General features: G+C 45.7%; 2 long non-coding RNA genes across 2 annotated transcripts in view; both read left to right on the forward strand.

Moving 5' to 3' along the window:
- Window positions 1-12,575: 12,575 nt before the first annotated feature.
- LOC131378701 (uncharacterized) lies at window positions 12,576-46,856 on the forward strand. Its single transcript, XR_009208495.1, has 3 exons — window positions 12,576-12,709; window positions 26,984-27,135; window positions 46,787-46,856. It is a non-coding gene; the product is annotated as an uncharacterized LOC131378701 (long non-coding RNA).
- A 21,181-nt stretch (window positions 46,857-68,037) lies between these two features.
- The window catches only part of LOC120763159 (uncharacterized), a 3,986-nt gene continuing 163 nt past the window's right edge, over window positions 68,038-71,860 (forward strand). Inside the window, exons 1-2 of the long non-coding RNA XR_005704030.1 lie at window positions 68,038-68,122; window positions 70,477-70,611. This is a non-coding gene — a long non-coding RNA (uncharacterized LOC120763159). The remainder of the gene's footprint in view (window positions 68,123-70,476; window positions 70,612-71,860) is intronic.

A 71,860-nucleotide genomic window follows, 5' to 3' on the forward strand; every position in this document is an offset into this window, starting at 1 on the left:
CAGAGGAGTTTCAGGCTGGCTCAAAGGAAGACCCTGTGCTTCCTCCAGATCCACAGACGTGGTTCTGGTGTTACTGGTCTGAAGTGAGAGGCCTAGAAGATCCCCACAGCCCTAATAGCAGCCAGGCACTCACTACCATGGCAGGGCGTGTCAGTGGGACCTTGGCTTTCCACATGGCTTGAGGAGGTCCAAGGAGATAAGATCCTTCAAGGACCTTCCAAAGAGGCAGAAGCACTTCTGGGAGACATACTTGATGTTAAAGTGATGCCTCAAGAGCACCTCTAGCTTGAGAAGTCCAGGCCAGCAGTGATGACCAACATCTTTGGCAGAACCCAGTCATGAACAAACACAAAGGATTTTGCTCTGCACACCAAAGGAGCAAATTAAATGAAAGAGATGTTTGAAATAAACCTTCCAAGCATTACCTGCTCTTCTCCCAGGGGGGCTGTTCAGCCCAGGGAATACAGGTGGGGTAGGGAGATGGCTGGAAAGGCAGGTATTTCCACAACCCCACTGAGGCTGGAAGGAGATGGGTGTTGCCTCTGTGACTCCTTCTGGGGCTCAGGAGCAGGCTGGTGCGCAGGGAGGCTGTGGTTTGATGAACTGATACTGTGACAAATGAATCCAGCACAAATTTCCTTGGCTGATGAAGTTACCCTGTGACACAGCGAACTGATTAGGTTTGGTTGGGAGCCAGAAGGAGTAAGATTTGTAGGGTCCATTTAAAAATCATTGTGCAAGGAACAATGTGCAGGAATCCTGATGCTGTTTTAAACCCTTAATTCCCTACTCTTTCCCTTGAAAACATGTCCCAGGACCTGCACAGTGGATTGATTAATAGGCTGGGTTGGGTTCCCAGTTACTTTCTGCAGGAGACAACAGCATCAGTGCAGAGGTCTTTGGGCACACCCCACCTGTCAGGCAGAGCTGTGTGCCCATGACTCCCATCAAACAGGTAACATATTGCAGCACCAGGAAAAAAAAAATGACAGAACAGCCAAAGTGTGAAAAAGTGAGGGACACAAACCTTCAGCAGCTCTGAGTGCATGGGAGGACAGAGCTCAGGGAACACGGGAGCAGACACCAGCTGCAGCACGGAAATCTGATGCAAAAGCTAATCAGTCAATAACTTTTCTCCCCCAGCGCCTGGCACACTGGAGTGAAGACAGGGCCAAGGCAGTGCTTTCCTGCCCCCAGCCCCTCACCATCCTCTGCTGCTTCCCCTGCCTACACCAGAGCAGCAGAGCTGGCTGGCATCTCTCCAGCAGCCCCTCTCCCTTGCAGCCCTGGCTGCATCCCAGCAGGACAGACATCCCACCAGCTGCATAAGAATGAGGGCTGGGCTGAGACACGAGCTGTGCCCTTCTCCCAGATGATGGATGGTGACTGTCACTGTCTCCAACGATAGCAGCCCCCAGTTGGTGTTGGACACAAACTGTTCTGTAAATCTGATCGTGTTTACACTGGCAGTGTTTGATGAGCCTCATCAGGTTGCAATGCAAATGTCTCTGCATCAGCTGCTCCCAGCAGAGGGATGTGGTGGAGAGGCCGTGAGCACCCAGCAAACACAAGCTGCAAACAAATTTCAGATCACACACGTGATCCAGAAAGGAGCCAGGAAACATAATTTTGTCAGGAAATAAATTAAGAATCTTGAAGACTTTGACAAGAAACTGCTACAACCAGAATATCTTGGCAATTATAATAATATAGGTTCCAAACTAGGCAGTGTTTTTACTGCTTCTGTTGCAAAAGAAGCACCTCACTTATGAAAGGGAACCAAGGAGCTGGCACGAGATTTTGTCTGAGATCCTTCCCCGCTGGCTTGTTACTCAGGAAGAAAAGAGCTAGTGTTGCCCAGGTGTGGTCATCCTGCTCTGGCTAAAGTGGACTGCAGTTGCATGGAGACCTTCTTTGGGTGAGGGTTGTGAGGGGGGGACCACCCCTGCACAGCCCCTCTCCAGTGTCCCCAGGGCTGAGGGTGCAGAGGGGCCGAGCACTGGCTGTGCCCCCAACCCTGTAAATATCCTCTTGAACACCATGAGAAATTCCAAACCTATCGTATAAAACTTTGAATTGTACTTTCTTTAAAGCAGAACAACAACAGAGTTTTCCCAGTGGCAAAGCCCCAGACGGTGTTTGAAGCCTGACTTCAGAGGTAGACTTCAGATTTACTTCAGATGTAGATATTTCTCCCCGACATCAGACTAAATCCTCCTCTCTAAATATAATACAACCAGGCAAATGGAAATGCTTGGTCAGTTTGAACCAGGTTCATGGCATTAAAATGGGAGGAATTCCTGAGGCTACAATGCACCATCCATGCAGACTGTGCTGTTTGATGGTAACAATCACACCAAACTATTTCCCTGAGCTGGAACCCAAACATTTCTGGGAAAAGAAGAAAATGGTAAGTCAAAATTTCCTTGCTATATCCCAGTCTGAGGTGAGGTGGAGGCCCACCAGCCGCAGGGTAGACCTTGATCTCCCTCTAGTGATGGACCTACCAAAAGCAATGGAAAACCAAGCTCAAGCTTCCTACTTCCATCCTGTGCCTCCACCCCGGGCCTCTTGCTCAAACCCTTCACCCAGCCAAGATTCCCTCACAAAAATACTTCCTGACATCTTTCCACTCCACATTGGAGTGCAGAACTCCCAGTGCCTGGCTCATGGGGTAGCCCTCATCGCTGAGCCTCCGAATGTGTTCTGCTCAACAACCGTGCTAATATTTCATATCCACATTACTGCATCATGCAGGAACAAGAGACAGGAGCTTCTGCAGGGATTTCCTGAAGGACACCCATCACTGCAGCCCCCCAGGGCTGGTCACCTCAGGAAAGGCAGAGATAAGGATGACACACGAGCCATGTGGCCCTTGGGGACACGTTCAACCATGACTGTATGTGCTCTCCAGGAGCATCTGCCGCCGAGGAGGAATGCTGGAGAAGCTGAAGGTCTCAAAGCAGCTGTTCTGGAGTTACTTGAGGTAGGAGCCCACTTACATAGTGGCACTCTGTCCTGTGGAAGTGAGATGGGGCAGCCTGGGAAGCTCAGAGTACCCACAATCTGTAGTGCTGGGTCATGAAGCAACTTCTGTGAAGTCCATAAGGATGCACATGAACACCTTGTGTCATGTGCTGTGGGCCAATTTTGTTGGTAACCATGGGCTGGATGAGCAAGGATTCCATGGGTCTGGTGACATCAACCATTCTGTCTCCTGAATTTCACAGCAAGGTCTTTCAGTTCTGTCACTTTTCAGTGACATTGTCTCCTGTCGAGCTCATTTTCCATTCAGAGCTTCATTGCAGGATGTGATTAAAATGAGAAAGTTTCTGAAAGTCATGCACTTGAGAGGAACAAGCAAGGGGAAAATGCCCTGAGCAATGTGTCAACATGATCTGGAGAGGCAGCTGGGAAAATAAATGAATAAAATTGTTTGATTATATGAGACATATTTTCAGCCTTTCCTTTCCTTTCCTTTCCTTTCCTTTCCTTTCCTTTCCTTTCCTTTCCTTTCCTTTCCTTTCCTTTCCTTTCCTTTCCTTTCCTTTCCTTTCCTTTCCTTTCCTTTCCTTTCCTTTCCTTTCCTTTCCTTTCCTTTCCTTCCTTTCCTTTCCTTTCCTTTCCTTTCCTTTCCTTTCCCTATCCCTTTCCTTTCCCTTTCCTTTCCTTTCACTTTCCTTTCCTTTCCTTTCCTTTCCTTTCCTTTCCTTTCCTTTCCTTTCCTTTCCTTTCCTTTCCTTTCCTTCTCCTTTCCTTCCCCTTCCCTTCCCCTTCCCCTTCCCCTTCCCCTTCCCCTTCCCCTTCCCCTTCCCCTTCCCCTTCCCCTTCCCCTTCCCCTTCCCCTTCCCCTTCCCCTTCCCTTCCCCTTCCCCTTCCCTTTCCCCTTCCCCTTCCCCTTCCCCTTCTTATACCTTTTAATTTTTAATGCTTTTGCCTAAGGATTTTCCTAGTAGGAAAGTATCACTAAGGTTGGTAAGAATAATTGGATGCCCACCTTGAAATGAAGTGCATAAGATCTTGCATATAAACATTTTTCAAGCCAGGAACATGAAGAGTGGCATAAAATTAGAAGAGAGTATACTATTTGGAAAATGCAGAAGATAAACAATGATGCTTTTGTGGGCTGGACCTGCTCTTCTCCTGCCCCACAGCTGACTTATCATCACAATAACACTGATTTTTTTTATTGTCTTTCCTGCAGTCAGACTACTAAATGAGAGACTACCTGAAAGTTAGCAATTCTGTAATTCTCTTTGGTTTTTATGTATTGAGATTTTGAATGTTCAAACTCTAAGCATAGTTCTAAATAGACTTCAAGAGCTAAATTTTTTAATCAAGTGTAGTGACAGGAATTGCTAAAGGCACTGACAGCACCAATTCATAAACAGCCAGGTTTAAACTCCTCATTAACAAAATTCATTCCTCCAAGCCAGGACAACACTCAAAAGAAATATTTAAGTGGCTCATGTTTATTAAACACTTCTCCTTACCTAGTGATGTGCATGTTTTCAAGAAATGTTCCTTTATACTGAAGAGAAGGTGTGCAAAGGGGTGTCCGATACCCAGAATTATTTGTTGAGATGGTTCCCCCTTAGGCTGAACTATGAACAGGGAAAGTGTGTTTCAGGGAATCACATGGAGGATGGTGTCCTCAACACCAGACAAGCTGCTTTAGCTGCAGTCATGCCAGCAGACTGCTCTTGGCTGTTTTTAAGGACTCTTGTTTTCGACAGAAAGCTGAAAGGAGAGTGTGATGTTTTACTACAGGGCTGAGCTGTTCTCTGTCAGGGTGAACCCAAGGCCTTCCAAATCTCTTCATGACAAGACACATTAAGTTCAGACCAAGTGAAAAAGGTGTTGAAAACTAAAAAGCTCTCAGGTGCAGACTGTATGTCAAATAAGAAATAAAGCAGCAACCTCCACAGCTGACAGCTATGGCAACACTGCTGTGGTATACATTGAGATGCAGGATGGATTTGAACATAGGTCATCTGGGTGTTAGCAAAATGTCTAGTGTCCTTGGGATGTGGTGTCAAACCTGAGAAACCCCTCTAGCAACTGTCTTGTTGAAACACAGGGCGTTTTTCCACACACAGCTTTGGTTTTGAGAAGCTCCACATGGGCCCAGCTTTGATTTTTTATTTAGAGTCACTTGTCTCAGAAGTATCTCAGCTTTATGTCATTGATTTGTTCTCTGTTCAAATCTCCTGGTACCTAGTGAAAGGCAGATGTGAGCCTGGCTCATGTCTTCATCTGGAACAGCCTTGACAGTTTCAGAGCAATCTGGGAATAAAGATTGGGAAGACCCCAAACAAAACGCTGAGGGGTCGATTCAGTTCCAACCTGAGCATGAGCATTGATGGGAGAACTTCTGAATTCAAATGTTGGAAGCTTCAACGCCACCTGTAGATGAAATAACAGAAAAAACCCCCATGTGGTCACCCAATACTTCATAACTGTCTGTTCCACAGTAGGGGAAAAAAGGTGACTGAATTCCCAGGTCCCATCCCCTGGGAAAGCAGTGCTCACGAACAGGGACTTGACCTTTAGATGCCATCAGCAGCCAACATGATCCTGTTGGCACCTCCGACCAGGAAAAGCTGATATGACTGCGCATGAGCCCTGAGAGGCTGAACAAAAGGTGGTTTTGATGTCCATGTGCTCTCTCAGAGGCTGAATCACTGCTGTATAGGCTCACCAGACTTCTGAGCCTCCTCCACTTCCTAAAGGGTATGTGGAACTTGCTCTCACACATGGATTTATTCACATACCTTTTCTCTTTCTCTGATCATTAGAGGAAATAAAGAATAGGACGATCACATGACCAGAAGGACTGAACAGGGGGATGAAGCAACTGAAAACCCCACCAGGAGCACGTCAGATGTTCTCTTAATGGCCAGATAATTAAAGGAGAAGATGAGAGCCACAAAACGAGTGCATGTTTGATCAGAAGCGATAATGTTTGCTCTTTGATCCTGATAAACTGTAAAGAAAAACAGTTTATGAAAAGAATGGAAAAATATTCCTTATTAACATCAAATAGGAAGTCTCTGTCATGGCAAGGAAATTAAATACGGATGACAGATCAAAGTTGTGTTCTGCAGAAAAACCCCCACCAGTATTACATAAATATCTGCTCTCTTAAAAGTGGGGATTTGGTCTTTGCAGGACCCTTTTGAGAAATGCATCCAAGAATTTTGAGTTATAGGGGGTGAGAAAAGAAACTTGTGAGATCTGAAGTGGAAAATGGAAGAAGGTGTACCCTGGAAGAACAGTATTTCAAGAGAGAGACAGAAACTTTTCCTGTTATAAAACTTGAAGTTACATAACAAAAATTCAAGTACTGACCAATTATATGCCCACAAACCAAGCAGCCTCCTGAAATGAGGTACAGCCCACCAGCAGAGAGACATGAGTGCTCTGCACTCACATTATCTGCACACCAGACCCTGCCAAGCACAAGACAAGTGCTGGGTGTTGGTACGGACACCTCCTTCAGGAGATACCAGCACCACAATGAGACTGAAGGACTAGTTAAGCTTCACCTTAAATAATGTAATTTGAATTGGTTGCCGTAACTTCCTTCCTGTTGCAGGGTTAAGATCTAAAACAGCATCAGACAGGAGGCAGACAGGAAACTCCCAAAGAAACACAGAATGAAGCTGCTCCTGCCAGAAACTGTTCCAGCTCCCCTCGGACAGCCCAGCTGCTCTGTGGCCACCACCCCCCTCAGGGTCTGGGGTACCCCAGCCAAGAAACACAACCTCACCCATCACCCCAGAGGTGGATGCTCCTCGTGGGAGGAAGGCCATGAAGAACCAGGCTCTGTCATTGTAATTCTTGCTGGAATGCTTCCTCCTCTCTGATAAACATGAATGATGAGGCTCCAGCTTTAAATTTTGCCTTCCCCAACTTTCTGTGGGCCTGTGCTCTCTTAATCTTGTATAAATGCTGATTTTGGCATTTAATAGTCTGTAGCTCAGAGCTGCAATAAACTCGGGCTGATCTAATAATGAATGACAAGCTTAATAATGTAACAAACTAGGAGCTTAAGTCAGTCTCCAGGGTTTAATAAGGCTGCCAAATAAGAAAGCATTAGTTATGTATTGCAGCCCTAATAGCTGAAAATGTTGGTGTTAACAGAGCAGTGAGAAATGGGGCTGATGAGGGGTTTTTTTCTGGTGTTTGATGGGCATAAAACTGCTTGCCAGCTCATTTCCTGTACAAAGAGGTGTTAGGTGTCTATTACAGTGATGTACCTATGGAATGAAACACAGCTGCCTTGTGTTTGCTGGTTTTGTCCATCACACCTGTTCGTTTTGGTTTGTTTGGTCAGGGAAGACAGGGAAGGTGGAGGATCACAGTTGGAAGGGACCGCTGTAAGTCACCTAGTTCCAAGACACACCTGGATCACGTCTTGCTTTGTGCCATCAAGATCCCCCTTCACTGAGAACCCTTTTTTCCTTACATCTTCTCAAGATTTCCCTCATTCCATTTCAGAGGATATGGAAGATCTGGAACAGGATGCCCAGGGAAGCCATGGAGTCTCCCTCTCTGGAGACATTCCGCCTGGACATGTTTCTGTGGCAGCTGCTCCAGGTGACCCTGCCCTGGCAGGGAGTTGGACTGGATGATCTCCAGAGCTCCCTCCCAACCCAAACAATTCTGTGATTCTGTGATCCTGCTCCCATTTCATTTCAAATTGAACATCTGGCTGCAAAAAACTCAGATCTGAACTTGAATGCAAAGTTCTAATAAGTTGCTTTGGTTCTTCTGTAGCTTTACTACCTGCACAGGTCAGGAGAGCAATCAAGGCTGAGAAGAACACCTGAAATTAGGAAATGCGGTAGTTGTTGGAAGTGTTTCCAAAAACATTGACAAACGTTTTCAATGAACACTTGCGGTGCTTGAAAATAGTGTTGTAAAAGACTTGGTGTGTCCCAAGGAGGTGGAGAGATGAGACTCTCCACTAAGACTAAAATCAGCATGTCCTCTTGTCCAGAAAGAGGCACTACTGGAACAGAAGGGAGTAATGAATAATCTCTTAAAATGTGCTGCTAGATCCTGGTTCATTCAGAGAGCAGGACAGGATGAAATGGCAAAAGAGAGATCTGATTGCCTGGCAACCCACAGGAAAAAAAGATAGTGAATTAATCCAGCAATCTCAAATTAAGTACAGATAATGTGACTGCTGGGACAATGAGTGTGAAAAAGTCAGAAACTCTCAAGAGCTCCATTTTCCCCATTAATTTTGGATATCTTATTGGTATAACATTTCTTTATGCACTTTCATAACAGACCTAATACTTTCAGATCCATAACTCAGCCTCAGCTACAGCAGAAAAAACTGTTGCCTTTTATGACAGAGCTAATAAACTCAGGTTTGCCACATAAGCCGTGTCTGAGGAGGGAAGTTATAATTTGTAATTTCCAGAATATCTACCAAATAGTCTGAAGCTGCATTGCAATATACACAACAGGAAATCAACAGGCCCCCTGTAAAATGACATTAGAGCCTCGGAGATAGAATATGCAGCAATTATAAAGCAGACACACAGGCGTCACATTCCTCATAAGCATCATTAAAATTAAATTAGAAACAGCGCTTCAAAGATAACAGATCATATTTTGCTTTAACATTATCTTGGTTCTCTGGGGCTTAATAATTTACAGAGAGAAAATGTCTCAGATCCTCCAGGCTTTCTGGAGTTCGCCCTGCCGTACCCAGGAGAAAGTTCTGGTCAGAGTCACTGAGTACATATTTTGGGTCACAACCCCTTGTTCATTCTCCTCCAGGCTTTGTCACAACAAAAACAGCCAAGGGTGAGCAGCTGGGTTCTTGTAAAACTTAACACAAATGGCTGCACAGACATGCCTGTGACCACTCATGAACTGGAGTCAGTGGCTACACAAGGCTCGTGTTGCTTGTGCTCTGTCATCGAGAAATTTCCAGAAAATGGCTTCAAATAATGCAATATCTTTAATTGCAGAATTTAAAAAGCAGATTTAGACCAATGTTCTCCAGCTACGCATCTTGGCTTGGCCTGGAAAGAACCTCAGTTAGAGCTGAGTGCCGACATTGAAATAGAGACAGTAAAAAAGAAGAAATAAGTAAGAGAACCTTGGGGAAATTAAAATGAAAATGAAACTCCAAGAAGCTAAATTAAATAACTGTGACACCATTAAAGTGATAAGGAAGTGCAGAGGAGACATTTGCAAAAGAAATTGGGGGATCTCTGTGCCTGGCTGGTCAATGAGGTGTTACAGCACAGCGCTGGAAAGCTCAGGGGAGCTCAGCAGCTCAGGGTGTGGCTAAAGCTCAGAGTCTGCCCTTGGTGAGAAGGGCAGGGTCCACAGGGTCACACAGCACAGACAGCAGTTATTCCACAGGAGGGGGAATCCACAGGAAAAGATGCAGCTGCTGAAGGAGGAGTGCCTGTAACCAAGCTGCCCCAGGAGCCTCGGTGGGGACGTCTTCACGGGGCCAGATGGGGTGACTTCAGAGACCCCCACAAGAGCAGGCTCCGATCATCTCCACAGCCTGGTCAGCTCCTTCTCATCCTCCCTGAGAATGGGATGTGGGGTGGAAGGAGCAGGGAGAGGTGGCTGCCCACCCTGGGAAAGCTGGAATTGTTTCCAATACACTTTTTTGGTGTTTGCATTTTCCTTCTGGGGCAGGTCATGCAGCCAGGTCTTTGCAAACCCTGCTGGTTTGATTGCCAAGTGTTAATCAGACCCTGAGCAGAAGGAATTCTTGAAATAATTGCTTCAAAAACTCGTTTTTGCTGCTTTCTTTCATATTTCTGACAGTCTGTTGTCAGTAAAAGGCAAGAGAAATTCAGACATAGGTTATGTATATTTTTCATCCTTAGAAGTGAGAAAATTACGGAATGGGGAGGCGGGAATAAAAAATGAAAGAGCACAAGGAGTTGGTAACAGAACCAGAGGTGGTGTAGCTGCAACCTTTTATAGGTAATGCTTGAAACAAGGAGGGAGACCTCTTTATTTCATTGGCAAAGTTGCCCATCTAATAAGATTTTGCTTCCAATCTCCATTTTATTAGTCCCTCTCTGCTCACTTGTGCCATGTTCACGCTGATGTAGTGCTGTATTCCTGCCTTCCATTCATTCTTTAGGTCAGCCTGAGAATCTCTCAGTCATATTTATTGTGTACTGTAAATGCAGGTTTTCCAGCCTGCCTTCCAGGGAAGGAAGGAAGGAAGGAAGGAAGGAAGGAAGGAAGGAAGGAAGGAAGGAAGGAAGGAAGGAAGGAAGGAAGGAAGGAAGGAAGGAAGGAAGGAAGGAAGGAAGGAAGGAAGGAAGGAAGGAAGGAAGGAAGGAAGGAAGGAAGGAAGGAAGGAAGGAAGACAAGTAAATCAAGGCAGCCAAGTTGCTGGTCCTGCTAGGAAAAGCCACAAACTGCCCCAGGAAATGGGAGAGTTTGGCCCTTACCCCGTTTCAGTTTTAGTCTTTTGTCCATTCTTTTAAAAAGGTCAAATAGTTTAAAACTGTAGAATTCAAACAGGACCAGCCTGTCCATCTTGTTGGGATGCCTAGGACTTTTGAGCACCCTGCCATCGATGCTCTGCTAGCTGCATCCTGGCCAGCTCATTTCCTTCTCTTTCTTCTTTCCAAACCACCAACAGAGTTTTGTTCATATTGAATTTATCTGGAAAGAATTGGTCACCGAGGGGAATGGCCCTTGACCCATCTTTCCCTCTGCTTTTTTTTGTTCTGCGGGCAAAAGGAAATCTCCGGGCTTTTCAATTCTCTTCTGGCATCCCAAGTTATCCCAGAGCTGTATGGTGAGGATGGCTGGGATGCAGCTTGCAGGTTCAGCCGGATTCTCAGGACACTCTGCTCCTTTCTTCTCCCATTGGACTCTGATGCCTGCCTTGTTGCCCACTCAGGCCAGTGCTGTAACGTGAAATATCTCTGCCAGAAAGAAAAGCCAATAAGATAAAATAAGATAAGATGATAAGATAAGATGATAAGATAAATAAAATAAAATAAAATAAAATAAAATAAAATAAATAAAATAGATTAAAATCTCTATAGCAATAAACGCCAGAGGTGTCAGCCTGCTGCTGCACAGGCAGTGAAAGCAGTGGGATATCTCACAGGTGTGTGATGCTCTGAGTGGAGCTTCCACTGTGGACTGAGCCTCTGGCTGTGTCAGACTGACCTGTGAAGTTTTAAAATCTTTCTGGAAGTTTTGCACCTGTCTGGAAGTTTTAAATCATTCTGGACACTTCATTCTATGGTTTCCCCGTTTCCAGATGGCATATTCCTGTGTATATTTCTGTATTTTACATCCCTTCCTAACAATAAAGGAGCCTGTGGTGGAGGAGGAGAAGTTTGGTTTAGAGGGGTGAAAATGTTTTTCTATGGTGTAAAGCCATTTCTCAGCCAACACCACCAAAAGTACAGCACAGGTATTTTTGGAGGTTGCAGAATGTGCTTCCATAAGGAATTAGGTCAAGTCCAAAATGAATTTCACCTGAGGCCTGGGCAGGGGTGGCTCCACTGGGATGCCTGGTGGCAGCACCTTTGCTGCTGCATGCACAGGGAGGGGACAGGGAGCCCCCATGGACACTGTGGGATGTCTCTGGGGCTTGGGACCTGCCCTGAGCATCTCCAGGAAGGGCATGGACAGGAGATCAAGGATCAGGCACTGCTTCAGAGAGCAAGGGACACCTGGTCGTGTCCACACACCCGTGGAATTTCAGAACCTGGATCAGCACCTGGACTCCTGCTTGCCACTCATCTCCTTTGCTATTTTCCTGCACAGGGTGCCAGCTGCTTTCATTAGTGACATGAGTTTCCATGCCATTATGTAAAGCCACGTGAGTTGTTTTCCTTGGTTAATTTCAAGCATGAAAATTAAGGCTAAATTAAAACAGCAAAAGCCAGTGTAAATAGCCTCATGTCTCTAATTAAGCTGTTTTGATCAACCCTCTGCTGAACACGGATTTTGAGGCACTTCTGGCTAATTTTTTAGAGATAATAAAACGTGGTTTTTACAAGCTGTGGGCTGGTGCTGGCTGCATTCATGTCGTGTGACTCCTCGTGGAGTGGCCCACACCAGTTTCTAGGGCGCCATTCACAGAGCTGAATGCAAGTATGATTTAAACTCTGTGGTTCACTTCAGAGGAAAGGAAGGGCACACAATTGTATATCAAGTGATCGGTGGCACTCACAAAGTTCCTGCAGAAGCTGGAACAAAGGTACCTGGTTGTTTAATAGGTGGTGCTGGATTCGAGCCACCTGAGCCTCCTTCCAGAAAAAAAATGCAAGTTACACCCAAGCTCTTATGCTGCCGTATTGGCCAGAATAAATTAGCTAAATTTCCATTTCAAGAGGCAACAAGAGCAGAATGAAAAAAAAAAAAAAAACCCAACAAACCACAAAGCCAGAGACGCTGAATCAGCCACACTTTATTAATCATTGGTATCTAATTACCAGCAAGACACGGTGTAGTTACCAAGTGTGATGTTCCAGGAAGCTGCTTATGGATTCTGATGGATGTCACGGCGTTGTGAAATTGCCACATCTTTTTTATTTTTCTCTTTTTTCCTTTTAGTTCCTCAACAAATGAGCAGCAATGTGGCTGCCTAGGACAGTGCCTCAGGCTCCCTGTTTGGGGAAGGACAGGAGCTCTGAGCAGGATGCTGGGGATGTCCCTGGACACCACGGCCACTGACAAGGTCAGCTGAGGGCTCTACCTTGCCTCTCCTGGCAGAACTTCTCCCAGAGGTGACTGTGCACTGGTGGATAGAAAACTGAACGTCCCAGGCACCCCAAGCTGCCATCACATCTTGGTGTCACTTTCCTTGAGGTTCCCACATCTCCAGAGCTCCCCAGGAGTTCACAGGACTCCTCTCTTGTGCCCTGGCACCCCCCTGGCCCCAGAAACCTGGCCTGGGTGAGTTTCATGCAGCTCTTGGGGAGTTGTGATGGAAGGTGAGGGCCCAGAGGTGCTCCTGAAAAACCTGGGTGTGTCACCCGACAGCAGCCTCTGACTTTTCCGTGTTTGCACTGTCCCTGGGTCTACAACGAGCACAGAGGATGCAGAGGATTTGGTAATGGAGTTTCTGTGCCAACAGTATCAGAATTGCTGATTTGTTTGTCCCTTTAAACCGCTAAGTGTCCTCACCACCCTCTCAGTGTCACATCACCCCTCTCTGCCTCTGCTGAGAACTGCTGCACCTCAGGCACGGAGAACACTTGCAAACAACTGCTCTCCTGAAAGCTGGCACCTCTCCTCTCCACCAGTGCCAGTCACCATGCAGGGAATGGCACTGTGGATCCCTGGAACCATCCAGCATCCCTGGGAAACACCTTACAAGCCTCTTCATCATCTCCTTAATGCTCTCCCTAATCTCTTACCATGAGGGCTGACCCCGCCCCTGGTGGAACTAATGTCATTTTTCATCCTGGTGGTCACTGTTAGCAGTCAAACAAAATGATTTAATTACGGTAAATTCAGTTTTAATTACAGCATTTATTTACACATCTCTCTCCTGCTTTAAATGGGAAGAGAGTGCCTTCCTCACACAGGGCTCACAGGCTGCTGTCAGAGAAACAGGTAAAACCCTTGCCAAAGGCAGTAAATCTCCTGGTAACACCTGCTTGTATTTCTTCTCAAAGCAAATAGCTGTAATTGATGACTTATTTAAAATATATGACAAGTAGATTTTTTTAAAAATTGATTTTAAGCTTGCTAAGGAGGTGCTGTAGTAAATCTGACATGCCTCTGATGTACAGTTCTGGTAATGCCTGCTTGATTTTTATTTTTATGTGTATTACTTTTACTCTTTATGGCCACAGTAAATAAAATTGGTGAGAGAATCGCAGACCTCTTTGGAGAAAGCACTCCAAGAAATATTATTTCAATTATGTTTCTGTGATTTGAAATTCCAGCTGTTTGGTTTTTCCACAGCCCCCTGAACAGCTGTCCATTTACCTGTCCTCATTTGCTTCCATCTCTTAGTTCATCTAATACTTCCTCTTTTACACACTTTTCCTGGTCCTCCTCTTGAGTGCTGTCAGCACCAATGAGTTTTAAAGGGTTTTTACACCATATTTTCTGGAGTGGTTGGTAATGGCTGATGGGGAAATCACTGACAAGTTAACAGGTAATTTCTTTTTTTTTTTTTTTGAGTGTATGGCTGCTCTCTTTTGAACCTCTGACTGAGCAGAACCCTGTTCTATCCAGAGAACAATCAATTAGATCCATCCTGACTGATTTCCTTGTATTAGCCTTGTCTTTGACACTTTAATGGGGTTGTAGAAGGTGAAAAAGTTGAACTGTTTCTCTCCCTTGCACTTCTCATGACTTTTCAAGACTGTCTGGTGAGTAGAGTGTGGAGAATGACCTGAGTACCAGATATCACACCCACAGACAGACAAGCCCAGACCTGGGCATCAGGCTGGTTCTAAGTGTTTTATGTTCTATACAGAAAGTCAGGGTGGAAGAAGAGATCAGTATCCCAATTCACCTGCTTTTAATATGCACCTGGAAAAGTCACTTACCTGAAAAATCACCTTGTTCCAAACTGACATGATTTCTCAGTGCTTTGAAGCCCAAAGGAGTGGAGTTTATCTGCATAAGACACTCTTGGCTGATATCCTGTGGCACTGAGCAGTGAATGCTCTCCTTCATCAGAGGAACATCTCTGTTAACCAGTGAAATGAGAGACATCCCAATGGATATGAGCTGGTGACATGGCCCATTGGACCCACCCAAAGGACTCCTGTGGATTCACTCTGCTGGAGCCTGGAGAAAAACCTTGGGAATGTAAAAAGTGTCAAGGGAGGAGTTTCTTTTTAAACTTAATGCAGGCCCTGGGGAGCAGGAAACCTCCTAGGGTTTAGACATGCTAAGAGCATGAGATACAGAAGCAATCTTCTCTCTTTCCTGTTAGCATGGAGAATAGCCAAGTCTGAAATCTTCCTCTTGCCTTTAAAGTTCAACTTTACCAACAGCAAAAACCTCTGGAGCCAGGAGCATGATTTTAGCAGGCTTTTGGGACTGTGGCCAACCTCTGGCAATGCTGCTGGAGCTCCCAGAACCCTGTCCTTGTTGGTGATAACCCTCCACATCCGAGGGCTGGAATCTCTGATTTCTCGTTGTGAAAGCGTCTCACCCGGACACCGAGCACGCTGTGACGGGGCCCTGCTAACAGCATCGCTCCTTCAAGGCTGAAAGTTCTCTTCCAGCATCATTTTCCCCATTAATTGGATGACCTCTGCTACCCAGCACTGGGCTGTGATTCAGGAAAAGGTCAGGCCTTTTTCATGGCTGCTCTTCCCAATCAACTTTTTGGTGTTCTCAGGCAGGGGTCTCTTGCCCTTCAAGCGTGGGAGATGCTCAGCACGCCATAGAGCTCAAAGGAGCGCAGGAGGCTAAAGAATCCTCCTGGGAGGAACCTGACCTGACTGTTAACTCTGGTTTTACATGGCAGAAGGAGAAATGCCTTCAGTACTTTCTGTCAAAAAGGCAGAGATATCACTACAGTGACGCAGCTCCATTTTCTGTCATTGGCTGCACTTTCATCCCTTCCCAGCTCTGTTATCTGCTTGTCCTAATCCTTGCCTCTGATGTAGGAGTAACATCTTTTTGTAGGACAGAACACTGCATTCAGTATTCCCAAAATATGCCTGCAAAGGAATAACCATTTGGATTGAAACGACACAAGCAATTTTTGACTTGTATGGGTTTCCTATAACCTGCACAGTTGTCAGTCTCTCCTTGCCTGTCCTCACTTTCACCGCTCCTCCTGAGGCTTTGGTCAGGCTCCTGCAGGTGAGAAGAAGTTGCAAAGATACGACATTTTGTCTGAATTGGGCTAAATGGAAATGTGTGGCCTGAGAGAGGAGGAAGATGCACTGACAAAGAGAGGGTGGCAACATGTGCTGAGACCATGCCAAGTGGCAGCAAACTCACATGGCAAAAAGCCCTTGTATTTGTGAATGAAATGTGAATGAAGCCCACTAAAGTGTGATGAGCTTGGATTTAAGCTCACCCTTTCTCTAGAGGCAGCAAACCAGCAATGGGATAAAACTCAAAAGACTTGAGGTTCTGGGAGCTCTGGTGCTCACCTTCACACCTCTCAAGGAAAAGTTAATTCTCACCTAAAGGACAGGAACCCACCTCTGCCCTCCCTGTGATGAAATTACCTCCTTTTGTGAGGGTTTGGGTGTTCCTAAGTGTTTAGTTGATGCTCTGCACCAGGAGGAGATGGTCCACCAGTCTCATTTCTGAGGATCTGCTCTGCCTGGCTTGTCCCCTGAACCTTGTGCTCTCTGAAAGCAGTCTGTGGTCATTGAACAAGGACAGGTTGAGATCATGTTTTTTCCAGCTTGACTGGATTTTCCAGCCTCACTCCTCAGGCACTCCAAATTAATGGGTACTGCTGGCAGTTACAGAATCTCTCTCTGCCCCAGAGCCCTGTGCACACGAAGAGGATGATGAAGCTGCTGAAGGTGGAAAGTGCTGGGTTGTTGACTCCAATAGTGGCAGTGAAGTTCTGCAAGGATTGTGGACATAGCCCTGAGCCCAAGAGCAGTTTTCAGTCAGAGCAGGGTTTGTGCAGTGGCAGGGGCTGTGTCAGATCCCTGGGACACCTCGGCTCCCGGGTTAGCTGCACCTCCCTGAGGCTGCTCTGCTCATCCCTGCCCAGTGACCTGACCAGCTCCTTACACCCTTGCTCCTGGTGTTTTACACCCTGTTTTATACCACGTGCACAGGCCAGCAGCAGCTCAGGCCAACAGCAACATCCCTTCAGCACAGAGGAGGTGGAAATGACATTTCAGCATCCAGCAATAGGGAAAAAACTGCCAGGGCTGGAAATCCATTCTGGGCATTGTCTGCCCTGTGAGTGCCCAACTCTGCAGCCTTTGAAGCCCTCTGGGGTGGCTTGGTGGTGCACTGTCATACCTATTTCCATGGCCATTCTTTTGCCGCTCGCTTTGTGCCTCCCTGAATCCCCCTTCTTTGGGCAGTGGGGTTTATGGTGCACAGAACAGGCCCCTGTCCTGCCAGTCACAGTTTTCTTTATCCCAAAGTATTCGACCATTTCACCAGCGAGAAATATTTCTTCCCATCGGAACATCAGCACAGCAAAAGTATCAATCACCTGGTAACATTTTGATTTCAGAAGCACCTGCTAATAAATGGGAACTGGAAGTCGATGGGTACCCAAAGCTAAAGATTACCTTTATCACTAGGGCATCTGTCATTGCTTAATTAAGATGTAAATCATTGCTGTCTCCATGGTGACAGTCACTTTCTCGTGTGGATGAAATACAAGCAGCTGGATATGCCCAGCTGAACTCTGTAATGGGAGGAAAAACATGGCAGGGCTGGCTACAGCTCCAGCAGTGCTCAGCCAAATTCTGCCCTCTCCTCCCTCTCCAGCCAACCACAAAGAGGTCTCTGAGCACGGCCAGGTCCCAGCACTCACACCAGTGGTGACAGACTGAGCTAAGTGCTTAAAAATGGTGCAGTCAATCAAGAAATGATGGGCTGAAGGGAGCTTGTTACCATTTGCTCGTGGCTGAGATCCCACCAGCCCTCCTGGGTTTGCTGGCAGGAAGATCAAATCCCAGCCAGGGCAGTGGCTCTGCAGAGCCTTAGACAGGAGCCACAGCCACGCTGCCATGGGTAGTAAGAGCCAGCTCCTGAGCTTCCAGGGAGCAAAAAGGCATTAATTATAGGCAAATAAAATAATTACAGGAGCCATAAAGATGTTTATGAGACATGCCTTTGGGAGGGATGCAGAGTGAAGATGTTTTCTGCCCTGCAGCTGCCATTTACAGGCTTTGTGATGAAAAAAATCCCAGTTTTCTACACCTTTTTTGTCACACTCGCTTACCAGCTGGGCCATGAGGTCTTGTACACCGTAAGTGGGTGGCATGCAAGTATTCAGGCAAAAAGCCCAGAGCTACCAGCATCAGTGACTGTGATTTGTGCCTCTGGGTGTTTGCCCCACCTCAGACCTTGGGGCTAAGTTTGTCTGGGTATAGAAGTCCCTACAACTGAAAAAAAGCTGATGAAAATGGGAGAATTCAGGACTCACAAGATTTTTTTTTTTTTTTTTTTTCCAAGCCTGGACTTCTTCAAGCCTATCTCCTGCCAAAGCTGGGTCTCTTGCCTGGTTGTTGTTGGTACTTTGAAACAGCCACTGCTGGTAGTTGTGTGACCCCAACTCATTGCCCAACTCCAGGGACCCTGTTGGTGCTTCCTGAGGGACTTTGGAGACTTCTTTACCTGTCCTGCCTCAGTTTCCTTCTGCCTCACACTGAGGGATAACAATAGCAACCAGGTCAGAGATACTGAGTCCTGTCATAGCATGTGGCCAGGGTACCTCTGGAAATCATGGTGGTCACTGTTTTGTTTTGGTGTGGGCTCTGCTGCATGAAATGAAGCAGATTTTCCTGCACAGACAAAGCCAGTAGTTGCCCATGCACCTTGGACTTGGTGTGTGCTGTAGCCCCTGCTCTGGTAGTTCCTCATGCAGCTGTGTGTGTACAAAGGTGCTTTGTTAGCAGAATTCATCCTCCTTTCAAGAAAATAAGATTTTTCAGCAGGAATAAACTGCATCCAGAGTGAGAGGTCAGCCCCACCTGAGCTGCAGCAGGAGAGCAAGTCTTGGCTATAAATGAGCACTTAGGTATACTTGGAAAGAAAGAAGCTTGATTGACTCCCAAGACAATGTATTGAAGCGATGAGGAAAGAGTAATTTAAAAATCAGCCACCTAGAGGCAACTGTGGCAGCAGGGATAATACCCTCTGGCAGCAGCAGAATGGCTAATTGCTCCAGTTTGGGATTCATGTGATCATTCATTAGCTCTCATTTAATAAGGATTTACTCTGCACTGATGTGGAACCCTTGATCCCCTCTCCAGCAACTCCACAAATGGCAAATCTGGAGTGAGATGGCTGGCAAGGGGCATGCTGAGCTCTGGGTCACTCTGTGGGGAAAGTGAGACACAGGAGGGCTTCAGAGCACACCAGAGCTCTGCACTGCACCTTTGGGCTTCCATCCTCTGCACTTTCCCCTTCCCATGTGGAATGAAGCCCGAGGGGGAGTGTTTGACATTTGCAGCGATGTGTTGGTGTGCCAGCTGTCACACAGAGAGCAGCAGACCTCTCCCCTTTCATCCAGCTGGAAGTGTGCCTTCAGGACATGGGTTTCACTGCTGGCACAGGAGCCCCTGCCCTGGGGATGGGGGAGAGGCAGGGCCATCAAGCAGAGGGGCATTGCTGAGGTCAGGAAACACAAGTGCTCCATCCTCAGTTTCCACCAGGGAGCCACAATCACACGTTCACCAGGCCTGGGGAGCTGGGCCCCGCCCGAGCCCGTGGCACAAGGGGGATCGGGGTCTGGGACAGCCTCTGGGATGGCCTGACGTGCATCCTGCACTGGTGGAGATGGTGCCAAGGCCTGGCTGTATCGGTGCCAGCCTGCCCCTGCCCCAGGAGGTGGTCACTGTGCCAGGGGTTGGCCTCAGTGGGGTGCTGGGACCTGCAGTCGAGGCACAGACCATCTCCCTTGCCTGGCTGAGGTGAGGAATTTCCATCCATCCCTCTCCAAAAGCCCCACTGGACTTGCTTTTCTGCGTTTTCAGCTTTACCCACGTCACCAGTGATGAATTCCATGCAATCTCAGGTGTCATCGCCACTGTCAGCAACATGCCAGTGGCACAGAGATTTCTCTTTTCTTCAGGGCATCTTAAGAGCAGCAGCTGCTTGCTGGAGAGCTTTGTCACTGCCCTAACACAGCTACCTCAGGGAGAGGATTTCTCTGCTACCTTATGCCAAACTTTATGCTCCAGGCCTGAGCAGAAGCAATAATGAGGGAATTTCCTCCATCAAGCTCCCTGGATGCATCCATGCTGGAATGATTCTCAGATGCCCTGTCTTGTATGCACACAGCTCATTTCCTAGCACAGCCTACGCCTGCCCAAGTGCTGAGGCGTGCCTGGACTGGAGGGCAGAGCCCAGGCCACGCTGGCCACAGCAGTGGCTTTTCTGGAGCTGGGATATTGGTTCTCCTCCCCATTAAAGGCTCGGGAAAGCACAGCACTCATCAGAAAGCCAGCAGGATGGAGCATGTATTGCTGGTGGCAGGTTGCTGTTCTTCCTAATTAAAGCCAGGCCCTGGAAAAGGGCTGCAACTGTATTTATTATACCTGTGCTTCATCCCTGCCCTCTCCTGCTTTCCTTTGCCACTTCCAGCTGTTGCATGCCGTGTCTATCATCTCTGTCCAGTACTACTGGATGCCTTGTTAGAACAATAATTGGCCTCTTATTTAGTAGACTCATAATGATTATAACTGAAATACATTATCAGCCATAGGGCACAATCCATTTCAAACTGCAGTACACAGTGGCTGAGGTTTACGTTCCTTGGTGTGATTTCTTTTCCTTTTGTAGAAGCAATTATGTGCATTTGTGTGCATATTGCTATTGTTGAAGCCTTTTATGCAAGAGTTAATTGTGCACAGTGCGATTAAAGATGGAAATTCAAATTACAGGCAGCAGTAAAATGGGACCAGCAAGTGGGTTTAACCAGAAAGGAAACCAAATACAGGAATGCAGTGTGCTCCCCCCCCAAAATTATCTGCTTCCACTTTCCTGATGGACTACGTTGTCAAGAGGCTGGATAATATTGGAAAAAATAGCAGTAACTGGATGTATTCCTGTACCCCACATGCCAGGAATGTGGCTTAGCAGGCTGCTGATGGAGTTCATGGCTGGGCAATGCCAGCCTGGGGGATGCCAGCAACGCTCAGGAACAGAGACTGAGGAACCACTTTTTGCTGTTCCTCTTGTGTGGATAACAAAATGTAACTACTACTCTTTGTAGTTATTTGAGCAGTAAAAACAGTTAACTGGGGGTCTGAACCCCAGCCATCCCTCTGGAAAGGGTTGGTGTGACCTAGTCTCAAATCCAAGTAGCCCAGAAAGTGCATGCACACGGCACTGTGGCATGAGCTCCTTTGCCAAGCTTCCTTGGGTACTATAAAGAATTAAAGACACTGAAAATGTTAAGAGAGAATTCACCACACCTGCTTTGGAAAAAAGGATGTGGAGAGAATGGTGGGAAGCTTTTGGTCTTTATGCATAATACGCAGTTTCTAAAAGCAGCTGGAGATCTGTGTACCTTGATTTTTGGCTGCTGAACTAAAATCTGTTCGAAGTGTTTTGACAAGAAGTGGCAAACATCAACTTTTAACCAATAATCTGCATGGATGTCTAAAAGGGAAACACCAAATTAATTAGTAACTTTAAATTTTAGGATTGAGAACTTTAGCTTTTTCTCCCAGTTTGCTCATGTTATCCAATACCTCTTTAGATCAAAAATTAACAGTATATACAGAATCTGCAAAAATTTTAGTTCTTACAGAAGAAAAAAGCCAAGGCTGAGCTTTCAGTTAGATGTTTCTTGGTTTTGCTCTCATATTTGTAATCTTGATTTAATCACTTCTGGTGTGCTTCAGGCACATTTAATCCGTGTCCCATTTTGGAAACTCCTGGATCACTTGCTGTGTGTTTCAACACACTTTGGCAAAAGGCTTGAGAAGGGGTTGTGCCCAAGATGTGCCACCCTGGCTTTTCCTAGCAGGAATTAAGTGTCTTTGTCCATGTTCCACCCAGGAGCTCTGCACACAGGAGTTTTTGGGTGCATGTGGACAGATTCTTTGAAGGCTGCAGCAGGTCCAATAGGTTTCAAAGGCATCAAACACTGTCCTTGCACAGCAAATACATTCAGAATCTCCAGGGAAATCCACAGAGCCCTTAAACCTAAACCAGAGGGCATTCCCCAGCAGCTGGAGGGCAGGTGTGCACAGGACACAAACTGTCTGGGCTCATCCCTCATCTGAAATAATCAGAGCTGGGTTAAACCAGAATGATTTATGGATGTTTCAATTTCTATCAGAAAAATATGGTCCTAGGAGCAATTTGCCTGGAGCTCTTGTAATGGTGTGGATGATTTTTGGTACCCTGCTGGACAGTGTTAGAGCAAGGGGGTCCCAGGCTTGGATGGAGTCTTCTGCTGCTGCTGTGTGGCCCATAAATAACATTAATGAAGGAAATTAATTACCTTATAAGGGTTTAGCTTGTCTGCAAGCTTCCCATTTGCTGCCTGTAACATAAACTAACACGTTTCCTGTTTTTCTTTCGTAAAAGTTGTTTTACACCTCCAAGTTCCCTGCTAATGTCTCAGAACTGTGCAAACTTCATTATCTTCCCCAAGGCATTGGGAATTGGGATTTCTCCATGTTAACTGCAAATGCCAGTTGCCAGTGCCAAAAAAAATTCCCCAGCCCAGTGTGTTCCCCTGAAAACACCCTTCCTAGGAGCCGTTTGTTTTGAATTAAGAAATGCTGCAGTGAGGATGATTAAATTAGAATGGAACTCAATATATAGAAATAGTGGTAGAAGAGAAGAAGAATGGGAGCCTAAATTACACCTGACAGAGGTATGTGGCAGTACATCCAAGCAGAGGGTGAATGTTTTCCCCCTTTCTTAATACAACCCTGCCCAGTTTTCGGCATGAGATCCAGAATTTTGATATGTTTCAGTTGCTTTAAGAAAGTCTGGATAATGAGTGTTACAAATGCTTGTGAGTGTGATTTTTGGTTATGTTTTTGTTTGTTTGTTTGTTTGTGGTTTTTTTTCCCCCTAAGGAAGGAGAGTCTTGCAGAGGAGGCTTTTATGTACTTCTCTTGAGAGCTTAGGTTGGCTCCTGGCTCCTCCACAGACTTGTAACTTTGGTTCCTTCTTCCCTCTGAGGTGAGAAAAAGAGACCTGTGGCTGGTTCTGGAGGGCAAATACCCCCAAACAGAAATTGTGCCCCTGGAAGACACTGCCCTAATCAGATCTCATTGTCCAGAGGAGGGAAACTTGTCCTTCCCAGTCCAAAGGGAAAACTGGGGGTGATGTTGTGCCGACTTGGACTCTCCTGAACCCCTCTTGGCTCAGCAGCAGCAGAAGGAGCTGCTTGCCAAGAGCCCCAGGAGGAGGTGAGGCAGAGCAGGGCTGGCCAGGCTCACCAGGGGAGGGACTGACAGAAGGGCCAAGGCTTGTGAGGCTTAGGAAGCTGGGATCACAATGTATTACCCCTCTCTGGGACCCCTAACACCAGCAGGACATAGTCTCTTTTTATGTGATTGTCTCCCAGTTGCTCTTGTTATCCTCTTGTCCACCCCCACTCATGGCTGCCCCTGCCTGCCACATCACCCTGGGTGTTTCAGGGGTGAGCAGCACTCAGATGAGGGGGTACCAATGCTTTCTGTCCTGTCTCTGCTGCAGACACCCTCCCCAGCCCAGCCAGGGGATGTTCATCCCAATCTCTCCTGAGACTGTGACCACAGCTCTCATTTTCATAACTCCATCGTGCTGACCACTCTGCAGTCAGCTGGTACTCCTCAGTCATGTCCAGAAGGTGAGGGGCACAGGTATCAGAAATCTGAATTTTTAATGGATTCCCAGATTCATTACCTTGCATTTCACACCAGTGAATTTTATCTCTCCCTGCTTACCACAATCCTCAGGATCGTGAGCTTCTGGTTTATTCCCTCTCGGCTTACATATGGATATTGCCTCTAAATTTTGCCGTTAGCAGATCTTGTCAGGCATTTTCTGTGCCCAAGTAATTAACAAAAATATTGGTGTCAAAACTGTCTCTTAAAGAACTTTAGTAATAATTTCCCTCCCTCCTGATCCCTACCTTTACAGCAGTGCATGTTTCTTTCTCCCCTTCACGCTGCAGCACGTTTGCAGTTCATTTAATTTCCACCCTTCCCATCTGAATAAATGTCTCAGATGCTCTTTAATCAAGTGCTTTCTCCCAGACACTGTGGATGAGCTCTACTGCACTCTCTGCATCTAGAAAGCCTTATAAAAAAATTATGTTCCTCAGCTAACTTTGATTAGTCCATACTGCTTGTTATATCATTTATCTCCATTATGCTTTTCTTAAAAATTTCATCTTAAATCTTGCATGTCTTTGAGTCAGACTTTAGACTGATTTTACTCTTTTCCTTTCTTCTCTTCCCTTTACACTTGCTGTTTTCAGCCATGTGATGCCGTTTTTGGCTAGACAGATGAGCTTAAAAGGCTGGTTGCTGCCCAGAGGTGTCACAAGTGATTCAGGAGGGGAAGCCGATCCTTCAGTCTGGTGGATGTGAAACTCCTGGAGCCTAGGGTCAGTCTGACACATCTTGGTTCCATCTCCATCCTCTTCACCATATTAAAGTTGTCTTTGACGCTCCTTTCACTTCTCTGAGCAACCCATCATAACTTTTTAGACATGTCTTCTTGAAATAATGAAATTCAGCTTCAGTCTTCTTCTGCCTTACCCCTCTGTGTAAGCCCTGCTCAGCAATAACAAAAATATCTTAATATCATCAACCCTGTGCTCACCACAACCCCAAAACCCAGCCCTACACCAGCCACAAGGAAGAAAAGTAACTCTACCTTAGTCAAAACCAGCACAAACCATTGCAGTGCTCTCTTCTACTTCCCCTTTTCTGACTCCAGGACACCAGGTAACGGTATTAAGAAATCTCAGTTCTAGACTACAAAGTGTTTCTTACAGTGTCATCTTTTCTAACAAACATCTTCTAAGGATAATTCTAATTAGATCAGCCCAGGTTTTCTAATAGACTCCTTGTGATTTTTATTTTTTCACCTTAGGAGAGAATAAAATCAAACTACAAAAAGTTGAATTCTCTGAGTTTGACTTTGAAAATCTAGGCTCTGCTATATCCACAATAAATTTAGGAGTTTTCTAGTACCACTGTGACCCCTTTGAGGAAAGCAAGAGGAAAATGTGTCTATCCTTTATTTTCTGTTTATCACTCTTTGCCTATTAATAATATCTTCTATTAATATGTTGATTTCTCTAATGCTGCCCCAAATATGCGGAGTCCAGAAAATTATCAGTAACATTTATGCACAGAAAAGTAGTATTTCTCCAGATAATATTTTAAGATCAAGTGGGATTCAGATCAAAAGCTAAGGCACCTATACTCAGGTGTCTACATGTCTATATTCCTTTGTGAGCACCATGGCTGAGATCCTGTGGTAGGAAATGGAATCAACAAATCCTCAAGAGCTCACAGCAGCTGGACACCCAGCTGGGATTCAGGTTTCTCACTGAGTTGTCTAAAGGTTTTGGGGTGCCCTTACACGCCCTGCCTGGCCTCCAGCGATCAGCAAGACCCTTTCAGACCCTGCTCCACTCTGCCTGCCCCATCCAGACCTCACAAGAGCCAGAAATGGCAGCAGATGCTCACATCTGCTCAGCTGAATTCCCTCTGTGTGTTTGCTCAGCTGAATCTCCCCCAAAATCTCCCAGATGTGAAGCCCTTTGGTTTGCATTAGTGGTGGATTAGCAGATGTTTGCAGCTGGAGCTAGAGAGGCAGTTTCCATGGCACATGTCGATTTTGGTGCACTTTGGCTGAAATGCAGCTGAGAAAAACAGCAGCAGAGCTGCTGCCTTGCCTCCTGGAGCTCTCAGTTACAGGCAAGGCTGGCAGGAGTACAAATGGGTATCAAATGACCACAAGTACATTTTAACCTGCAAATTAATTGGAAGTTTCTAATTATCAGGATTGTAAAGCTCCCACAGCATCCCCAGCAGAACAGTACCAAATGCTTTTGAGATAGATTAGTTTTGTAAACCGATCTCAAGACAAGATTGCCATGACTCTGGGTAAAAAAGCCTCACGATGTTGGAAGGCTCTAAATTGTCTCTGCAAAGTGGGACACACAGGGCTTGTAAGATCTGTGTTCTACAGGGCAGTCTGCAGAGTCTACAGGGCAAAGTTGTTTCTTTGCTTTGTAATGGTAAAAATGACCTGGCATTCCTTGTTGGTTTTTTTTATGTTGTTATTGGTTTTGGGGGGTTTGTTTGTTTTTGTGGGTTTTGTTGTTGTTGCTGTTTTCTGTTTGTTTGTACCTAATTTTTTAGTATTTTCTATCTAGATAGAAAATTTGAAAATTCATCTGCTTTATGAATTAGAAAAAAAAAAAAAAAAGAAGTTACAGCCTTTTTTTTTTTTTTTGTCAGAAGTTACAACTTTTTTATACAGGAAAAAGTCCAATATTTAACTGTCACAGGCTGTAAGCATAAGTAAGTAACCAATTGTTTCACTTATTCTTATACATCTACTTGATACTTCTCTGCTCCAGTGAGTAAAACATAATAATAAGTTTAATGAAAATAAGTTGAATGCATAAATTAAATCAGTTATTTTTGTGGCTCATAGAGCTTGTGAGACTTCTGTGGTGTCACAGAAATACTTGGGAAGGATTTGCTTGAAGTGAACTCAGTGGGAAGCACCTTCTGATGGATGTTAATTGCAGGGGGTTGTACAGGCTTTCATTGATTTCAGTTGGTGGGAGTGCATCTCATTCAGATGAGAATAGAATTGAAGCTGAAAAAAAGGGGAAATAATGGAGTTGAACAAATTCTGTGAAAATTATAACTTCTACTGTCAGCGGGAAGATTTAAATAGCAAATGCTTCAGTTATATTCACAAACACTTTTCTTAAATTGAGCTAACTGCAAATTTCAATATTATTTCCATATCTTGCCTATTCTAGAGCTTTTTGAATCCATTCCTGTCTGATTCCTATGGAATTATCACAGCCCACATGATTTTCCTCCTTGCAAGTTTCTTGGGAAATAGCATAAATTTCCCTAACCCTTTTCAGTATTTCAATTCATTAGCAAAAGGTGCTATTTAATGGAGTCATTGCCTTCAGACAGATCCAGATAAGCAATAGTCTTGTGCTGAGTGCAGATATAGGTTAAATATTTATTTTTTTCACATGGATGTATGAAAAAAAATATATTGTTCAAACTAAAATTCAACTAAAAATTATCAGCATCTCAGATAAAGCAGAGGGCCCAGAGCTTTAACTGTCTCTGTTGTTATGTTTTGTTTTGTTTTCCAGAAACCACCTACTGTTTCTGTAGTCTTTGTGGCTCAGTCTTGCTCTCCTGAGATCATAGACCATTCCAGAAGCAACAGTAGATGCATGTTTAGAGGTGACTTCTGCTGGGCACCCTGGAAGGACCTGGAAGCCTTACCTCTCTCCACGTGGTGGTCAGTTGAAACTCTGCTTGTTTAAAAATGAGATATGGCTAAAAAGAGTTTGGTGAACAGCTTGTAAAATTCATCAAAATAACAATACAGGATAACGTTTTAAAAAATACTTCAGGATAAGAGGCTTGCCCAAAAGTGGTAAAGCCCATAGAAGACTGAGATATAGAAGGACTGGTATGAGGTATGAGGTCATAGGAAAAAAACACTGGAATAGGGTGGGGTTTTTTATGTTTGTTTTTGTTTGTTTCTTTGTTCGTTTTGTCAATGTTCATTTCAATGTGTCCTGGGGAGCATCTTGACTTGGGACTCAAAAGAAGCTTCATGCCAAAACCAAGTGCTGGTAGAACAACTTATGGAAAAAGTCTAGGAAATGAAGACTTACACTGAAAGCTGGGTGCTATTTATCATTGTGAAGCCAAGGAAGAATCAACTGAACCATTACCAGTGTTGTATTTTCCTCCTTAAATATGGCTCATTATCAGAAAACAGAGAGGTGCTGAATTTACTGCCAGCTTCTATAAAAATGGCTGGGGAAGGCAATGCAACAGGAAGTTTAAATCCTGGTGAAATTTAATAGAAGCTCACAGTTTGTGGCAGCCCATGCCTGATGTGCCCCAAAGGGCAGGAACATCACCTGTGTATCTTTGCAGAGCCACCTGCAGATCTTATTCTGGATTCCAGGAAAAACAATCTCAAGCCCCTCATTTTGTCTGCAATATCAGGGTCTTTGTGAAGCTCCACCTGCTCAGCTCTTGGCCATCTGCTGCCCTCTTCCACCTGCTGCAGCAGCATTGACCTGGCACCCGTCTTCCAACTTGCTTCCATCCTTCACCTGTGTCTTAGTTTTGAAAGACAGTGGTCTTCCAGGGAAAGCTTCCTTTGGAATGGAGAATGTAAACCCCCTGCCTCCAAATTATTATAACTTTGTAATTAAGGGGCTTTCAGGCAAAGATATGGGAATAGGAATAATAGTTCTTTTACTAGAAATATTAAAAATACAGATGTACTAGTTAAAAAAAAAAAAAAAAAAAAAAAAACCAAAAACCCAAGCACAAAACAACAACAAAAAAATTCCTAGAAACACTGTCAGAGTCAGAATACAACCTGACACCCTGTTGGTCAGGGTGTTGGGAGCAGTCCAATCAAATCCTCCTGCAGTGACAGATGTGGTTCTGTTGGAGCAATGATCCTGTAGAGGGGTGTAATTTTCCTCTGAAGGTCCAGTGGTGGTGAGATGGGTCTGGTCTTCCTCTAGGAATCCAGTGCAAACAGGCTGTGCTGGTGTTCTGAATCTCAGGTTTTATCCAGGTAGGAATGCTGGGCTCCTCCCACTGGGTGGAGCATCTCCCCATGGGATGATGGAATTGTATCAGCCATGCAGTGAGCCTCGATGGCCCATTAACAGCAGATATCCCCTGGAGGGAGGATGGGTCCGGGAAGAGATAAAGAACACTGCCCCAGCTGGTTTAACAGGTGGCCCATTAACAGAAGGACACTCACCCCCTTCCCGAGCCATGAGGAAGGAAACTCCTCACCAACCGGTTTCAACAGATGGGAAATACAATACATCCTGTATTGAACCCAAGACAGCCTCACACACAGACACCTTCAGCTTTGGATGTAAGGGAAACCCCTGGTCAGGGAGAAGGTCACTCGTCTTTGGGAGCTGCAGCTCATGAAACAATTTCTACAAAATACTATTTTAATTGCTAAGTACAAGTAAGTGACAAGATGTGTGACCAGCATAAATGTTTCTGAGTAAGTATTTTGGGGCAGAAAAATCAAGTAGTATGCAGAGATCATTTAGAAAAATGCTGATTAGCTTCAGAGTGTTAGTGAAGCAGAAAACTGGCTTGGAACATGATTGCTAGCAGCTATCTTGAGAGCTTTATCCATTTATATCACTATTTTCCTTACAAATGAGCCAAGGGATTAGCTTGCATTAAGCAGGCTAAAGACACAACAGATTCCATTTAGGAAAGAGGAGAGGACTTTTCCAGTGTTTTAAAAATGGACTTTCTTGTTAACTTGGCTGTTGTCAAAGAACAACTTCTGGAGCTGCACATGCTTGGCTGCTCCCTACAACTCTTTCCTCCCTAAGAAAACTTTATATTCATTCTCTCAGTGTGGAATTATACATTTAATCAGTGGGATCTGCAAGAAAGGACATGGGAAAATGTTACCCTGGTTTTTCTGAGTTTCTTTATTAGCCTTTGGATTTTCATAAATGGAGTCAGATCTTTTAGTTACTGTAGAATATTAGAGCAGTTTTCTACCTTTCCCACAGAAGTAATATAAACAAATCCTTTGTTTTTCATTCTCTGTCCTTTGTTTGCATATTTCTACCCTGAAAACAATTGTAACTGACAATTCGTCTGGCCACTGAGGCTGAGGGGTGGAAACCCCAAAAAGCCAATCTTCTGCTAGACCCACAAATGTATAAAAAGTAAAAAAAATAAACAAAGGGGTCTCTTCTCTCGGCTTTCAGCTGTGAGCTGGGATCGGAAGGACCTCTGCCTTGCGAAATCTCATCTGCGTGTGACTGCTTTGTGTGTCTCGGTGACAGGAAAAGGCACCCCATTCCCACCATGTTTGGTTTAACAGGTCCATCTACGCCTTTTCCCTCTGGACCCAGACACTGTTCGCAGTTTGGTGCTGTCCCCTCTGCATGGATCCAAGTAGAGTGTCTGACACGTGGCAGCTCCGTTCCCTGTGCATGGAAAGGTGCAGCTGCCTCAGAGAGGGATGCGTGGGAATCCTGATGTACCTTTGGCCTCAGAGATGATAATCTGCAGTCACAGCCACATCCCAGCCAAGGAGCTTCCCCACATATTTGGAAAGCAGCCGGGCTGCAGCTTGTGACAATCACTCATCTTTGAATTACTATTCAAATTCTTGAGAACATTTTAATAATTTTTTGTTTACAGTTGGAGACAGGAACTCTCGGGCACATTGCCCTCTTTCAAGTAAACAGGCCACTAATTAAGTTTGCTTTGAATCCCAAGGCACAGGTTTGCAGCATCCCTCCAGCTTGATTGAGCATCCCCATCCCTGGAAGTGTTCAAGGCCAGAAATGGCAGATGGAACACAGGTCCTACAGGAGTCCTGTGCCCTTCCAGAGGGGATTTCAGGCAGGGCACTGTGGCCTTTAAGAGGCAAGGGGAATGAAAGTTCTCTGGGTTTTATGTATGAAATGTTTTCTGATGTGACTCATGTCACCATTTTATCAGCCCCCAGCAGCTGCATGGAGCAACTTCCACCAGTTCCTATTCAGAACTTACCTACATCTGCATCTTGGGTGGCCATAAATACAAAACTGTGTACATCTCAAATGCTTTGCTGTCATCTCCCTCTCTGAATTTTCATTCCTGCTCAGAACCTGCTACATTCCTCTATTCTTCATCTTCAGGGTGCATAAATTAAATTAATTCATGAATTTACTGACTGACTTTTTTCCTCCATTGACCTGAAAGCTTGAAGGGTGAAAAGATGATTGAATATTTGCATGCATAAATAAAAGGCTGATCAGAGCATTGTGTACAATAGGCAAGTACATTCTGAGAGTAGCAGGAGGAGAGCTGCTGCCTTTTCACTGCAGGCTGAACTGTGAGTTCCACGTGCCTTGGTTTACAGGATCCAAACAAAATTATCATCAGCAAGCAGAGCAGCTCTCATTTTTGTAGCCTCTGGGTCAAACAAAACCACAATGCTGAGCTGTTTGGGTCCAGCCAGTTATTCTGTACGCTGTATAAATCTGTATTACAGAACTGGCTGGGCTATGTCACAGAATCACAGGATCAGAGAATTTTTGAGGTTGGAAGGGATCTCTGGAGATCATTCACTCTGACACCCCTGCCAAGGCAGGGTCACCTGGAGCAGGTGACACAGGGACACATCCAGTGTGGGTTTGGAATGTCAGTGTTTCCCAGTGTGGATGAACCTTCTAGAGAAAGCTGGGGGGTGGCATATGAGAAGGAGCAAGGAGACAGGTGGCTTGGAATCTGCTGTGCCACAGGCATTTGCTGGAGTTTGCTCACACTGTGACACCCAGGTAATCACCTTCCACCTGGAATAATAGAAAAATCAGGGTATTTGAGAGCCCTTCAGACTGTTGGTCATAACAAAGAGGAGGGAGAGGAGCCGTGTGGTTTCTGCAGAAGGCATTAGGGGAGATAAGTGCTAATGCTGCTTGATGTTTTGTGAGATAAGAATATCTATTCATGGCCTAAGGATCCTAAAGATGTAAGGGAAGCTGAGTCAGGTTATACCACCCAGCCCAGAAATTCAGCTCCAGCAGAGGCCAATTGTGAACACCTCAGGAACTGCACTGAGGCTCCCCCAGGATGCTGTCCTAGACTCCAGTTACTTGTGCCTCATGGAACTGCTGCACCAGAGATAATGACCCTAATGAATATTGCTAATTATGTTTGAGATGATGGTCCTAAACCCTCTCAGTCATTTCTCACCCTGACTGAGGAGTCTTTTTCTATTAAAAAAAAAATTTCTACAGGAACCTTACTACATATTTGATCATCCCATCACTCTTTCCTTTAATTCTTCAATTTCTACAATAATAAATTTATGTGATACTAATTTTCAGTAGTTCCAGAGGATCAGATCTGTTTTTGATGTACTGGCATAGCTTGTTTGTGTTCTTTGCTCCTTTTCTAACCCTTTCTTATCACTGTACTCTTTGTACCAAGCTGATATTCTCACATGACCTCATATTATAAACCCAGGATTTTCCTCCTGGGCTCATAGCCCATCATTATACAAGCAAAACTAGGATTATTTTCCTTGTACATTACTTTATGTTAATCTCCACACACTTCCATGTGCCATTTCATTGCTTGGACACCTAGTGGCACACAGTGCTTTTGCAATTTTTCAGTTAACTCATGTCTTCTGGCCTGAATTTGTAATCCTAGTTATTGACCTGGATTGACTTCCTAAGGTTCAATTCATAAATACTCAAAGCAGTTTAGTCTGGCTGTGGAAGGTCTGACAGAACAAAGATGGGTCTGTCCACCACTTACACTGATTCAAAGGAAAAATGAAAAGCCTCCAAATCCAAGATTTGTACCCCACCTCTGACACTTTAGTTTTGTACTTTGACTTCACCACCCCCTGATGTGAACAAGATTCCAGTGATCAACATGTGGCTTTTAGACAGTAATATAAAACGAGGAGCTTGTACCAAAAGGCATGAAGAAGGACATGCCAGAAGTCTTTTCTTACCCAAAAATGTTCCAACAAACCTTGTGTGCAATTCTTCTGCAGCAATTCCCCTTCTCTTCTACTTTCCTCTAGAAACATCACAACAAACACGTTTATTTTTGACACAGCACATTTTCCTACTATTCCCTTAGCTGTGTTTGTTTTCTACCTAAAAGCTGTTCTTTTAAAGAAAAGATGCTTTCAATAGAATTTTTTCCCCTGCAAATCTGTCTTAATCTATTGCTGCCTGCAAAATAAACTACTTTAGCAGTATTCCCCTGACCCTTTAGATAGAATCCTCCTGTCTGCCCATGGCTGCCCCAATTCAATATCTCCTTTTACTACAGATGCATCTTTTTTTAATTGCTGTGCTGAGATCATGCACAGCCCAATGGGTGGGAAAAGCTTTGTTTTCTCTTCTGTCAGGCTTATATCACATGGAGTATTTGCCCATCACACCACTTTCCTGGGAAATGTAATATGAATATTCCTCTCCTGTGCACCTTCTGCCTGAGCACAGGGGATATCTGAGTCATGGCAGATCTGTGATGAATTTTCTGGTTTCTCTTGTATTCTTTTGAGGTGTGTACTACTGCTGCTGCTAAATGCACAGTCTTCTCTCTCTAGATATGAGCAGCTTGACATTTGAACAATGAATTATGTTCCCCTGGTCATTTCCTAACCAATTTCTCTGATTAAACTGTGAGGCCTTGGCCTCTGCTCCCTCTAAGCAAACAGCAGCCTCATGCAATTTGCACAAGGTATTGTTTTCCTTCCTTTGAAATGCCTTTCCTTGCTCATCACCATACAACCCTTTTCTCATTAGAATAGGCAATTTCTATTGCGATTTCTCATCCTCTGTCCTTTCATGCATAATGGCAATTTTATTGTTACTCTGGAACTCTGAGATTGCTGGAACGAGTCCTTCTGCTGCCTGGTCAGAGCATGAGCACGTGCTGTGTCTCACCTTCCTGAAGCTGGGCACATCCTGGTGATCGCTCTTGCCTGTGTCTGGATGCAGTGCGTGTGCAGAGTTGGGAAACAAATGACTGCAAGCAGCAAAACTCTTGTGGGAGATGCACATCACTTGAGCAATGGTATCAATAACTCTCAAAAAGTTGTGACTGACTCTGTTGAAAACAGTCTTGATCCTTGGAGTCCTTCTGCTGTGGGGAAGAGTGATCCCTCCCTGGAAAGCACAGGAACAGAGCCACTCGAGGTGTGACCCACGTGAGGGCCGTGTGTGATATGAGGTGTGGGTCACAGGGCTTGGGAGCTCTTTGAGAGAGCACAGAATTTATGCCACTGCCCTGAAAATGGATCAAGCACACAGAAAATCCTGGCAGCTGTCCCTAAATCCATCCAAAGGGGAAGGCTTCCCAGCCTCCAGGCACACACTCCCCTTCAGTGTTGCCATTTGCTAGTTCTTCCAGAGACGCAGAGAGCCCATTATTGTCCTCTCTTGGCATGTCAGGTTTTACACAGAAACTTTTTTCTGGTTTTGCACAGGTTTTCAGCTCTGTACAGTTTTCCAGCTAATGCTTTTCAGTGCCTCCCTGCAAAATGATGGGCACAATGCACGCCATGATCAAGGTGTCTGGAGTCACTTCACAGAAGTACTGAAGGCAGCATTTCCTGTTCCAGATTGGTTTTTTCTTTTCCCAGGAGATCCCACTCTCCAAGGGCTTATATTCAAACAAAATCATTCTCTCTTCTTCTTCCTTGCCAGCCGGCCTCTTCAAAGTTGCCTCTGGAAATGCATGGGGCAAATTCTGTGATCCTTCAAGTGATGAAGTGGAACCAGAGATGATGAGACTTCAGTAACTGACGATGCATCAGTTCTTCGGGGGGTGGCAGGTTGGTTTGTCTGCACACCTTGGGCTGCATCCTTGGAAGATGCTAAAATGTGTGAAATCCCTCAGGAAAAAAACAGATTGGAATTCTCTATTATCTTCTCTTTAAAATGCCCGACATCCATCAGACAAGGTGAGTTGTGCTGGTGTCTCCATGGGGACAACAGGCACGCTGCTTCAAAGGTGAAAGGTGTCACAAGCTGCAGGATTAAGGCAGAGCTGTGCTGTCTGAGGCCAATGACTGCTTCTGAATGTTTTTTTATCCCCATTTCTCTTATTTATTTGATTTAATATTGATAAGCAATGTTGCAGCATGAGAAGAGATAAAATAATTCCTCCACTGAGAGAGAGGATTTCCCTGTGGTCCTCCCTAAAATTGTTTTCTTTTCCTATGTGCCTGTGAGAAATATATGGAGGTGTTTTACCTCCTAATACTTGATTTTGTTTAGGAGCTGTGGACACATAAAAAATCAGGAGCCAGATATATGATACCAGCCCTTTTTCATTTTGGGAACTACTGCTCTAAGAAAAGTGCTTTTTCTATGGGCAGGTCAGCAAATTTTAGCCTTTGTGATGCCACCAGTTTGCAAGGTGATCACTTGTCACCGTGAAACACAAAGAAATCACACGCAGACAAGAGATTTCTGCAGAGGTTCTTCTGATCCAGCTTCCAGCTGAAAGGGCAGAGAGAAGAGACACCTTTGTTTATTCTTTTACTTTTATACATTTGTGGGTCTAGCAGAAGATTGGCTTTTTGAGGTTTCCACCCCTCAGCCTCAGTGGCCAGATGAATTGTCAGTTACAATTGTTTTCAGGTTAGAAATATGCAAACAAAGGACAGAGAATAAAAAACAAAGGATTTGTTTATATTACTTCTGTGGGAAAGGTAGAAAACTGCTCTAATATTCTACAGTAACTGAAAGATCTGACTCCATTTATGAAAATCAAAAGGCTAATAAAGAAACTCAGAAAAACCAGGGTAACAATCACTCATGCCAGGAAGAAAGCAATGGCCCCACAAGTTTGTAAAACTGTCCAGCTTGGGCTGGTCTAGAGTGGGTTCAGAACTCCATCAGATACTTTGCCTCACCATCAGCTCTCTGGCAGTGGTGGAAGGTGTGATGGAAGATGATGGTGAGGGAAGGTGTCCAGTGTGCACAGAGATGCTCAGTTGGACCCAAGGCTGCTTGAGAGGTGAATAATGGCCTGGAAATGGGGTTCCTCCCCAGGCTACCATTTTGGTAGGTTTGAGGTTTCTCTGTCCTTCCCACTGCTGTCAGATGCTTTCAGTACATTGAAGCAGAGAATGAGTCTGATGGTTAGCTCATCCCCCAGCACAACAACTCTCCTTGTCCAGTTAATATCCAATAATTTACAGGGAGTGCGCCTTGCAGGCCACCAGAACAATGAATATTTGACGCTGCAGATGAATGAGAGAAGCCACAAAATGCAGCTACATCTGTTGCCCTCAGCTCCTCAGGGCATCCCTGCATGGGGCCGTTTCTGCCCCAGCCCGGGCTGTAGAGGGCACTGGCACAGCCCAGCTGTGCTGCAGCCACAGCTGGATCCTGGTGGGCATTCCCTCTGGTCTTGAACTGCCCACCAGTTCCAGGGACAAGGTGCATCTCACCACCTGTCACAACTGCACTTAGTGAGGGTGCAGGTAGAATTTCAGTAAACACTCCTCCAAGCCGTTGTGAATGACTTTTACTAATGGGCCAGATGATTTTCAGACTGAAGCTCAATATTCACAATTTCCTTTTCCCTGCAGAAGACTTTAAGTGAATCTGCAATAAAATGTAACTCAAGAGGGGTCTTCCCCTGTGCTGTCTGTGGCACAGCTGAGAACTGAGAAAATGTCCATTCCAATTTTTATAGGAAAGCAGCTTTCTCCAGGCTAGAAGATGACTGACTGACAGACCATACTGGCAATATTTTCGACAGAAGTGGCTTTACACTGGGTTTAAAACTGCTTTTGGAAACACACCTCAAATTACAATGCAGGCAGGGTTTTGGTGGATATATAACTGCACATGTGTTTTGTGCATGCCTGGAAAGAAGCCCCTCCAGATCCCCTCACATGAGGACGAGCAGGAGATCTCCTCTCCAGCCCCTCACTCCCACCACTGTGCTCTTCCTTCTCCTGCTGCTCCACTTCAGCACCTCGGGGCATCATTTTTAACTAACATTTCTAATGCTCCAATTTCACAGGTTCCTGGTGTATAATTAGAAGTCCTGACATCCTTGTCTTCTTCCTCCCTGGTGCCATGAGCCTGCTGAGAGGAGGAGAGAGGCTTTGCTCCCTGTTTCGTGGCAGAACCAGCGGCAGGCCCTTCACCAGGACAATGCAGCTGTCAACATTTGTCAGCCTCTCCATAATTAGCTCCAAAGTTAACTGCTTTCCATCTCCCAGAGAGGCCAACACCTCTGTGTTTACTTCGCACTGGAAAAAATTTCCTCCCACAGCCACCTGAAAGTGCCTGTGAGCCCAGAAAAGCTCAAACTCATGGTGACGTGCAAACCTCCGCTCAATATCCCCCAGACTGACATCAGGATGCTCCTAAACAGAGCTGGCTTTGGCAGGAAAGGCACAAAGCTGTGGCACTGCCCAGCCAAAGGACCACCCAGTTAGAGGAGTTTTCAGACAAAGACAAGCTTTTAAAATTCTTATATTTTCCCTCTTCTCCCCGTGGAATGTATTATCGCAGTTCAGTGTTGCTGGGAATGGAATGGAAAATAACTGGGGAGTAGGAGGAGGTTTTGCACAACAAACTGGGCCAAGATTTCCAGCAGAGTTGAGCTCCAGGGGCTGCACAGCCCCAGTCTGGAGCCCTCATTTTCACTTCTCTCTCCTGCCCTTCTTTCTGGGAGTGGACTTAGTCTGTTGGTGGAACAGCCAAGGAAGATGCTCTGCTGTAACTCAGATTTGTGTTTAATTTACTTCTGCCACCCATTGCCAGAGATTATAAACATTGATTAGAGCTTTCAGATGTCCAAAAGACTTACAAAAAAAAAGGTATTTTTTTTTTCTTTTTTTTTTTTTTAACATCTGTATGACAAATTATTTACAGCAATGACCACAGCCCAACTGAGAGCCCACCAAAAGGTTAAAGAAAATTTTATCACTCTCTTCAAGTCAGCAGAACCATGCCAGAAACAGAACCTTTGTATCCAGTGCACACCAATGAAAAAAATTCCCCTGGTTTCCAGTGGCCTAGACTGGACCATACATTTCTTTTTATTGTGGGTCTTAATATTGCCTATACACAAGTTGATTTTTTTTGTGTAGTTCTTAACAATTGCTTTTGTTACTGGGTCTGGGGTTTTTTTTACCCAAGGTGACCTTTCTTTCCCCCATTCCTGTGTGTGTGTATAAAGCACTTGGCAGGATGCTGTCTGGGATGGATGATGGTGCTCCTTGGAGGAACCAGAGTGGCTAAAACCAGGCAATATAAGGAAGAAAGAGAAGGGTGGGTTTGGGATTTAAGGTTTAGGGATTTTCACTGTGTACCCTGTATAGAACCAGGTCTAGGTTTGAGGATGATTGAGGAAGTTTTTATCTATTTTGCCCTAGGGATCCTAAAGACTGAGGAACTGAATGGCGCAGATGTAACAGAGATTTGCTTTCTTCAACAGTTTTCCTGAGCCTGGAGTGTAAGCAACCCTTTTTGGCTATAAATCTGAGCTGTGCTCTGTTCAGGCACACTGAGGATTTGCACTGGAAAGACCTGGCATGGTGTATCTGCAGCTCCCCTGAAAACATTCCTTTGCTTCTTTAATTTGAATTAAAGAAAGCTTAGTACATATTTCCGGTGAAGAGTGAGGTTTAGATTGGCTTTGCACCCTGCTTTGGAGCACCCATTTTCTGTATTTATATACACCAGGTTAGTGGGTGAGAGGATGGAGGTGTCAGACCACAATTGTGTGGCACAGTTTGTGCCTGAGAGGGAGGAAAATGCATTTATGGTGTTGCTGCATAACTCATTCTGGGGTTAATTTCTGGATACATTGGTGGTTTATTTCCCAAGGCCATCAGGAATGACAGAGTCTAAGTTATTTCTCTACCCAAGTAACAAAATCTAAAGAGCCATGAGCTGTTTAGCAGTGGTTCTTTGTCAGTTGATCCACTTTGCAAAGGCTGGATTATATTTCTACACCTGCCATCTTTCTTCTTTCCTGTGTCTTGTAGAAATATCCTCAGTTAAGTAATTTTTTGGGGAGCTCTGACCAATAAAAGACCTTTGCAGAACTTTGCTGGTTCTGTGAGCACAGCAGCAGCCCGGCTTTATAACTTGGAAAAAACTCCTATTTCTGTTTATTCATGGTAAGCAGCAATCCGACTTTCAAGGACTTTTAGAGGTAATTACTATTATTACTAGAAAACACATCTGTCCCACTGAATGATTGATTAATACTTAGGCAGATTTCTGGGAATGTTCACTTTGTGTGTTGAGAGGAAAGCTATGTATCAGTAGCATGTCCCAGCTCCTAAAAAAGAGTAAATTAGTTTATAGTGAGTTGATAGAAAATATCTGGATTCCAAGAAGCTTTTGTTAGGATGGGCTTTCAGCTCCTACAGATCTACACTCAGCCTAAGGTTTTTTTCCTCACAAAAACATAGGATTCTATTTTACCTTTCTTGTGCTCCCACAAGTCAAAATTCAGTCCCACCCATAGAAACTCCATATTGGGAGAGACTAAGTAGATTTGCAAGAGAATCTGGGTAATTCTGGAGACTAGCTCCCATCCTGTCTTCTGTGCTTTTATCCTGCAGTGCAGATGATCTCCATGTATAAGTAAACAGAGTCAATATTCCAATATTCCTTCCACCACTAGCCAGCAAACCCACATGCTTTGAATTTCAGAATGAGTCTTCCATGGCTGGCAAATCTGTGTTCATAACAAAGGTGCCAGATATTCTGCATTCTCTTGGAAGTTTTGCCTTCCACTTCTGTGATCCCATTGATTTCAGGACTGCTAAGCCAAGGGGGGGAAATATCCATCAAGATAATTCTTGAAAAAATGAACTGAATATTCTCAGGCAGAAGCCAGCTCAACAAAGCTGTGCCTGAGGTTCTATCAATATTGAAATATTCTTTTATGAGTGGCTTTTTCTTCTTTCAGAATAACAATATATAACAACAAATACACAAAGGAAGTTAAAACCACTGATGAGCTGAAGACTTTGCCCTGTGCCATTGGGAACATGGAACTGAAAGGATCCTGACCTTTATTTCAGTGCAATTTGGATGCTCCAAGATATAAAACCTCCAAGAGATGGTACACAAATGATGGCAGATTTACCCAACATGTGTCCCATATATAAAAGCCATGGTCCTTTTCAGATAGAAAGGGCAAAGAAATGTTATTTAAGTGGACATCTTATTTCTTTTTATAATCTTTTCACAAAGGAGCAAAGCAACATGTGGGACCGACAGTCAGGAGACAATGTGAATTTGGGGATGGGTTTTCTTTTCCCATTTCCACCTGCTTTGTTCCCATCCCATCTTAATTCTAGATGGCTAAAAAAATCTAGAAAAAATGCTGTAGAGTCAAAGACTTGAACAAAAGTGCATTTTTATAAAGCAGGTTGTGTTGTTACCTTTTGCATGGTTATTTCAGGCAATGACAGCTCACAGGAATGCTCATGAGCCAGGAGTACTTAAGAATAAACAGAATAAATATTTGGAAATAGTGGGTTTAAGTGAATATGTGCAAAGATTTCCATGACAAACCAAATTTCTCCTTGGCCATGCCAGGAGTGGCTCACTGCTCCTCGAGGATTATGGCAAGGAGGATGGTTTTCCACCTGGAAATGAGTCAGGGCTGGAGGGGAAGTGGGCAGGGACTGGCTTTAGCCCTCAGCTCTCCAGCTGTGAGTGACCCATAAATCTGGTCTGTGCAGACACAGGAGAAGGGGTTTATGAAGGGTTTGTGCTTTGCAGCCTGTGAACAGCTGATTTGGGTTCAGAAGCCCAGGGTGGATTTCCATGGTGCAATCAAGACCCTGAAAAACTTTGCTTCAAAGGACAGAGCTGTCACAGGGTTTCTCTACCCTGCCGACAGTGGGGAACCTGTACTCACCCCTCCCCTCTGCTCCTTATGGCACCATATTGACCTTGGCTTGGGTGAAACCTCAATTCCTCTTCCACTGGGGCTGAGACTGTCAGGAACCAGCCAGAAATGCTCCCTGCTGACAGCACTGCAGCTATTGAGCATGGGAAATGAGCTGTCAGCGCTGCTGACTGAGATACAATTATGGCTAGGAAGTAGCTGAGAAATAATGTCAAATCAGTGTGATGCTGTTTGTGCCACAATCCAATCTGCAAATGAAACAGGAGAGAAATTCTTCAAATAGATGATTTATTTAATGAGTTAACCAGCCAGCTTTGATTTACTCAATCAATCAGAAGTCCTCAAGCACCACGGGACATAAATGGACAAAAGTTTTTCCAGGCATCAGTACAGCAGGTAATTCCTGGTCAGCAGCACAAGTGCTCAGGGGTTTGGGCTGACAGATGTTCCTGGATGTAGCTGAGTCAATGTCTTACTAAAGCACATTTCAGCTAGCTTAAATTGAGATTAAATCCATTTCCCTGTTCCATAATCACTTATCTCCCCTGGAATGCCCACGAGGACAGCCAAGCAAAGGTCTGTTCTGCTACACCAGCTTGAGCTCCCAGGGTGTGCAGGCAGTGGCATTGTTTTACACCATCCACCTGAGAAGGCAGCTGAGAGACCAACTCCATTATTTCCTCTTTGCTGTGAGGGCCCAAATCATCCCTCATGCTTAGCTTCTGTGTCCAGGCTTTCCCTGAGAATTTATTTTGCAGGTACTCTGTATTCTCCCCCACCACAGCAACACTGACAGTGATGTTTACATCCCACCAAGAGCTTTCTGGAGACCAAAAATCTTCACAGCTGCTTTGTTTGGAAGTGGCTCCTTCTTTCCAGGAGAAACTGAACCAGCCACCTCATTTGCTCCTGTGGGGCACTTTCAATGTGATAAATTACCTCAGCTACACGCGGCACAGAAAACTCTCCCCCCTGCTGCTTGACACCGGGGCTATGCTGCTCCGAACACCCTTCCTCTCCTGGTTTGTGCAGCTTTGTGCCTGCAAAGGGCACACAGCCATTCACAGGGATGTGTTTTACGCAGGCACAGGAAAAGCTTCATTCACCAGGGAGAGAAGTCACACCCCGGGAGTTCTGCCAGGATGATGCATCCACCACCATCACCACCACCACCACCAACAACTTTCCCCGATCCAGCGCTGCTGGTGGGGCCACAGAGGTTCAATTGTGGGCTGACACAGCTGCCAGCAGGGATGGGCATGGAGGCACAGCCAGGTTTTATTCTTGGCATCACACCTGAAACGTTCAGTGCAGCTCCATAGCTCAGGTCGGCTCGCACACGCTGCTCAGTTACAGGAGAATCGTCTTGCCATGGGAGAAATCCCTAAATGAGGGATGCCTGCAGACCCCAGGCAGCTGCTGGTTGCTTGGACTTCTTTCCAACATCGAGAGTCACACTGTGATCTTGCTCTTTTCCTGGGGATCATTTTGGGTATTTCAGGATAACTCAGCTCCAGCTGGAGATCCTCACAGATGCTTTTAATGCTTCCTGGCTCCACAAGGCTCGCTGGTTTTCGAGTGAATCGAGGATCATGGAAAGGTAATGGGCTTCCTAAGAGCTGCTGTGGGCTTCATTGAGAAGCTTAGTACGTGACAGATTCACAGCCGCAAACCTCCAAATGACTCACATTCCCCTGCTCACCGGGGGGAATTTATCAGCTTGGGTTTGATGGTGACAGCCCTGGGTCTTATTACCCAGGGAATATTTCACTAGCTCCAAATTGCAGCAGGACAAACCAAAAGGAAAAACACCCAGGAGGAAGGAATGATCAGACGTGTTTTCTGAAGCACAGAGCTGGGCATTTCTGCTGTTATGGCTGTCAACAAACCCAATTACTGATTGACTGGCAGCGAGTAAGGATAAATCCGCTTAGCTGGGATTAGATGGAGAAGGTTAATGAAGTGTCTGGAGGTAGCTATTAGATGCTGGTGTTGTCTGGGCAGAGCAGAGTGCAGCTGGCTCCTGGCTGGGGGCACATCTGCCTTCCCTCAGGAATGACCATGGTGCTTCCCAGGTGGGGCACTGGAGATCCGGAGGGCACTGAGGAGGCAGAAATGGGTCCAGGCAGGATCAGGAGGGGACAGGGACAGGGCAGTGAAGGCTGAGCCACTGCAGCTACCAGGGCGTGAGTGCTGCAGGTGAGTTTGTGGGTTTGAGGGGCAAAACAGAGCTCAAGGGCTTCGTTCAGAGGTCATCTTCTGATCACTACCACAACCACAAGGAACAGAAGTGCAGCCATGATGCAAACAAATGTGCTGAGCAACCTGATCTCACCAGAGGTGTCTCTGCTCATTGCAGGGGGGTGGACCAGAGGAGCTCTAAATGTTCCTTCCAACCCAAACTATTCTATGATTCAATGAAACAACTCCTCTGCATCTTGGGTGTGACTTTCCAGTTTCCTTGATGCTACTGTGCAGTAGCTGAATGACCTTTGTCAACCCCTGAAAGCAAATTCTGCATTCCAAACCTGGATTGGAACTTGTAGTTTTGTTTATAATTAAGCTGAAGCAAAATCTTTTCTGCAAACCTCAAAGGATCCTGGTTTGTTTCTGACAGACTGATCAGATTGTCCACTCTCTTTCGGCACAACAAATCAATAGTTACTACATTAAAGTCACTGGATTCACACAATCCAAAATCAATGCAAAGCAGAAAGCAAACAAATCCAAGTAACAGGTGATATTTTGTCTCTCCTCATATTGTAATTGCTATTCCATATCAAGGGTATTTTCCCCTCCTCATTTGCATTGAGCCAGCGCTTCTCATCCTCCTTTGTTTTTCCATCCCTCCTCTCTCACACCTGCCCCCTCTCACCCCCACTGGCCAAGGCTGAGGCCGTCAGCAGTGGTGGCAGTGCCTCTGTGATATTTAATAAGGAGAAAAAAAAGGCTGTGCAACAACAGCTGGGAGAAAGGAGTGGGAATAAGTGAGAGGAACAGCTCTGCACACCCCAAAGTCAGTGAAGAAGGACAGGCAGCAGATTCCTCTGCAGCCTGTGGTGAGGCAGCTGTGCCCCTGCAGCCCATGGAGGTCTATGGGAGAGCAGAGATCCCCCTGGAGCCTCTGGAGAGCCCCAAACCTGAGCAGGGAGATGCTGGAAGGAGGCTGGGACTCTGTGGGGAGCTCATGCTGGAGCAGGCTCCTGGCAGGACCTGTGGCTCTGTGGCGAGAGGAGCCGAGGGTGGAGCAGGATCGCTGGCAGGACTCCGTGCCCCGGTGGGTGACCCAGGCTGGGGCAGGCTGTGCCTGAAGGACTGACCCCACGGGAGGCCATGGGGAGCTGCAGCCCATGGGAAGGACTCACACTGGAGCTCATGGAGGGCTGTCTGCCATGGGGGGACCCTGTGCTCCAGCAGGTGGATGGTGAGAGCAGGAAGGAGCAGTGGAGATGAAGTGATGTGAGCACAACACAGCCCCCAGCCCCTGCTCCCCTGTGCTGCTTGGGGGGAGGAGTCTGAAGACTGGAGAATGAAGTTGAGTCCAGGAAGAAAGGACTGGTGGAGGGAAGGTGCTTTTAGGTTTTTCCTTACTTCCTGTTATCATGCTCTGATTAATTGTCACAAATTAAATTGGTTTCCCCAAGCAGAGTGCGCTTTGTCCATGACAGCCATGGCTCCCGGCACTTGCCTCCATCCCTTTGCTGTATTTTTCTCCCTCCCTGTCCATTTGAGGAGGGGACTGGTGGAGCAGCTCGGGTGGGCTCATGGCATCCTTCTCCAGTGCACTTTGTCCAATGTAATTTTTTTTAATTATTCAGAATTTGCAATTCCCCTTCTCACAAGAAAGATAATTTACAGAAAACAGTTAATCCTGTAACATCTTGGGGCCCTGTCCTCTCTTTAACCTCTCCCTGATGGTGCAGGATGAAAGACTTGGATGTTGAGGGAAGTTTGTACCAGTGTGATCTCATTAGATAAATATCTGCACAAGTGTGTGGATCTGAAGTAGGCTGGAGCTGAGCTTTCAACCATCAGGATCTCCTTGCTGTCCATAGAACCATGAATTGTTTAGGTTGGAAAAGTCCTTCAAGATCCTTGGGCCCAGCCATCAACTCAGCACTGCCAATTCACCTCTAAACCATGTCAGGGAAGAGGTGTTTTGGTCACTGTCTGTGAGAGATCAGAATTTTCTGATGGAGCAGAACAAGAGTTGCCCAGACACCTGCTCCCAGGAACTTCAAAAGATCCTAAAGACAGAAGAAGCATTAAAGACCAGAGATAAAGGACAATACAGGCTTCTGCACACTCCTTCTGAAGAGTTACAGGTACAGATAGACCCAAGCAGCTGGTCTTAATCTGTTCAAAAGGGTTCAGTCTGCTTCTGATGCCTCAAAGAGAGATGTCTGGAGGTGCAACCAGGACCTCAGAGGAGCCAGGAAGATGAAAATGGCTGTTCCTTCCCTTCTCTCTAGAGGAGGTGTTGTGTAACTTGTGTTTCTTGCACTTCAGCCATAGATTTTTAAAGGTACTGCCTGTCTTTTATCCTTGCATTTTTAATAACGAGCATATAAAAACCCCCAGCCAATGAACCCTTTTAGTCTCCATCATTGTTATCTCCATTAGATGTGTTACCTGGCTACTTCATCCACACTCTCTTTGATTCCTTTACCATTATTTTCCCTCTACTAGCCCACAATCATTCAATATCAAGCCAGACGATGAGCTCTTATCTCCTCTTAGAGCCCAGGCAGCTTTATTGCTCTGTAGTGCATATGAGGTGTACTGAAATGGCCTTTTCCTCTCCAGGTTTGCATAAGGAGCAGACTCCTGCTCGCTCAGGCAGTGGTTTTCCATCACTGGGACATTCTCCAGCATTCCCACTCCTGGTTACCTCTCCCCTGCTGGAGGTTTTAGCAGCAGCTCAGCACTGCCCATGCAGATGCCAGAGTGACCCCATGGTCCATCCTGAGGTCAGGGTTACCCCCAGAGCAGGCCCAAAGGGTTCTTTTCATGGAAGGCAGAACCAGAGCTTTTCAACCTCTCTTTGCTTAAGCCATCAGAGATGGGAATTTAAGATGTATTTCTTATCAGCAGGCTGATCCTTCCAACTTGCTCCAGCCCTAGGGATGCTCTTTATTTCTCTTCTGGGGTGTTTTCATGCTCCCCAAGGAGCACACAGGGGAGAGGCTGGTGCAAAGGCAATCTCTTCCCTGACATCTGTGCGTGGACACAATGAGCTGTGTGAGCCACTGCTCATTGGTCATGCTCATGGCACATCTGTAGCGTGAAATTCAAGGCTTGAACTTTGTTTTTTAAATTTTGCTTCTTGTTCTACAAGCAGGAAAAGTTCACAAGGAGGGAGAGGAATTAATCTAACCACTGAAGTTATTTCTCAAATGTTAAAAAATACAAACAAAACCTTGCCTGCCTGCTTTCTACAGATTCATCAGACTCACAACTCATTCCCTTTGTCCTCCCACCACTCTTATTTCTTGTTCATTATTTCTCCAGAACCATTTCCCTGTTTATTTGTCAACCCTTCTAGCCACCTTTACCTTCACTCTTGTGTGTTATGAATGTCCTTGCAACATTTTCTTCTTTGGCTGAACCTAACAGGATGTGGAAAAGATGTTCCTTGCTTCCCAGGAAGAAACCCTTCTTTTTCTTGCTCCTTGAGCTGTCTGTACTGGCTCACTGTGGCTAAACTCCTCCCACTCATAGCTGATAAAAATCCAGACTTTGCTTCAGCATATTTAATGATACACAGAAGCTTCATCGAGCACTTCACATTAACTGTGATTATTTTCTCACAATTACATACTTTTCATTAAGGAAAAAAAAAAAAAAAGGCACCAAAATTAAATGCAATTCTGGGAAGTCTTGAATGTTCTAAGCTAATGACCAGGAGAACCACAAACTGTGCATTTCTACTGCTGCAATCTCTTTGTTCATTTGAGTTCTTTTTTAGAAATTATTCTTAATTTCAAAATGCAGCCATGAGTCAAAGTTTGGTTTCCATCTGCTCTTGGCTTTGCAGTTTCTGCTTCACGAGATGCCTTCCAGAAATGCAGCAGTTACACATTCTTGCAGAACAAATGTGGGTATTGTCTGCAGAAGCACCCGCTGTAGCCACCAGGCATTAATAAACATGCCACCTCTCCTGTGCTCTTTGAGCAGGGAGCTTTCTGCATTGTCATCCACCAGACAGCATCCCTGTCAAACAGGTAGAGCTGAGCAGTGACTATCAGGCAAAAACATCAGCTAATGAGTGAACCAGTCTTTGGAACCACTGGTAAAAACTGCAATGCAAATCCTGGCTCTGCATCTGAACTCAGCTGGGTGCTGCCAGACGCGATTATTTATGGCACCCGTTGGGTACCAGCACGAATTTAGCAACAGGAGCTAGATTTCTGAGCACAGGCCTTGTACCCCTTCATGTTTGCAGCAGAATGTGCATGAGGATTAACAGAATAATGTGATGGCTGAGACTTTTCCCTTTTCTTTAGGACCGTTGTCATTGGAAGAGTTTCAGTATCACCTGCTGAACACAGAAGAGAACCAGAACATTTCCTCTCTGGTGAGATTCCTCATTTTTTCCATTTTAAAGCTATCAAGGGTTTTCACAGCCCTTTCCTTGTGCAGAGTTAGTAAAGACATGCTTGGGTCAGCAGGGCACCCAATGGCATGTGATTTTATCTGACATTTTGGAGGCTGCAGCTGTAGCTTCACCCTCCAGACCTGCAGCTCCTTCCAGATGGGGCTGGTAGGAGGAACAAGAAGGGTGTTCTCTAGAATGAGAAGCAGCTCTCAGAAGAGGAGGTCTTTCCACCATGATTGTCACTCTCCATTGCTGAATTCCTGAACTCCACAGTGATGGTGATGCCTTGGGAGGGCTGCCCTGAAACAGAGACTGGACAGAGCTAGAGAGTAAAGTAGGTATTTATTGAAAGGCTTCCAGGATCCACCTTGGGCAGGACAGGGGCTGACCAGGGCTACAGCCAGTGTGGACTAAGAATGGTCACAAAAAATAGCTGGCTGGTCACAAGATCTTACATTTTTATAAGTTTGGGTTCATTTGCACAATGAAGTTTAATTGTCCAGTTACAGCTTCAGGTTGTGAGGTCCCATCCTTCTTGTTCCTCCCTTCAGCCACCGTTATTTGTGCTTTTGGGCTGAAAGTTGTCCTTGGTCCTCAGCAGGAAAAGGATTTGTTTTGTCTCCCTACTCTGTGAAGAGAGCTGACTGGCACTTAATATGAGGCTCAGAACTGCACCCCTGGGCAACACAGAATCTGAAAAACATGAAAGATGTAACTTAAGGCATCAGTGGGAGCTGGAAGGAGTACTGCTGTGTATTATGGATGATGTAGAGCTAAACTCCAAAAAAACCCAAGGGTGTTTTGTTCATGTTATCACATGTTATCACATGCCTGGAGTTCACTCACACAAAACTTTCAGGTCTCTTGTTTGTTTCTGTCTCAATTAAGGAAGAGGGAATTCATAGTTTGGAAACTCGGAGATGTGGGAAACTGAGAGATGCACATACAAATTATAGTCTTTGACAAGGCTTTGCCTTGGGAATTTACTTCAGAAATTGGAGGGTTTTTAATGGTTTACGTAGATTATTGTCTTTTTTTCTCACCCCTGGGCATTCAGCACATGCCAGCATGGCATGGAGCCATGGTTCAGTGGACAGGTTGTGGTGTTTTTGTGAGGAGCAGCTCTCACACTATTTTCAGTTGCATTTTATGTGTTGGTAGAATAGCAGGTGTTGATTAACAGAATTCAGTTTTGATGTCTTCCAGGCTTGTGCAGCCTTTCCCCCTTCCATACACAGCTCAACCCCCCTGCAGCTCTCTGCAGGAAAGCTCCAGGTCACTTGATCCACAATTCCTCTTGGTGGCTGCACAAAAATCTCTGGGGAGCTGGGGTGGACCAGCCTTAGCTCCCTAGGAGCTCGCACAGGGAGGTTTTTCCTGGCTGGGTGGAGGGAGCAGCAGCAGCAGGGGTCAGTGGGGAATGCAGCACTCTCAGCTGAGTGAGTCCCACAGCTGGGGATGCAGGACGGGAGAGCCTTGCACTTACTCTCCGTGTTGCTGGAACAAATGAAGGAGAATGCCTCAGGAGGATGCTTGAGTCATCACTCATTCCTTGGTTTCCACAGCAGGAAACTGAAACACGGCTTTTTTACCCCATGCTTTTAGCAGTTGATCCCCATTTCTCCCCAACTGTGTAAACTTTTGGACTTGATGAGTTCTTTTCTACTTTGGGTTTTGTGGGTTTTTGGGTTTTTTTGGTGTTTTGTGTTTGGTTTTTTTTTTTTTTTAATTTTTTTTTATTTTTTATTTTTATTTTTTTTTTTTTTTATTGTGTGTTTTATGATTTAACCCAGGCAACTTCCTCAGCTCTGAGAGCTTTTCGAGTGGCTGCCTCTCTGCAGAATTGTCTGTGCTGCATCAGGGCTTTGCAGGGTTGCAGCTCATATCACCAAGTCCATGAGATGTGTGTAGTTACGGAGCTTCTCTAGGACACTGTGGTCACAAATGGTTCCCATGGTTTATAGAGAGGGAGGCTGGCCTGGGTTATCATTCTGAATTTCCCCATTGAGATTGCAGGGAGCTGGATTTCCACCTGTGAGTGCAAGAATGACAGATCCTGATGAGTTTCTGTGGATGTTTGTATTTATTTGTTCTTCCACAGGCTGTCTGGATGCTGGAGATTTGCCCCTTTTTTCTGAAAGGTGGTCTCCACATAGGCATATAGGCATCATCTCCATATAGACAGCTCCTTGTCACAATATCTTTTTCATTTCCTAAAGCATACCAGAGGGGATTTAAGAGGTTAAGAAAACCCATCTTGATGAAATTTGTACTAATGGCTGGATATATTTCAGCTGAGTGAGTTTCCTGCGCAACTGAACACACTGTGTGCTTTCTGACAGAGCCACGGAGTGCTTGGCTCTCAGTCAGACATCAAAGAATCATTAAGGTTGGAAAAGATACAGTGTTAGCAATCTCTGAGAGGAGATCCCAGCCAGTGTCCAGAGCTGGCATTTTTTTCTGCAAGTCCCATATGATTTAGTGCTTCTTAAGTGCCAGATTTTGGAGTAGTGGCAGTGTACTCTCTCCCAGCTGGAAAAATCTCATCTTAATGGACACAGAGGAAAGCTTCATAGGTCAAAATACAGCCTAAAATTCAAAAAGGAGAAAATACCTACAGCCAAAACTGATAAAAGCTGGTGAATACCTGTTGCAGTTCTGTAAAGTGCAGTGCCTGTGTGTAGCATTACACTGGTAGCATTACTTAAGTGTCCCATCATGTGCAGAGTATAAACACGGTCCTTGGTTCAAAACATCTTATACTGGTTTTTATTTTAAAACTTAAAAGTTGGTGCTATGATTTTTGGCTTCTTGAGGTAGTTATGAAAGGTGATTCTTGTACCCAGAGGGGAACTGGGCTGTTGCTGAGCTCGATATCCTGAGGTCTCATGCTGAGATGACAAAAGCCCAGAGGCTGGGTGGTGAACAGCTTCAAACCTCTGTTTGGTGTGCTAGTTCATTAGATGCACCGAGGGTTTGGAGGAAAAATCATTTAATGTTGAGTGGAAGCACTGAAAAATGTCTACAGAGAGAAGAGAAATAACAGCTCCATTAATTTCTTGGGGCTTTTGTAATGAAGTTGAAGTAAAATATAGAAATGCCATTTAGAACTACAAAACACAAAAGTGACATTTTGAGCACTGCAGAGCAAAGAAATTTGTCTCTCTGCATTGCAAAATGGATGTTTTCCCTGCCAATTCACTCTCCAGCCTCGTCAGCTGATCACAAAGCATTGCCACCCCCTCCAACCCTGACACTGGACCAGTCCTGCTGTTGTGGGCTGTGGAGGTGATTTACAGTCCTGCACACAGAGGAGAGGATCCTCAGCGTGGCCACACGAAACAGAAACCTCACTGTGATATACGACCTAAAGTTAATTCGTGTTGTGAAGTGTAATTACTCTACGATGAAATGTAATAATATGCAATGTAAAATTGACCTGCTTTCAGTCTAAGTTGAGATCGGTAAACCTAAAGGTATTTTTAGGGTTAACTAAGACTAAACTAAGACTAAACGGAGGGACACAAGGGTCGAGAGAAAGAAGGAATTTCTGCCGGGAATCGCTTCGGGACAAACCTACAGAAAGGCACCACTAGCGGAAAATGGGAGATGGGCGTGCTAATGATCGAATGATTCGATCAGATCGATATCTTATCTGTTCCGGCCCCATTTAACATTTCCAAACCTCCTCCGGACACGGCAATCACAGCATTGTTCCACCTTGAGAATCCATTCAACGGACCCCAGACCTGAACATGAATATCTAATGAAGCTACCACGGAGGAGGAGTCTTACGGTCTCGGTCCACTCTCAGCGGAGGACTGTATAAAACCCAGCAGCGTTGGACCCAGTTTGTGAACAGAGGGGGTGACAGGCTGACAGAGTCGGTTACCGCGTTCACCCAGTGCCGAAACCCCGGGATTCGACGCTGTCCCTTTTAAATGTGGCTACCGGAGACTGTGATTTAAGTCTCAAAATAAAATTCTAAATTTTGATTTACTGAATTTGGCTTGGCGATTTATTACACTCACCATTGTCTGGCCTCCCCCGTGGCCCCTCGTGTGCAAAATCCCCCTCCTCTGTGAGTGGGCAGGAGGTGACAGGTTCAGGGGGCAGCAGCAGTGGCACTGCCCTTTCTGAGGAGCCACTCTCAGCCTTCCCTGAAGCACACCGACCTTCACAGGAAATACTGATGGCTCAGGATTCATTTGGGGTTGCCTAGTACAATGCCAGCCAAATCCTCCTACTCTTTCCTCCAGAAATTTCTTTTCCCTGTTCACTGCACAGACCTTGCTTCCCTTATCAGCACAACAGGTGGGTGGAGCTGCTCTTCCAACATAAAAGAAAGAGAAGGAGACCATTTAAAAGCAACCCAGGCATAAAAAACCTGTCTTGGGCTTGTGTGATCAGAGGCTGCCAGAAGGGAAATGTTCTCCTCCATCACAGCAGTGTGGGAGGTCAGCTGCTCAAACACTTCAACAAGAGTTGATGGTACCAGGCAACCAGACAGAGGGAAAACTAAGCCTTAGCAATTCTATCTGGTCAATTTTTTCACAACTGTAAGTGGAAAGGTTTTTTGTGAAGGGCAGGAAATTAAATATTTTATCCTTTGACCCTCTGTTTTGTTAGACTTCTGTCAGTGAGGTGAGATGTAAGGGAGTAACCATGACAGAAAAGTGGTGTGATATGATGGCTTCGAGGCTCCCAAACTCTGTATTTAGTGTGGCAATAGTGCTTTCAGCCTCAGCCAGGGCAGGACAGAAAACTCCTGGCAGAAGCAATCCAGGTATTGTGAATTGGATTGTAGGAGAAAGTGAAGTCAAACTTACAGTCATAGAATTGTTTGGGTTGGGAAACACCTTTAAGATCATCGAGTCCAACCTCTAACTCAGCATTGCCATGTCCACCACCAAACCATGTCCCTAAGTGAGACATGTTCAGGTTTTTGGAACACTTCAGGGTTGGTGACTCCACCACTGCCCTGAGCACCCTGTTCCAATGCTTGACAACCTTCTTGGTGAAGAAACTTTCCCTAACATCCAACCTAAACCTCCCCTGACGCAACTTGAGACCATTTTCTCTCATCCTGTCACTTGTTACTTTGGGCATCCCGTGAGCAGTGTAAGATGGCAAACATCTCCTTTGCTGTGGAGGTGAGTTGGGAAGAATCACTGCAGAGGGGGTTGGGCACTTCACTGCTATGTCCATGACTTTTGTGAGGAGAAAAGCAGTCAGATTTTGCCCAAGTAATTAATTTTTTCTAGATATTCCCTTGTAGGACTCAATATCAAAAGAATCACCATGACAATTTCGAGTTGCTACAGCTGTTACATATGCTACACCATAAAATTCTGGAACTTTACCACAAGCTCTGTCCCTTGCTGATTTCTGCTCACGTCATTGGCATTTTGCTCCTGGTGTCAGAGTGGCTGAAGGGATTCAGTGGAAGAAGGCTGCTCAATAAAGGAATAAATCCAGGCAGGTTGTTACAGATATGATGGACTCCTCTGGGTAGGAAAGCCAAGGCTGCCAGGGCTGTGCCCTGACTGTACCAGTGGCACAGCACAGGCTGGGGGGTGATTTTCTCTGAGGTGGATTAGACCTCTTTGGAAGGGAGATGTTTAATCAGCACCTTTAATGTGAGGCAATGTTGCAGGTGATTAAGCAGGAGCTTGTATTCATAAAAGCGAATGTGAAATTACTCAGGAGTGCCAGCAGTTTGGGAGGAGGTTTGCAGAGCGTGGTACGGGAGGGAGCGTGAGTGGGTGATGGGAGGTAATTCAGGTACTAAAGGAAGCTTTAATGTCCCCTGCCATCCTGTGGGCCTCTGAGACTGGGGTTTGGGACCAAGTGCTGGCTGAACAGGAAGCAGTGACGCTCTTTGTGGCTGCTGGTTCACTCCTACACTCAGCAAAGCCATGGCCTGGATGTCTCTGTGCATAAATGTGGTGACATCAGGGGCCGTGCCTCTGCTTCTCCTTGTCCCCCATGTAGAACCCCTCAGTAATAAATCACTTAAATAAAGAGAGTCAGATGGGTGAGATAGCAGAAGTAGCCAGCTTTTTAAGGAGAATCATGAACTAGCCGAGGCAGAGCATGAAATAGAAAAGGTCACAAACTTGGACGTGGCTAAAAAGGATTTAAAGCCCAGAGACTTTGCCAAAGGAGATAAAACCAGGTCTCTGTTTAGAGGAGTCAGTTTTCCTTGAAACACAAAGCATCTTTTCATGAACAGCAAATGCTGAGCATCTGCACATGTTGGGAGCCCACCAGCAAATGTCACCTTTTGAAACAGCAAACCACCACAAAAAAAAAAACCCAACCCCAACCCCCCCCCCCCCACACACACACAAAAACCCCCCAAAAACAACAACAACAACAACAACAACAAAACAACAACAACAACAACAACAAAAACCCAAACAAAAACACAACTCCCACACAACCTGCTATAGAGATTTTCTCATAAAACACAGGAAAGCATGGAAATATTGGCTAACATGGGACTTACTGGCAGATGTGCAAGGCAGCACAGAAGGCAAAAACCCATCATCAGCAAAAGACTCAGTGTGGGCCAAGGTCTGGGCAATGCAGTTGGGCCAGTTGGTGAAACTGGCAGAGGTGTGACATTCACAGCAGTTCTGCGGGGCTGGAGGAAACTTTGGGCTGGAAAAGAGCCCCAGCAATTGGAAGTCAGGTCAGGTTTCCTTCAACTTCCATTTGTGTAACACAGGATCTCCAAGAGTTTGGAGGAAGCACAGCAGGAGGTGTTTCTTTCCATTTTCTTACTCTGACCTTTGCTAGAAAGCAAGAAATTGGTAGAGCATGAGCTCCCTGTGCTGCTGGGTTTAATATGCATGAGGAAAAAATTGATCCTTAGCTGCCTCATGACATTATGGGATTCTTAGTAAAAGTCATAAATCCAACCTGCAAGATGAGGGAAATAAGTGATTATGGGGTGAAAAAAAAAAAAAAAAAAGAGGGAGGCAGTTGAATTAAATAATTAAATGCAGGCACAGTAGAAAAACTGGCAAGAAAAAGGGCTACCAGAAATGTAAGACTGCCTAGGATAAATTAAAAAGTTAATTAAAAACTGAAATTACTCCTCTGCTCTCTGAAAGATGGACACTGAACTGAAGGGGTTGATGGCGGTGGTAGAAATATCACCTCTGCACACCTCATTTCCATCTGTGTGGGTTAACAGCAACTGGAATTTGGTTCCTTTCACAATCAGATGTGTGGCGGATCCCAGGTGAGCCATCTCTGAGATGAGATGAGCTGTGGAGGTCAGTGAACAGATCCAGTGGGCACCTCTGTGATGTCCACAGTTGATATGAGTGATGGTTCTGCCACCCCAACAAGGACCTGGCTCTGCAAAATGGTTGGGCAAGTCTTCTCCGGGGATTTCATTATTTCATTCAGGCCAATGTGGGAGATTTGAGAGGTGCCCTGAAGTTTTGCCTGTGGCATTTGCATTTTGAGATGGCCTGGCTGGTCTGCAGGGAAGATTTTTGCAGAAGATGCAACAGCCTGAAGCAGCATTTTGGGAAGAGAAGACGTGTTTGGATCTGTCTGTATGTGAGGCAGGGCAGAGATCATCAACTCAGTGTTGATTGTGGGTGAAATCAGGTTGGGAAGGATGAAGCTGAGCTCCCACTGTTACCATTAAACACTTGAAATGTTGTCCAGCACTTGCTAAGGATCCTCAGGTCCACGACACATTTTGATCAGAATTTGGGAGATGCTCTTTGACACGGATACAACTTTGTTCAATACAAGTTGTACAGCACTGGTTCAGCTGAAAAAATATGATACTGGGGGAAGCAGATGGCAGCATACAAAATTAAGTCACTTTTAAGATTCTTATCCATTAGCACAGACATATAACTCCCTGGAGAGTGTAGAAGGTTGGGGTTTGGCTTTTCTGTATTAAATTTTAAACACTGCAAGTAGAAGTAAATCCAGAGGATGAGGGAAAACTGTCTTTGGAGCAGAAAAAAAGCCTGCAGCGCCTTGAAATGATGGTTTTGAGCCTGTGCATTGTGTCTGGCACCTTTGGGGAGCTCTTGGAGAAAGCATAACCAAGCATGCCTATTGAATTTCAAATAAATACAAAGCACCCAAATCCTTCTCAATTTATTGATTGAAAATATCTTCTACCTTTTCTGCATATTGAGCCCTCTACAAAACCTAGTTATAGAAACTCTAGTTGGAAGTAACTGGATTTGCCTGCTGGATGCTTTGATGTGCAGGATTTGAGTGCTTTGGGGGGGATTGAATAAGTGTCTCAACATGCAAAACCAGCACAGATATACCTGACAGGATCAACTGAGAGGCAATGCAAATATAAATTTCAATAGAGAGAGACCACTGACACTAAGGCAGTCACAGATACAATGGATATAATTCAAAAATATTCCCCAAAGTGGAGATTTGAGCTTAAATGGTGGGTATTTTCTAAATGATGGCTGTCTGCTTGGTTTAACAAATGAGACTTTTATTCCCTTCATTGATTTTACATGGGCAGAGAGTGATAGGACAAGGGAGGATGGTTTTAAAACAAAAGAGGGAGGCAAGATTTAGATTAGATGTTCAGAAGAAACTCTTCAGTCAGAGGGTGGTGAGGCCCTGGCACAGGTTCCCCAGAGAAGCTGTGGCTGCCCCATCCCTGGCAGTGCTCAAGACCAGGCTGGATGGGGCTTTGAACAACCTGGGATAGTGGAAGATGTCACTGCCCGTGGCAGAGGTGGTGGAAATAAATGGTCTAAATTTCCTTCCAACCCAAGCCATTCTGTGATTCCACATTTTCACCTGTAATTAGCATTTTTTTATCCTTCTCAAGTCATATATTGTGCTCCCCGTTCTTGAAAGGCCACGTGTCCATGCTCTCTTGGGTGGGTTTGATTCTTGCACTGGGACAGATTCAAGCATTCACAGCCAGAAGCATCCTCCATCCCTTCACTGGCTGTAAGCTTGAGATTTGGCTTGTCTTCCCAAATTAAACTTTGCTGCTTTTTAATGACTCCTTCACTTCTCTGAAAACAGTTGAATTTGGAACCCCAAAGTCCAGACAAAAACCCATCTGCACACCACCAGGCTGCAAACATACAGCTGATTTCTATTATCTGAAAGTGTCAATAGCATGGAAGTGTTTTCTAAACCACAAAGTGAGGAGCTCCCACAGCAGCTGGGCAGTGCTGGAATGGGCATTACCATACATCTTGCTCTGAGGTTTATGTACTTTGCACTGTTTTCAAGGCAGCCCTCCCTCCTGTCAAAAAGCAGATTTGGGGAATCAATCTGTGCTGAAAGAGCCATACAGAAGAGAGGAGTTAAATGCTGCACTGGGTTTCTGAAGTGCTGGGAATATTCTCAGGCAGTGCTTCGTATGACAGGTTAAAAAAAGGTATTATTTAAAGTATAGTTGGTTAAAATTATGGATGTTCAGCACTATGAAATACCCCCCTGCCAATCTTATCCAAGGTTTTATTTTCATAAAAGCTTTTCACATAACAGGCAGAGCCTGCCTTGGTATCTTCAATAGCTGCTTTTAAATTGCCTGCAAACTGTGAACAAAGCGGAGACAGCATGTGAAAACCCACACATTCCTTACTACAGAGGATTTCCTGCCTTTTCTGTCAGAAGATAACTACTACTATGAGCAGTTCTGGACAAGAAATCACAGCCCTGAAGCAAGCAGTGGGATACCAGGACAAGTTGAGTGTAATGTGTGGAGTGATCTCACTTTGTGCCATCTATCCAACCTCACCAAAATGTTTCGTGGGGACTGACTGAACCTGTTAAAGGGGCTGCCGTGGTGTACAGGGGCTATTTCATGTCCCCTCCTGCAGTGTTGCCTCTCATTCACCAGGTGGGCTAGAGGAGAGTGAGCAGTATGGACCCTTGCTGTGTGATGTGCCATCTGTAAACAGGAATACCTTAGATGAGAGGGAAAAAAAGGGAAAAAAATGCTCCATTTGCCTAGAGCTTGTGTATGTGGACCCTTGCTGTGTGATGTGCCATTTGTAAACAGGAACACCTTAGATGAGAGGGAAAAAAAGGGAAAAAAATGCTCCATTTGCCTAGAGCTTGCGTATGTGGACTGAAAATACACGAGCAAGCCAGTATGAAAACTCAGCTGTAAGAGTGTGCAGATTTCCTTGCCCACAGAGCCAGGCAATACACACACAGGGCCACAACCCCAGTCCACAAGGCTCTTTCCAGCTGATCCAGCCCTGCTTCTGCCTTCCTGCTGCTGCAGCAGGAGCTGCTGTATCCCAGGGTTTCCCTGGAGAGTGCAGAGCAGGAGGCAAAGCTGCCTGGCACATCTGTTGACGTGTGAACAGCCCCCCTGGCCCTGATTGTGTTTGTGACACACAGACACGTGTTGTGCACCTCTGTGGTCAGTCTTTTCCCAGAGGAGATGCAGGATCCAGTTTTCCTTGTGGGATGGAGACAGAGGAACACGCTGCTGCCTTCCACTGAGAGCTCAGCCAAGGCACCGTGAACAGCTTTGTGCTGTTCTTACTCCGCGCATTTCTCGCCATGGAAGGAGACGCCATGAACGTGTTTAGGGAAAAAAAAAAAAAAAAAAGATTACTCTTTAGGAGAATGGGTAGTGAGAATTGCTTCTGTCCCTCCTCAGGCAACAAATTTGATTGTTGCTGTGAGGAAGCCGCTTTGCAAAAGAGACACCAAACAACTTGAAAGCCAAGCGGTGTCTCCTCAGGGCCTTTCCTGCCTCTGCCAGCACTGGGATTTGGACTGAAAACCCCAGCACTGACGAGCTGCTCTGCTCCAGTTTGCACTGCTTGGTCATGTTTGTGTTAAAACCTATTTGTTAGCCCGCTTCTCCTTTTTAAAAAACAACATTTTTCACATTAATCGGGTAAAATCCCAGTAAATGTTATGGCCCCAGAACTGCTGGTGTGTGCTGGGAATTGCTGCTATGAAAAGGCAAAGCAGCAGAGTGTGGATCTCAGGAGACTTTCCAAGCAGCAGGAATCCCATTCCCCAGGCAGTCCTGTAAGGAACAGGCTGGGTGAGAACAAAACATGGGCTATGCTCTGCCAGTGTGTTGGTCCTGAGGACAGCACCAAGGACATGGGACCCACAGATCATCCAGTCCCACTGCTGATGCCTTGAGAGGCTGCCTGGAACAGAGGTTAGAACAGTTTTAAAGGAATAAAATTGATATTTATTAAAAAGGCCCTCAAAGGATGCACCTTGAGCAGTACAAGAGCATGGCAAGGTGGACAGCGGGTCACACATTTTCACACTTTTGTAAGTTTTGGTCCATTTACTTATTGGGGTTAATTGTCCAATTACAGCTTCAGGTTGTGAAGTCCCATTCTTCCAGATTGCTCCCCTCGATTTGCTGTTGTTTGTACTTTTTGGGCCTGAAGCTGCAACACTGTCCTTGGTTCTCTGGTTTTCTTGGCTGGAAAAGGAACAAAACTGTAAAGAGAACTTGCTAACCCTTTATATGAAGTTCAGAGTTATATAACAATGCAGTACAGAATCTGGAAAATATGAAAGCTAAACTTAAGGCATCATTGCCTGACCCTTTCAGGGCTCACCAGTTTGAAGGAAATTGTTAAAGGCATTGTCCAAATTCCTCCGGTGTCCAAACACTGACAGGCTGAAATTGTTAAAGGCATTGTCCATATTCCTCCGGTGTCCAAACACTGACAGGCTGAAATTGTTAAAGGCATTGTCCATATTCCTCCGGTGTCCAAACACTGACAGGCTGAGGGAACTGGTCATCTCTTTAACAGCCTGTTCCACTGTTCAACCACCCTCTCAGCACAGAAATGCTTCCTAACATCAAGTCTACTGCACTTCTCAGGATCCACAGCTAAAGATCGCACCTTTCATGAGTAAGTTATGAACCAGTGTCCTCTGCTCTGCACCAGAGGTACTCTGCCCCTCGTTCCTCTTCTCATCCTCTTCATCTTCCTCATCCTCTGCAGATTCAATGCACTTGCATAACTCCAAGGTTGCTGGTGTCCTCACAGGGACCTGGAGATAGCCTTGTCTAAAACATTACAGTGGTGGTCTGAAAGTTCAGATTAAGAAAGCAAGAAGAAGAAATTGAGATTTTTGAAATGTTCCTTAGCTCCAGCACTGCTCCACAACTGGCTCAGAGTGCTGAGGAGCAGGTCTGTAACCAGCATCAACCCAGCTGTCTGTGGGTGGCCCAGACTTCCCTGACTATTCAACTAAATAATTTGGTGCTTTAATTTCAGTCTGATTAGCAGCATTCTACACCTCAAATGGTTGCTCATTGCAGTTAATTTTAGGGTATGATAATTCAAGACAGAAGAAACTTCTATCATAAATAGCTACTACTTTAAGGAAAAGTCAGCTGAAATGTACTCTGGAATATCTCTTTGGTGTTTAATTTTTTCTGAAATATGTTGTGGAATTAGAATGCATTACAAAATGCAAATGAGTTCACTTGGAGACAAAATAATTGCGAGTGTATTGAGAAAGATGGTGTAGACAGGATCTCCTAAATGGAAAACTCTTCTTGATGAAGATTTTGTATTGGAACAGGAAAGGAGAGCTGGAGACCCAGAATAAAGCAGCCATTCACTGCTTAACTGAAGAAAAGCATCCTTTTTGTAGATACAGTGCATAAAGAAGAGACTTCCTAATATCTGGTGTCTCTGTTTTCATTGGTGCTTCTTAGGCATCAGTGATCACTTTATAGCTTCAGTATGGAGGAAAAATACAATTGAAAATGTCAGGAAGTTATGTTCTAGCTACTTCATTATTTGTAAAAGTAATTAGAAATCTATATTTACTTTGATTTAGGTCTGATAATGACCTAAGTGAATGCTGCTGAATATTTCCAGATAGGCCTATGAATCTGTAAAGTTCATGCCTCTCAGGGAACGGTCTGGGAACATAGCACACATCCATCTTGACTTTTTCCCTCATTTAAACAGAAAAACTTATTTCAGATCAAGATACTTTCCTGCTTTCACATAAAATTCAGCTTCTGGTTCCTTTATTGTGTGCGTATAACACCTAACATCTGATGAATGGGATATTTATAATTTTTGTCTCTTTTCTAACTGGTGACAACTTCTGGCAGTCTGAACCAGCCACGTTGACCCTGCATGCAGACAGAATTATGGCCACCAGCCAGATCTCCAGGCACATTCCCAGCGTCCAGGCAGGTCCAGGACCAAGCCATGGTAAGGTGAGGGTCAGCCTGGGATAAGAGCTGTGGTTGGAGAGGAAGCTGCAGATCCTGTGTCCCTCACCGAGACCCTGGCCAGGGTAAAGCTGAGGGTTCCCAAATGCAGACTCACCTCAGGGATGTGCCTCCCACAAAACCTCATACTTCTGGTGTTGTCCAATTTTGTGTCTATTGTTGGGGTCACACCTGCTGCTGCTTCCTCAGGAGAGCAGATCTTCCAAAGAACAGTGGAAGGAATTGTTACTTTTTCCAAAACTTCATTTTCCCCTCTCTTATTAGCTTAATCTTTAGCACATTTCTTAATGCCCTTTATGACTTCATGACCAGAAAAGACCCCACAACTGAGGAAGTCCAGGAGCATCTCAGATATTCATGACCTCCTTGGTTATGAATTCAGTCCTTCTATCAGGAAGCAGTTAAGGGGGAAAAGAGGTGGTCCCTATTATCTTAATAAATAATTTCTCCTTTTTTTTTTTTTTTTTTTTCTATAAATCAGTGAGTTGACCCGCCAGTTTTCATCCATATCCCAGGTAGTTACTGACTCTATCAAGGCACTTTGGCTTAATCCAACCAGACAGGCATCCTTTGGGTAATCTGTGGGAAGTGCAGCCAAGGCTCAGTGATTAATTGTTCTAAATGACAAGCACGCTGTAAACGAGTTTCCTTGGCTCCTGCTCCGCAATGAGCATCCCCAAATCTTTGAGTTTGATTTTTTTCTGGTAATTTTCTTAACCACAGCTAAATTTTGGCAGCAATCTGCATTCTGACATCTGGATTTAGATTAGTATCATTTCTGTAACTTTCCTACCAGGATGAGGAACAGTTTGTGGACCAAGGAGGGTTTGCTCTAGACTTTGAAGTGATGTTCCAAGGGTGGGTGAGATCCTGGCAGTCTTCAGGTCTTTAATACCAGGCTTGAGTGTTGCCCAAATCCAAATATTGGTGTAATGTGGGCTTTTTCCTCCTGCCATTAACATGGGGACTTTTTGCACTCACTGCAGCTTTCTCAGTGCCTATCATCAACCATTTGGATCAAGCGAGTGGTTTACTGTGGGGTTTTTTTGGATTAGCAGGCTGGGAGTCTGAGGCTGCATTAATGTTAATGTCAGCATCTCAGATTTTGGCTTCAGGGCAGTAATTTTTAAACATGAGGAAGAGGGAGGATCGAAGTATTTGAGGCAGCTAAATTCAGAATTCAGGCAGAAGCTGGAGAAATAATCCCAGATCTCTGAGTGACTACTGGCACCATACCACAAGGTGCCCTCTCATTATTGTTTCTGTAGATTTCCACCCTGGTTTTGTTCATCAGCCTCAGGCCTTCTGCTTCTTCTGGTCAGAATCCCTCAGGGAAAACAAAAAAAACCCCAGATTTTATATTATTCCAAGTAATGGTAAACTGCTCAGTCAGCTCTTCCCACATTTAACAGCTTTGAAAACAAATTAGCTTCTTTGTATGTGGCTGAGTTTCACTTTGGTCCCTCCTGAGGAGGGTCCCTATTGTCAAAGTGACCATGTGAGAGAGGAAACAGGAGGATGGAAAGCAGGCAGTGGGAGAAGCTCTGACTCATGGTTTCTTACAGCAAAGTGATGGCAAGAACCTCATGAAGCTCCACAGTGTTCCACAGGGTGATTTTTGCCTCATCCGTTCAAACCCAGACCCTGTGGCTTGCAAACAGTCGTGGGAGCCACACCAGGGAGGGCAATACCGATACTCAGGAGGCAGGGAATGTGCTGCTCCATGGTGCTACACTTGAGCATTACTTGCTGGGATGGAATTGTGAGTTTAGTGATTCCACTTGGTATAATCTGTGGAGATGTAAACAATCCAACGCTGCCCCAACACCATGCGTGCTGTGATTTGTTTCCATACCAAGACTTCAGCTTGGTTCCCACTGAAACCCAGCACCAGCCCAGAGCAGCAACAAAGATAAACTCATCACTGAACTCTGAACTCAGAACATTAGCTAAAACTGCTGCAAATTCACTCAGCCTCTCAAAAAATCTTTCCTAAGAAAATCTCTTTTCGTGACCCTGCTCAGTTGTGGTGACTTTCTTTTCCATTCAGCCCAAAGGTGATGTCCTGGGTGTTCTTGCACAAGCAATGTCCACAGCTGTCTTACCTGCTGCACAGCTGCTCTGCTCTGACTGCCCACAAAGGGCTCTTTTCTTGTCCCAGCACTTTTCCAGTTGGACTTATAAAATGGCAGGAGATGTTTTTTTGCACCCATATCTCTGACATCTGGAGAATGTTTTGAGATGTCAGAGAAATTACAGAAATTCAATTGGACATTTCCATTCTAAGATGCTTTGGAAATATGAGCCCGAGTGTCCAGGCCCCTCTAAATTCTGTCCTTTGCTGCTTTTTGAAAAATGTAAATATTGATTTTAGAACAACTTTCTAGTGCTCCTTTCACTGTTGCCAATATTTCTTTTCTGCTGATATAGCCTCAGAAACCAGAAGATCATTCCAGGAGCTCTGGCTACATTTCTCTGACTTTTCACAGCAGAGCATGCTGTGGTGTGCAGCCAAGTGCTGATTTCAAGGGAGCCCGACCAAGGTGGCACAGCACCTGACCAAGGCTCTCACCTCTCCTCCACCATTCACCATGACCATGTTGCAGGGCTTCCCACAGAGCTGTGCCCCCTCTCAATGTATATCTGGGTCTAAAATAAACATTTCCAAGCCTGGATGAGGAGCTCCTATGTCTCTAAGCATTAAGGTGCCCTCGCATTCAGACTCACTCACCCTGTGTCTGCTGTTTCTTTCTGGGTTGTGAGCAGGACCAGGCTCCACCAGGGTGAGTGTCCAAGCTGGGATCATTCACTGACAGGTTATTTCTGTCCCACAAAGCCACCGCTTCCCTCCCTGGGATGGATTCACTGTCCTCCTCTGTGTTTCAAGGGGCCAATCGTGTCCACCCTTACAGCTTACCTCTTTCTTCTGCCCATTGCCACCTTTTGCCATTTCCCCTCACTTTCAAAAGCTTTGGGGATGAGTGGGCTCCAGAAGAACATGTATAATAAAATGTGAAATGATGCCCCCAGAGCAGCCCATGGAGTAGAAGTGTGGGACCAGCCATGCTCAGAGACCTTGTTTCAATGCTTTGTTTCAGCTGTGACTCCCATGCAGATGAGCAACACAGCTAATGTGCAAAAATTGCCTCCAGAAACTAAAAAAGTCATCTGATAAGTGGGTCAAAAGAGGACAATTCATATTCTGTAAGACTGCAGAGCTTGCTGGAGCATCAATTCCAACTTCCAAAGTGCAAGGCAGAAAATATCCTGCAAGAGTGACCCTGCCCTGTACCGAGATGTCACTGCTTAACGTCAGCCTGTGCTCCAGAGAGGCACAGAGTGCAGCTGTGACCTCTGGGCAGCAGGAACTCACCACTTCCATTACTGTGTGGTGTTGCTGTGGCCCTTCCCTGCTGGTCTGGCTCAGGGACAGGTCTGAGCAGCACCCAGGCAAGGTTACTGAGCGCTGGCACAGGAGCTCCCGGCTCTCCCTTGGTGGAAACCCAAGCTGGAAACGCCAGGAGTGTTTTGTTCTCCAGCACTGCCAGTCCCAGACTGCTCACCAGAATCTGTCTGCACTGAGAGCTCTTCCTCTCAGCCTTTCTTTCATCTTGCACCTCCCATAAATCCTTTTGGAATCTGCAGCAGGGGAACAGCAAAAAACCCGAGCTGGGATCACAGCCCATTGAAGGGAAGGATTTTACAACAGGTAGTAAAAGATAAAGGGGATGGGCTGTGTGTGCACAGATCAAAGGCAAGATCCACGCTGCCTGTCTGTGTGCCTTGGGCACCTATCTGCAGTGCTTAAACACGGGCTGGTGCCCAGGAATTTCTGGGGTATCTGTGTCTGGTCCAGCAGCAGTGGAAGGGACCTCAGGGGAGCAGCCCACGTCAACAGCCAGAGGGGAACAGCAGAGCCTCCAGGAACCTTCTGAAGAGCAAGTCATAGCCAGAAACCTGGCATTTGAAGCTACATATAAATATTTTCTGTATTAACCTCATGGGAAGTGAGAAACATCCTCTCCCCTCTTTCAACAGCATTCCCAAGCAAGCGCCTTCAGCAGCAGCTCGGTGATGTTGGGCACCTCTGTGGTGGGAATGGGAACAGAGATGAGCCGAGGCCAGGAGGGTCAGGGTTGGGGTAGGGACCCAAAAGGAGCCCATGGACAGACAGGGCAGGGCAGCACCACGAGAACAGCACCAACCCAAAGGACAGTGTCGTGCTTTCAGAACACAGTACGGGCAATAAGATGGCCCTTGCTCAAGTCAAGCATCTTCTACCTTCTCGCAGTGCAGAATTGCTTGGGAATAACCTGACAATTATTAAGAAATGCAAAGTATTACCAACAGAACAACACTTATCTGGGTGGTGACTTCTTGCTGTTTGCCTGAAGGATTTTGAAAAACCAAATAAGAGCCACGTGGGAGCTGTTTAAAACCCATCAATAACGAGTATGTTTTGAAGCGTTGTTCCTACCCATGAGCCATATGCATCCATGGTTCACTTCTTGAGCTCATTCTCAAAAATGCAGCTGGCAAATCCAATGTCCATTTCCATTAAATATTGAAGGGCAATAAAGCAGTGGCTCTGGCATCTTTAAGGTGAGTGCTTTGACATGAAACCGTGTGTTAGAAGTTTAGCCTGATGCTTTGTCTCCAGCATTGAAAATACATGTAATGCTTGCAGTTGCCAGTGGTAAAACTTTTGGTGTGTAACACCCCACTGCAAGAGAGTGATTTCCTGTGGAGACCACAGGAGCCAGCACTTGAAATGACATCAATATTTTTCCTTTGGACATTCATGTGCTTATTTGCAAAGAATGGCCAGTAGTCAAAGAAGCAGTGTTTCAAGCTGTTAAAAACCCACACATTTCCCCATTTTCTGGCAATGTAGCTGTAGTAGATCTGCTATTGTGCATGGATTTTACAAACCAGCTCCAAGGAGGTATTTGGGTAACCAGACACTGGGCTAAAGAAGAAAGTCCCGCTGTACTCCCCCTCATTTCACAAAGAAAAGAAACCCACATAATTAATTCCAGAACCCACATAATTTTCTCAGAACCATGGTTTATATCATCTAAATCTCATCTTAAATGAAGAGATGCTTGCATGTCCCAGACCCTCTCGCTAACAGGTTTGTGGAGTGCTTTTTCACACCTGTGATGTGCTGGATTATCCTCAAGTGATAACCCCAGTTCACACTCCTGGGCTCTGCCTCTTTACAAGGCCCATTTTAACTATCTCAAGCAGAAGCACCAAGTAACAAGAACAGCAAAGGGTTGCCAAATATTCTTCCTGTCTGACCAGATCTTCCCTCGCTTCCAGGAGCCAGCACGAGACCCACACAGCTGTGAGCGAAGGTGCCCCACAGCTGCCAGGCACATGGGGCTGCCTCCTTGGCAGTGCATGGGGGTGCTGGGGCATTTCCGATCCCCACAAGGCATGTGGGGGAAGAGGAGGCTGAGCACAGAGCAGCCAACTGGCAGCTTGTCACCTCCCCAGACACATGAGCCTTGAAATGCAGAGATGTGTTTGCCGCATCAGCCACAGCTGAACGTCACTGTCTGTCACCTCCACGTTCCTGACTTCTCTCTAATCCTCAAACCAATGCCTTTCCCCCGAAATGCAGTCAAAGGAGGGATTGGAGATGTTTAAGTTGTAGGCAAAACTCCTCATTCTTCATTAGCTTCCCCCCGGCAAGTTAGACACGCACATAAACCACCCACACATCACCAAACAACTTCCACGCTACTCACAGGTTGTTTTTTGTTTTGTTTTTTTTTGTTTGTTTTTTTTTTTTTTTTCCCTAAAGGAAGAAAAGAAGGAAAAATAAGCTATTACGTGTTTTACTACTTTAAATACTCGTGAGACACGTCGCTGCAAGAATTCTTCTGGTGATCCCTCAAGGCACTAAGAAAAAGGAGACAATAACATTTTTTTCTCTATTTGAAAAGAAATATAGAAAATTTTTTCATTAATTCCTAGAACACTGTAAGTCAGAGTAGAGACTACATCCCTGCCTCCCACAACCAGACACAGGAACAATACACTTCATTTAATCGCAGGAGAGGGTATGAATGTGAAGAGATAAAGCTATCTGTCACATTGCAATCGAAATTAATGAAGCCCCTGCAAGCTTTTCTGTCCTGTTAGTCCAAAGCTAAAGACCATTTAAAAGGTCCAGTGGTGCCCAGTGACAGGGTCAGAGGCCATGGGGGCAAATGAAAACACAGGGGCTTCCCTCTGAACATCAGGAAAAGTGTTTTTGTTGAGGATGCCCAAGCACCCGCACAGGTTGCCCAGGGCAGGTGTGGAGTTTCCATCCTTGGAGACACCCAAAAGCCACCTGGACATGGTCCTGGGCGAGCAGCTCTAGGTGGCCCTGCTGGAGCAGGGGGGTGAACCAAGTGACTTCCACCCAGCCTCAGCCACTCTGTGAACTCTTGTCCCATTCCTTAACTTTGTAGCAGTCTCTGTCTAGAACATCAACCTTTCATGCACAACAATTAATAAAATAGCACTCATTCCTGAGGGATCAGAGGGATTACCAAAACATTCTGCTAATCTCCTCCAGGAAGAGCCCAGGAAATGTTTTATCTCCTCAAATCACATATAATTGAAGCAATAGAAAAATTCAACAAGCTATCAGAATTTTCTTCGGTGAAAATCAGTTTACCTTTGATTCACCTTTCCTTTTATCCTTGATCATAGTGAGGCTTTAGTAATTAACATTTTGCTGAGACAGATTTTTTGTCCTTCACACATTCCTTCAGTATTTCTAGTCAAGAGCAAAATAACCAAAACCAAGCTAAAATTGTGGCTGCAGTGTGATCACTTCCCCATCCCTTGAGGTTTTCAAAGCCAGGCTGGATTGTCCATTGACACAAAGGACATTTGTGCATTAAAAACTTGCATCCTGGCCCCATAAAATAAACCAGTCATTCTTCAGAAATAACATACTCACCCTACAGTGTGGGTAATTCTGGTTTTCATGTCTTTTTGCTGAAGACACACCCCACTTGGGACTCCAGCAGCCAGAGCCAGGCTGGGTAGCTGTGCCTTTGAGAGGAGTAGGAGGGTTAGAGGGTGCAAAGTTGGATAAAGAAAGAGGTCTGGAAATGTGCAGTGCAATTCTGCTCTGAGGCATCTCAAAATTCAGGGCAATGAGAAGAGGCAGAGGAAGAAGGCCAGTGTATTTCACAGAATCACAGAATATGCTGAGTTGGAAGGGATTGAGTCCTGCTGCAGCCTCACAAAGCACCAACCTCAAGACTCACACCACATGCCTGGGAGTATTGTCCAAACACTTCCTGAACTCTGTCAGGCTTGTGACCACAGGTGTGGTTTAGAGAGCTGTCACAGCAGCTGCCCATGGTAAGCAGGAAAGATGTTTTCCTCTTACAAGAGTCTGTATGAGGCTGAGCATCCAAACGCTGAACAACGTGAACATGCTGCTCATTTTGCACAGTATTGAGCCATCTCACAAAGCTGGAGGGGACCTGCTCAGCCATAAAGTTCATTTTTCCTTTCCTTCCACTGTCAGCACCAAGGTTTGTGTTATCCAGGTTATTTAGGTGCTTCATTACCATTCGAATAACAATTAAAAAAAGCCTCAAAGCATCCTGTCATCTCTCAGGACTGCATCTGGGGACAACAAAAGGGCTGTTGCTCCGTGTCCCCGCTGCACGGCAGCTGGCAGAGGGAAGCGAGCAGCAATCACTCTCCTCCTGCCCTGTGCTGCCACCCTCGAGCAGATCCGAGCGCACTCAGCTCACGTCCTGCCGAACACACTGATCTTGCGGGCCAGATGGTGCTTTTTGCGTGTCCTCCGTGCTGTGAGGAGCAGTCACCGGGCTGTCCTGCTGCCGAGGCTGGCGGAGGGCAGAGCGCTCCGGCTCCGGCTGCCCCGGCTGCCTTCGTGCGGGACAGAGCCACTGGCTCTCGCCTCAGCCTTCTGCTGTGCCCCCAGAGCCACCTCTGGTCTCTCCGGCAGGCTCCGGGATATTGTGCCACGGTCAGGTACGAGCCGGGTGGAAGCTCAGCGCTCTCCATCCCCTCGGTGTCCCCGGGCCCGGCGGCCGCGGTGGCCGCGGGTCCTGCGCGGGGTGCGCCAGCCCCTCCCAAAGAATGGGGGTCCTGGAAGAAATCACCGCCTCTGCCATTAACAGCGATGGAGACTGGGCTGGCACAATTCCCCTTTTCCCTCAGCATCACCCCCGGTGAGGATCACGCCTACTTTATGGTTCCGAAGCGCCCAAGCCCGCTGCAGTTTCAGGGGAATAGCAGCGCAGCCCACCAGAGTTTTATCATCCCGTTCGATCCGGGACGTCATGACTCGTTCTGTTTCCCAGGTGATTACCTTCTCCTTCTCCTTGAGGAGCAGCCCTGGCTTTGGGAGCATCACCACGGCTCTACGGAAGGAAATAGGCTCCACTAAGCCATGGAGGAAATCCTCGGGGCATCTCCAAGAGCAAGAAGGGAGCGGAGAGAAGCGGTGTGGAGCGGGAGCTGCTGCACAGCCGGGGCTGCCAGGCAGAAGGATGAAGAAGAGGGATCTGAAAGAACAGCCCAGCTGCTCCACGCCCGGACATTCCATGTCCACATCCAGCGTACCCTGAAGGCCAGATGACCAGGGAGGGGCAGGAGGTGCTGCCTTGCACCTCATCCTGGGGAATCCAGGACACAATCCCTGCACCTGTGGAATCACCAGGGGAAGCTGCTGCACTGCACAGACAGTGGGTGGGTACGTGGTGTCTTGAGGAAGTGCGAGTAACAGCGGTGGAGAAGCTGATCTGATGAGCAACAGCAGATTTGCTGTCAAACAAATTTCATTTATAAGTTTTTTGCTATGTTCTGCATGCAAGCACTGGCCAATTTGATGGTTTCAAAAAGAATTTATAGCGTTTATGCTACTTACTGTGTTCTCCAGGTGCCCTAAATGCTCATTTTAATAAGAAACAGCCCTGACACTCATTTTGGTTGGCAACTGTTAACAGCTTATAAAGTAGCCCGAGGGCTTTAGTCAGACTAACGTGCTCTGAAATCCCCCGTAAGGCTGAGGTTTGCGCTGCAAAGCTGCGGGAAGCAGAGGAGTGTGGCTCCCTGCTGCACCACCTCTCCTCAGCATCTACCTCCCTCCTTTTTAAAAGTCTCAGAAAAGCTTAATTACTTAATACCATGAGTTCTCCGTTTCTTTTCCCATTCAAACTCCAGATATTGCGTAACCCCTTGGGCCAGCAAGTGTGCTTGCACTTTGCATCTGCTGTCTGTTTAATATTCACCCCAGCGCCGTGATGGGCAGGTGGAAGGTCCAAGGCGCGCGGCAGGAGCATCCTGCCTTAATGCACCTGGAAACTTTGGCATCAGGTGAGCAGCTGAGGAGAGAAAAAAACATCACAGGACTGCAGCTCCCGGGCAATTGCGTGAGAGGCTCCATATGCTGCGGTGCCCACCGAAAGAGCCATTTGGCAACGCATCAGAATTATTCCACCCCCCTCCTCAAAGGCAGGTCTCCACTCAAACTGTGAAAATACGTGACCATGGGCTCTGCTTTTCCTCTCTAAAGTCTGCCTGACAGCAGCACAGGCAGCTTGTGGGGCAGGATATCAGGCTGTTAGCAGATCTAGAAGGTGATCACATTAATTTTCACCATGGTCTGCGTGACACAGGCTCTTTGGGGTTGGAAACAGCCCTGTTTGGGCCACCTGTGCCGTGCCAGAGAGGTGTTGCAGAGGCAGCACCCTGACTGATGTGTGGACCGTTTCCTGATAGCCAGAGTTCCAGAACAGCTCCACAAGGGAGCAGTAAAAAGGTGGGACATGTGACAGACCTTAGCAAGGTGAGCCTGACTGGGCATGGTTTAAGCTTTGGGACTGCCCACTTCACCTGTCTTGTGAAGAACCAGGTGATCCAAACATTGATCAGGCAAGAAGAAGCAGATCTTAGGGTTTTGTGGCACCTCATCTACTGGTTTGGCATCTTGAGCCCAGAGACAAGGAGGCTTCCCTCACCAACACAGATGCTAATTTTGAAAGGCTGCCCTCCTCTGTACCAGCAACAGACACTGGTGGGACCTGTGCTTAACCACGATTTGGGGACGGGAAGGCACAAGGAAGAAGCACTGAGCTCAGGCTGCAGCCCTGAACTGATGGAAAATGCAATGTTTCAGCCCAACACTTGCATGGACTCAGGACATGGTGAGCAGCAGGCCTCTGCAGCTACAGTGGGAAGGGACTGAACTGGGCACAGTGGATATCTCAGCCACGTGGACTTTGTGTCCTCTCCCAGAAGGACAGTCAGGGCTGGGGAACTTTTTTCCTGCAATCAGAGCTGCAGTGGAAGGTTTTTTACCCCTCTCTTTCTCCTTCCTGCAGAGATGACCAGATCCATGGTAGTGGCTGCCTGGCAGTGGCAAGGAGGCGAGAGGAGCAAAAAGACGAGGAACTGAAGTCACAGCCTCTCCTCCAGTACCAGAATAAAACCCACAGCTGGACACAGCCTATGCATAGGTAAGAAATAATCCTGCTTGTTTCTGAAATGCTGAAAAGTCCCATAAGTTCAGCTCCTGATGTGCCCCATCACAGCCTTGTCTCTCCTCCTGCAATCAGGGCCCCATCCCGCTGCTCCTGGACACCTGCCTTTCCCTCACATCAGACTGAAATGCTCCCAACCAGTTTTCATCCTCACTTCTCTGTAGAAGTGACCTTATTTTCTGTATTTACACCTTTCCCAGTTCATAAGTCATTAGCAATTATTGGACAGTTTGAACCTCATATTGGTTTCCTCTTCAATTTTTAATGGAGGCATTGAATGTTGTCATTATTCATTCACTATTGAGTGAATACTTTATTTCACCATCAGTAATGAGCCATGTGCTGCAATCAAAGACATCAATGTGATTTATTTTAATTATATTTATTTCCTGGAATTTTTTATTCACCAAGTCCTTTATCAGCTCTTCCACTTTTTTTTTTTTGCCAAGGATCAATTTCAAGCTGTAAATCGGTAACAGCATTTGTCTTAGAAATACTTGGCTCTCCAAATTTGCCTTTTTAAAAAGCTGGCACAGCTCCAGCTCTCTTCCAGTCTTCTGCAACTTCCTCAGCACCTCGGTGTAGCTAAAAATAATGAGGAACTAAAGAGCTCTTTGGCCATGTCTTAAACTGGATGAAATGCTGGAAATGTCATGATTTTCGTGCCAGGCTGTATTGCAGTGAGGATGCTCTTTTGTCATGGATGTTTCACCCCACTGTTGTTATATGGAGTATTCAGGGTGCCTGAATCATGTTCACCATGACTTTGCTGGCATCCAAGGGGGATGCTCTACCAGTGATGGTAAAATAAGGGCTCCAAGAGTAAAACACAATGAACAAAGCATCTCATACCACTGCCTTGCAAAAATCACTTTGACGCTTTGTCAGCGGTACCTCACCACTGCGATCGCTGGAAGGAATAGCCATTAATTGCCTTTATCAGGTGAAATTTCTTTAATTGCCTGCAACTTTACTTCCAGGAAACTCCCACTTTCAGCTGCTGCTGGAAGTCCAAAGGACACATCTCCTAGAATTAATTTTTATGAAAAGGCCTCGAAAATTACCAGGGGATGAAGTCATGTGTGGCTCACCTCTGGCTGTGTAGGGCCAGTGCATGTCCTGGAGTCACCTGCCTGGCTGCCTGCGATGAGAAGAGAGCCCAACAGGCTGGGGGTGGAGGAGGAAGGTGGTTAGCCAACCTGTCATGTAATCCACGGGCATTCTT

The sequence above is a fragment of the Hirundo rustica genome, chromosome 1, assembly GCF_015227805.2.
Source record: "Hirundo rustica isolate bHirRus1 chromosome 1, bHirRus1.pri.v3, whole genome shotgun sequence".
Classification (NCBI taxonomy): Eukaryota; Metazoa; Chordata; class Aves; order Passeriformes; family Hirundinidae; genus Hirundo; species Hirundo rustica.